We start from the raw sequence: 69715 nt of genomic DNA on the forward strand, positions 1-69715 counted from the left end.
TGAAAATACAAAAATTAGCCGGACCTGGTGGCATGTGCCTGTAGTCCCAGCTACTCGGGAGACTGAGGCAGAAGAATTGCTTGAACCCGGGAGGGAGAGGCTGCAGTGAGCTGAGATGGCACCACTGCACTCCAGCCTGGACGAGATAGAGTGAGACTCCGTCTCAAAAATAAATAAGTAAATAAATAAATAAAATAACTCCACAAGGCCAGGCATGGTGACTCACACCTGTAATCCCAGCACGTTGGGAGGCCAAGGTGGGAGGATCACTTGAACCCAGGAGTTTGAGACCGGCCTTGGCAACATGGTGAGACCTTGTTTCTACAAAAAATGAAAACAAAATTAGCTGGGTATGGTGGGGGCATGCTGAAGAAATTTATGCTTGGGAACTGAGTCAAAACTCCCTTCCTTTTTGTTCCCAGATAGCTGTAATTCCACAACCCTGTGTCATAGCCTCATACATAAGCCAGGTTCCTACAATGGCAAAGGGCATATACCTCCCTAGATGGTCTCCCTTACAAATTCCTTGCCAGGAAATTCCTCATTAGCCTCTAAATCTTTCAGCATAAACACTCCCCCTATAAACCAGCCCTAATCCGAGTTCTGTGAAATCTCATACTGACAATGTTGATTACAAGCTCATCTTCCCAATTATAGAACAAGGAAGAGACCAGGAATCATTCCTCCACCTATCATGAGACAGATGCATAATTGACTTTTTCCTCCACTCCCTCTTTTCAAATGTTTATTGTATCTTACATAAAATGTAGATTTACCAAACACTAATGAGAACCTCACAAAAAAGTAACCATTTGCAGCAGGGTGCGGTGGCTCATGCCTGTAATCCCAGCGCTTTGGGAGGCGAGTGCATCACTTGAGGCCAGGAGTTCAAGACCAGCCTGGCCAACATGGTGAAACTCCATCTCTACTAAAAAGACAAAAATTAGCCGGGTGTGGTGGTGCCCACCTGTAATCCCAGCTACTCAGGAGACTGAGGCAGGAGAATCGCTTGAGCCTGGGAGGTGGAGATTGCAGTGAGCTGAGATGGACCCTTTGGACTCCAGCCTGGGCAACACAGTGAGACTCTATTTCAAAAAATAAAGTAAAATAACCATTTGCTGGACTGAGCACAGTGGCTCACGCCTGTAATCCCAGCACTTTGGGAGGCCGAGGTGGGCAGATCATGAGATCAGGAGATCGAGACTGTCCTGGCTAACACGGTGAAACTCCGTCTTTACCTAAAATACAAAATATTAGCTGGGAGTGGTGGCACACACCTGTAGTACCAGCTACTTGGGAGGCTGAGGCAAGAGAATCGCTTGAACCTGGGAGGCGGAGGTTGCAGTGAGCCGAGATCGCGCCATTGCACTCCAGCCTGGCGACAGAGTGAGACTCTTTCCAAGAAAAACAAAACACGCGGTCGGGCGCGGTGGCTCAAGCCTGTAATCCCAGCACTTTGGGAGGCCAAGACGGGCGGATCATGAGGTCAGGAGATCGAGACCATCCTGGCTAACACGGTGAAACCCCGTCTCTACTAAAAAAATACAAAAATCTAGCTGGGCGAGATGGTGGGCGCCTGTAATCCCAGCTGCTCGGGAGGCTGAGGCAGGAGAATGGTGTAAACCCGGGAGGCGGAGCTTGCAGTGAGCTGAGATCCGGCCACTGCACTCCAGCCCGGGCGACAGAGCGAGACTCCGTCTCAAAAAAAAAAAAAAGGAAAACAAAACAAAACAAAACAAAAAACATTTGCTTCACTGCCTCTCCTTCTGCTTTATTTTCCTCTTGCATGCCTTCTTCCCTTAAATACTGAGTTCCTGGCCAGGCACAGTGGCTCATGCCTGTAATCTCAGCACTTTGGGAGGCCAAGGTGGGTGAATCACCTGAAGTCAGGAGTTCAAGACCAGCCTGGTTTCGACCAGTAGAGATGGTGAAACCCTGTCTCTACTAAAAATACAAAAATTAGCCAGGCATAGTGGTGCATGCCTGTAATCCCAGCTATTCGAGAGGCTGAGGCAGGAGAATCACTTGAACCCGATAGGCAGAGGTTGCAGTGAGCTGAGATCACGCCACCACACTCCAGCCTGGGTGACAGAGCAAGACGCTGTCTCATAAAAAACCCAAAAATTCACATCTGGCAAGCCTAGGCTGTTCCACCCCCTCCTTACCCCTAAGCCTAAGCAAGTTGCACACACTGCTCCTTCTGCCTCCCCTACAAAAAGGGGTACAGACACGTAGAAAGAGCCAGACAGACTCTGGCTCTAGATGTCTGTATCCCCATCCGCAGTGTAAGCTCCTAGAAAGCAGGTGGAGAACTGTGTTATGACCCTGAACAGCCCCGTATGGTGACAGTTGTAACTTACAGGGGAATTATGCAATCTCTCCGTTTAGGAGCCTGGACGAAGGAAAGTTGAAGGGGCCAGCAACCCTCAATGGAACGGACTTGAGAAATCCTGCAGGAAGAGGGGTCTTCTGGCCAAAGGGAAGTTAAAAATGAATTTATCTTATTCTAGTCCCCAGCGATAAACCAACCAGGTCTGGACAAACTGAGAGGGTTGTCAAAGAAAAGTACATAAGGCCTTGTTTCTGTTTGGAAAAATGAGGTCAGAAAAATGTATCTCTTTCGCGAGATGTTGGCTCACTGCAACCTTCACCTCCTGGGTTCAAGCGATGATTCTTGTGCCTCAGCCTCCCAAGTAGCTGAGATATCAGGCTTGTGCCACCACACCTGGCCAATTTTTTTATTTTTAGTAGAGACGGGTTTTCGGCATGTTGGCTAGTCTGTTCTCAGACTCCTGGCCTCAAATGATCCGCCTGCCTGGGCCTCCTAAAGTGCTAGCATTACAGGCATGAGTCACCGTGCCTGGCCAGAAAAATGTATCTCTTTGGTGCGGTGGCTCAAGCCTGTAATCCCAGCACTTTGAGAGGCCGAGACGGGTGGATCACAAGGTCAGGAGATCAAGACCATCCTGGCTAACACGGTGAAACCCCGTCTCTACTAAAAAATACAAAAAACTAGCCGGGCGAGGTGGCGAGCGCCTGTAGTCCCAGCTACTTGGGAGGCTGAGGCAGGAGAATGGCCTAAACACGGGAGGCGGAGCTTGCAGTGAGCTAAGATCCGGCCACTGCACTCTAGCCTGGGCGACAGAGCGAGACTCCGTCTCAAAAAAAAAAAAAAAAAAAAAAAAGATTGAGTTGGCTTTATTAGGGATTCATGAACTGGCACCACCCAGTCTACAAAACAGAAAGGAAGCCATGTGTGATGGTGTGTGCCTGTGGTCCCAGCTACTCTGGAGGCTGAGAAGGGAGGATTGCTTGAGTCCAGGAGGTTGAAGCTGTAGTGAGGTAGGATCATGTCACTGCACTTCAGCCTGGGTGACAGAGTGAGACCCTGTCTCTAAAAAAAAAAGACTTCATATGTTGAAGAAGGCAGAGGAAAGCATGAACATGATGAGGTGCTTTCCTTCTATTGACAGCTGTTGTGATACCTCAGTTCTTATCTTCTTAGTTTAAAGTAATTTAAGGCCAGGTGCAGTGGCTCACACCTGTAATCCCAACATTTTAGGAGGCTGAGGTGGGCGGATCCCTTGAGCTCAGGAGTTTGAGACCAGTCTGGGCAACATGCTGAAACCCTGTCTCTACAAAAAAGTAGCCAGGCGTGGTGGCATGCATCTGGGGTTCCAGCTACTCGGGAGGCTGAGGTGGGAGGATTGCTTGACCCTGTGAGGTGGAGGTTGCAGTGAGCCAAAATCACAACACTGCACTCCAGCCTGGGTGACAGAGTAAGACCCCCATCTCAAAAGAAAATAAAACATTTAAAGAAACACACAGGAGGCCGGGCATGGTGGCTCACACCTGTAACCCCAGCGCTTTGGGAGGCTGAGGCGAGACAAGCCTGACAAACATGGTGAAACCTTGTCTCTACTAAAAATACAAACAAATTAGCTGGATGTGGTGTCACACACCTCTAGTCCCAGCTACTTGGGAGGCTGAGGCATGAGAATTGCTTGAACCCAGGAGGCGGAGGTTGCAGTAAGCCAAGATCACGCCACTCCACTTCAGCCTGGGTGACAAGAGCAAGACTCTGTCTCAACAACAACAACAACAAAAAAAAAAAAAAAAAAAAAGAAAAAGAAAAAGAAAAAAAGAAACACATGTCAAAGGAAATCCAGCATAGAGTAATTTATTGCAAAAGGAAAATAATATCTTGAAAGTTAAGTGCAGAGTAGACAGTACACCCTGAGAGAGAGAGAGAGTTAGTTCAGGGAGGGCTGCTCCTAAGGATGAAACAGCAAAGGCTGGCTCTAGAGAGACCCCCTTTGTGGGGCGGGGGGGTCTTACACGATTATTCCTAAGGGGGTGGGAGAGGTGTTACTAGTAACCATGTTCTGGGTGGTCCTCTAGGTGCACATGCGCAGTGGTTGTACAGGCTTGTTGATACATTGCATGTTTCATTAGCATCTTAAATCTCCACCCAGGGGTGTGTTTTTTACTATGATAATGAGCAAAGGGACAGGTGAAATCAAAATGCGCATGCCCCCTACAGGCGACAGTCCCTACTGGAGAGAGCTCTGCTTGAATGAGTTCAATTACAATGCAAATGCTGGGGCTTACTATGTTGACTGTGCGGTCACCACGGTTGCCGCGTCTCCAGGACACGGTCACTTCCTTGACTACCTATCCCACCTCGCTTCCACCTGTAGCTTCCTTTTTTTTTTTTTTTTTTTTGAGACAGAGTCTCACTCTGTGGCCCAGGCTGGCGTGCAGTGGTTGGATGTCGACTCACTGCAACCTCCGCCTCCTGGTTTCAAGCGATTCTCCTGTCTCAGCCTCCAGAGTAGCTGGGATTACAGGCGCCCGCCACCATGCCCAGGTAATTTTTTTGTATTTTTAGTAGAGACAGGGTTTTGCCATGTTGGCCAGGCTGGTCTCAAACTCTTGACCTCAGGTGATCCGCCCGCCTCGGTCTCCTAAAGTGCTGGGATTACAGGCGTGAGCCTCCGCGCCCGGCCGGTAGCTTCCTCTTTTCTGCTCTCATCACCTGTACACGGGTTTTTTCCTCATGTCAACTCTGTGATGGGCTGGAATGTTTTCTTCAGATGTGGGTAATTTAAAGGGGACATTTTTGCAAGACACCAACAAAAAATCGGTTTGTTTAGAGGCAAGTTTTAAATCAGGGTCCATTTTTTTAATATTGATGAATCCTTCAAGAATTGTATATTTACTGCTGCCCTTCGCGAGCAAGCCTGAGAAGCGCGGGCTCGACATCTCCGTGCGCCCCAGCCGCCGGCCCCCAAGGCAGGCGACGCCGAAGCACATGTCCTGACGCCCAGGACCGTGGTCGGCCGCTTTCGCACGTGCGTGGCCAGCAGAGGGCGCAGCCGGCCAGCCCCACAGCGAAAGATCGCCGAGTGCCGCGTCAGCGATCAAGCTCCTTGCCCTCGCCGCCTGCCAGCTGCCCTGAGTCAGCAAACCAGAGAGGCGAGGACCTCCCATTTTCCTAGACAGAACAAGTGGGCGTTGGGGGCACGGGTGAGTGTCAAGAACAACCGACCCGGAAGCGAAATGAGGGGGAACTTCCGTTCTTTGTTCTGTCCCCGGTGTGTGGGTCTGTGACAGGGTCCAACAGGGCCTGGTCCGTGTCCGGTCCCCCAAATCTGTCGTCCCTGTCCCCCAGGGTGAGTCCACGCGTCCCCGGGTCTCGCGGTGAGACGGAGGCTGTGGTCGCCGGGGAAGGGGGTGGTGTCTGTGCCTCTGCGGCCCTTAGGGTTCCCCGGCCGGCCCGGAGCAGGGTGCGGGGAGGCGCCCCTCCGTCCCTTGCAGCCCGTCCTCTACTCCGCTTCCCCAGGGATCCCCCTAGCCTAGCGGGACCCTGCGTAGGGGTTAGTAATGGGGCTCCAGTTCTGGTTTTGTGACTTAAACGGGGCCCCAGCTGGAGCGTTTAAAAGTTTCAGCAGAGTGGTAGGGGCGCCTCTCTCTTAAAAGCAGCTAATGACAGCGACCCTAACTTGGTACTTCTCCCAGACGTTTTTATTTGATGTTAACACAGTAATTCGCGTCCGTGACAGGAGCTGGGTCCAAGGATCAGAGAAGTTCTGCGAAGCGTACGCAGTTAGCACGAGGGCTGGGAGTGGGTGCAGACTCCGATTCCAGGGGTAATCCTGCTGGAGCCCAGTGCATCGAGTGATAGATACACCCGGCTCAGGCTCCGTTTTCAGTTGTATTAGATTCCTGGTTTGATCCTCTCTCTGGAAGTGGGATTGAATCCACATCGGTGTTTACACTTTGAAGGGCTTGTGTAAACTCCAGGAGAGGATAGCAGAGTGATGAACCTGAAACCGATGGACTAATTAGAGGAACTAAGCGTATTATTTTCTCCAGAAAAGACATTTGTGGAGAGTGGGCACCATTTGATTATATGTGTTTGATGGACAGTCAGGTGAAAGGAGAAGATCCTGTTGTTTAAGCTCTTTTGTTTTTTTAAAAATTATTTATTTTTGAGACAGTCTCTCTCTGGAGTGCAGTGGCGCGATGGCAGCTCACTGCAACCTCCGCCTGCCGGTTCAAGCGCTTCTCCTGCTTCAGCCTTCCGAGTGGTTGGGACTACAGGCGCCCGCCACCACACCCGGCGAATTTTTTTGTATTTTTAGTAGAGACGGGGTTGCGCCCTTTTGGCCAGGTTGGTCGCCAACTCCTGACCTCAAGTGATCCCAACTTTGAGATCCCACTCGCCTCGGCCTCCCAAAGTGTTGGGATTACAGGCGTTAGCCACCGTTCCCGGCACTTTTTTTTTTCCTTTTAAAATTTTTGTGTGTATTAAGGTCTTGCTCTGTTGCCCCCGGCTGGAGTGCAGTGGTGCCATCATGGGTCACTGTAGCCTGGAACTCTTCCCACCTCAGCCTCCTAAAGTGCTGGGGTTACAGGTGTGAGCCACTGCATGTGGCCAGTCATTGAATTTCTGTCATGCACTAGGTCTCTGTAAGGTGAAGGTCCAAGGAGACAGATTTTCATCGAATCACCTGAAGACTTCTAATGGCTCAGCTGTGCAATGTGGATCCCCTGCTGAAGTAGTTGGTAGCACAGTATCTAGCAAGTTAGCTGACAGAACGTTAGAACTTTCTTACCCTGCGTGGAGGTGGACCTAAGAAACTACCATTCCCCTTCATCTCTCCACGGGTGCAACACAAATACTACTAGTTGTGGTGGTGGTCTTAATTGGTATTTATTAGCATATAATAAGTATTCTCTCTTTTTTTCCTTTTCTCTAAATATCTTGATTAGAAATGAAGTTTAGGGTGGACGCGGTGGCTCACACCTGTAATCCCAGCGCTTTGGGAGGCTGAGGCGAGAGGATCACTTGAGGCCAGGAGATTGAGACCAGCCTGAGCAACATAGTGAGGCTGCATTTCTACAAAAATAATTTAAAAATACTCAGCCAGATGTGGCAGTGCACACCTTCAGTCCCAGCTCCTTGGGAGGCTGAGCTGGATCACTTGAACTCAGGAGTTTGAGGCTGGAGTGAGCTTAAACTCACTGCACCTCAGCCTGAGCAGCAAAGTCAGACCCTGTCTCACATGGAAAAAAAAAAAAAAGATGTTTGCATGAATATTTTAAATTCCTTTTTTTCTCCCTTAATCACACAGCGTTGGCATCGACAAAAGTCAGAATTCCCGGGAACTTGAAGAGAGGCTGTTAAATTCCCAGTAATTGCTCCTTTGGCCTTCTAGGGACTGACTTCAAAGAAGGAAGGAAATAATCAGGCAGGTAAAGCTTTCCGTGTCTCGTTCTCACTGCCAGGCCATCTATCGCGGTCCCCAGGGGCAGCACCAGGGAGTGAGGCTGGCAACAGAGCAGGGGAAGGGCCCCGCCTGGACCTGAAGCCATGGGGGCACAATGGAGAGTTTTATTTCTGTGAGAAACACTGTTTACTGCTCCAGACACTGGGTGCTTGTTCTCAACAATATGCCTTTGAGTTCCAGCTTTGCTTAACCCAGCTGTGAGAGGGAGCGTTGCCTTTTTCTCTGGAGTCAGACCTTTGACCGGCCTTTCTAGGAGTTTGTACTGAAAGCTGACTTGTTGAGGGTGTCAGCTCATAAATAGCCCTGGAGATTGTAAAGGTGGTTGATAAGAGGATATGATGGTTGGCTCTGAGACACTGTTGAAGGGACCCTGCTGGGAGGGCGATAAGGTGTGTCACCTTGATTGCCAGTGGCCTGGCTTGTGCCTGAGTCAGTGCTTTCCACTGTGTAAGGGCACTGGTATTGGACATTCTGTATCCCATGCTACCCGAAGACCAGAGTTGTCCAAACTTGTAATTGACTTTCAAACAGGACTCCTCTTCCTTTGTTTTTTTTTTTTCTTTTATTCTCTCAAACATTCTTTTATCCAGCCCTCTTCCTTTGATGCCTTATGTGAGTGTAACAGTCTAATTATGAAGCACATACTTTTTGCATTCCTGATTTTTTTTTACTCCTTGCAGTTGTGAGTTGCGATAGAGTTAGCACTCAGCAAACATTTGGTATGTGAGCAAATGAGTAAAGAGATAATGAGAAGTAGATAAAATCCAGGGTTTTCTTTTTTTTTTGAGACGGAGTTGCACTCTGTTGCCCAGGCTGGAGTACAGTGGCGTGATCTCGGGTCACTGCCACCTCTGCCTCCCGGGTTCAAGCGATTCTCCTGCCTCAGCCTCCCAAGTAGCTGGAATTACAGGTGCATGTAACACCATGCCCATCTGATTTTTGTATTTTTTCCTTTTTTTTTTGAGACAGAGTCTCACTCTATTGCCCAGGCTGGAGTGCAGTGGCGTGATCTTGGCTTACTGCAAGCTCCGCCTCCTGGGTTCAAGTGATTTTCCTGCCTCAGCTTCCCGAGTAGCTGGGATTATAGGTGCGCACCACCATGCCCAGCTAATTTTTTGGATTTTTAGTAGAGATAGGGTTTCATCATGCTGGCCAGGCTGGTCTTGAACTCCTGACCTCATGATTTGCCCGCCTCAGCCTCCCAAAGTGCTGGGATTACAGGCATGAGCCACCATGCCCAGCCTGGGAGTAGTCTTTTTATGCCAGTAAATGTATATACCTGCTCCTGCATTTTGTTATAAATACTACTCAAAGCGGTGGGGGCAGCCAATGGTGGGATATTGTTGAGGAACTTGGGCCCTTTTTGTGGTCCTTGTGATAGTCTCATTTCAGGGAGTATATTTAGCAGGATCTAAAAGACTAGTCCCAGGCTGGGTGTGGTGGCTCACGCCTGTAATCGTAGCACTTGGGGAGGCTGGGGTGGGTGGATCACCTGAGGTCAGGAGTTCGAGACCACCCTGGCCAACATAGTGAAATCCTGTCTCTACAAAAAATACAAAAATTAGCTAGGCGTGGTGGCGCGAGCCTTTAATCCCAGCTACTTGGGAGGTTGAGGCAGGAGGATCACTTGAACCCGGAGGGCAGAGGTGGCAGTTAGCCAAGATTGCGCCATTGCACTCCAGCCTGGGTGACAAGAGTGAAACTCCATCTAAAAAAATAAATTATTTATAAAAGACTAGTCCCAGTTGCCGCATTTCTTCTCACTGTTCCTGGGTAGTCACTGAAATACTAGCTCTCATTTTTCTGTATCCAGGAGGTTTTTTTGAATTATCTTTGAACCTTGGACTTTTGCTTCTGCAGTGCTTCCTCATTCTCCTTCAAAACCTGCTTCCCGCTGAGTCTGCACGTAGGAGACCAGAGAGCACCTTGCCCTTCCATGGAAACTCAGGCCGATCTCGTATCTCAGGAACCTCAGGCCCTGCTTGAGAGTGGTGAGGAATAAGGACTCATTCATTCTATTACTCAGTCATTCAGCAGTCATCCATTGAAATCGCTCATTCACCAGGTACTAGGCTAACTACTGGAATCCAGATGTGAATAAGACACACTCTTTGTCATTCAGTAACTCACAGCCTAGTGGGGAAGCTGACTGAACAGTAATCAATGACAGCTTGATTGGTTTGATAATTGAGGCAGATTTTTTTTTTTTTGAGACGGAGTCTTGCTTATTGCTCAGGCTAGAGTGCAGTGGCACAGTCTCAGCTTACTGCAACCTCCACCTCCTGGGTTCAAGTGATTCTCCTGCCTCAGCCTCCCATGTAGCTGGGACTACAGGCACCCACTACCACGCCCAGCTAATTTTTGTAGAGACGGGGTTTTTGCCATGTTGGTCTGGCTGGTCTTGAACTCCTGAGCTCAGTGCCTACCTTGGCCTCCCAAAGTGTTGAAATTACAGGTGTGAGCCATCGCACCTGGCCACTGAGGCAGTTTTGAAGGGTTTTGAGTACCTCACGTGAGATTAAGGAAACCGTGTCAGTCATTCCATTTTTTGGGCATTCTATGCAGCTGACTTCATAGGCATAGTTTGTGCTTTTTAGGAGCATGCTTTTAGAGGAAGCGCTTGGGAATCATTTTGTGGGTCATAGGCAAAAAGATAGAGTTGAATAGGAAGCCACTAAAATATATTTTGCGGCCAGGCACGGTGGCTCACTCCTGTAATCCCAGCACTTTAGGAGGCTGAGGTGGGCAGATCACAAGGTCAGGAAATCAAGACCATCCTGGCCAACACAGTGGCCATCTCTACTAAAAATACAAAAAATTAGCTGGGCATGGTGGCATACGCTTGTAGTCCCAGCTATGCCAGAGGCTGAGGCAGGAGAATTGCTTGAACCTGGGAGATGGAGGTTGCAGTGAGCCGAGGTCACGCCACTGCACTCCAGCCTGGGCGACAGAGCGAGATGCTGTCTCAAAAAAAAAAAAAAAAATTGCAGAAAAAGATAAGAGATCCAACATAGAAAGAGGAAACATTTTTAGTGTACAGATTTGATCTGGGGTGGAGAGAAAGGAGCTGTGGGCATTGTGTTTCCAGTTAGGGTTGGGGTGGAGCTGCTGGTTTTTCTGTGGTCTAAGAACTTCATGCTGGGTGCAGTGGTGCACGCCTGTAATCACTAATCCCAGCTACTTGGGAGGCTGAGGCGGGAGGATCACTTGAGCCCAGCAGTTTGAGACCAGCCTGGGCAACATAGCAAAACCCACCTCAAAACAAAAAATAGACCGTGCAAGAGCAGGGTCGTATGTTTCTGGCCAAACTTGGGTGAATGGACAAGAATGCAGTCATCACTAAGATAGGACTGGGCGGCTGCATTGAGAGAAGAGTGACTGGAGAGAGAAGGGGGGGCCTGGGGCAGACTGGAGGCCAAGAATGACTTGGCCATCCTGCTCAGGCAGGATGGACCCGCTCTGAGTGTGCCTTTGTTGGACACACGAGCTAGCTGCAGAGGAAGCAAACTTAGAAATGTGAGAGAGAGGGTCCTGTGTTGTCCCAGGACCCCGGGAGCTTTCTGTGGGTTGGGAAATCAGCAGGTTGGGAGGTCACAGAGTAGATGGACTCATTCCTGGGCCCTTTTATTGCCCTTCAGCTCTTCCTTCAAAAGTTCCTGCCTTTTCTGACAAGGACAGCCTGGGGGATGAGATGTTGGCAGCTGCACTCCTAAAGGCCAAGTCCCAGGTAAGCTGTGGTTCCTTTCATCCTTTTCCTTTCCATTTTCTGTGCAATGACATCCCATTCAGAGCCTTAAACCCTGATCTTCTCCATCAGGCCCATGGTTCTGTCCTGCTGAATCATGGACCCTCACCTTCCATCTTGGACTCTTGTCTCTCTTCCTCCACCCTGCCCTCCTTTCCTCCCTTCCCAAATGTGCATTTTTCACCCCATCCTCAGTTATTTTTTTGGTGCTGCCATTCACATTCCTCACCCTGAAATTGCATGCCAGCACGTGTTGTTTCAGGAGCTGGTAACCTTTGAGGATGTAGCCGTGTACTTCATCCGGAAGGAGTGGAAGCGTTTGGAACCTGCTCAGAGGGACCTCTACAGAGATGTGATGCTGGAGAATTACGGCAACGTGTTCTCACTGGGTAAGGAGTTGTACCTTCTCTACAAAACTCGCTGGTGTTTCTTTGCTTCTTTGTTTGTTAGTAACAATCTAGTCACTGAAAAGAGCTGTTTCAACAGATTTTTTTTTTTTTTTTTGAGGTGCAATGGCACAATCTTTGCTCAGCGCAACATCCACTTTCCAGCTTCAAGCGTTCCCAGGTTCTCACCTCTGCCTCCCAAGTAGGTGGGACTACAGGCATGCACCACCACACCGGGCTACATTTTGCATTTATTTTGTTTTGTTTTGTTTTGTTTTGTTTTAGTAGAGACGGGGTTTCACCATGTTGGCCAGGCTGGTCTCAAACTCCTGACCTCAAGTGATCCACCTGCCTTGGCCTCCCAAAGTGCTGGGATTACAGGCATAAGCCACTGTGCCTGGCCTGGCTAAGGATTGACTCAGTCTTGGAAAATTGTAAGAACAATAATCTTAACTCATTTATACAGCAGTTTGCAACTTATAAAGCGTTCTCATATATATTCTTTCATTTAATCTTCACAGTAACACATTAATTGAGGCAGCTAGTATTATTCCTCATTTTACAGGTAAGGAAAGTGATAGCCACCTCACCCTCCAGGTGAGGTGGCTCACACCTGTAATCCCAACACTCTGAGAGGCTGAGGCAGGAGGATCACTTGAGGTCAAGAGTTCAAGACCAGCCTAGGCAACATGGTGAGAGCCTGTCTCTACCAAGTATCCAAAAAATTAGCCAGGCATGGTGGCACACTCCTGTAGTCACAGCTACTTGGGAGGCTGAGGTTGGAGGATCACTTGAGCCTGGGAAGCTGAGGTTGCAGTGAGCTGAAATGGCACCACTGCACTCCAGCCTGGGTGACAGAGAGACCCTGTCTCAAAAAATAAATAAGTAAATAAAGTGGAGGTGAGGGTAGAGGTCTCAATGCCTTGTGCATGCATGGTCATCGATTGTGCTGATGAGTGGTAAAACTTGGGGCCTAGTCTTTAACTCCAAATCTGGTACCTTTTTTTTTTTTTTTGAGATGGAGTTTCGCTCTTGTTGCCAGGCTGGAGTGCGATGGCGTGATCTTGGCTCACCGCAACCTCCGCCTCCCGCTTTTCAAGCAATTCTCCTGCCACAGCCTCCTGAGTAGCTGGGATGATAGGCATGTGTCACCACGCCTGGCTAATTTTGTATTTTTAGTTGAGACAGAGTTTCTCCATGTTGGTCAGGCTAGTCTCAAACCCCCGACCTCTGGTGATCTGCCTGCCTCGGCCTCCCAAAGTGCTGGGATTACAGGTGTGAGCCACCGCGCCTGGCCAAATCTGGTACTTTTTCCATATTATTCTCAGGACTTAATATATAATCCAGAGACTTTTCTGAAGGATTATTGTATTGCCATCCCCGAACACATGAGGTGCTGCTGTGTGCCCACGTCTCTTTCCTCCCCTTCTCTGCTTCTCTACTCCCCTTCTCTAACCTCTAGGGACCTGTTGCTTTGTTCAGGACCTAGTGCCCCTGCTGCTCTGTAGAAACTTAGAAAGGTTAAGAAATTAGGCCAGGCGCGGTGGCTCATGCCTGTAATCCCAGCACTTTGGGAGACTGAGGCGGGCAGATACTGAGGTCAGGAGTTTGAGACCAGCCTGGCCAACATGTTGAAATGCCGTCTCTACTAAAAATACAACAAAATTAGCTGGGGGTGGTGGCGTGTGCCTGTAATCCCAGCTACTCGGGAGGCTGAGGCAGGAGAATTGCTTGAACCTGGGAGTGGAGGTTGCAGTAAGCCAAGAACACGCCACTACACTCCAATTTGGGTGACAGAGTGAGACCCTGTCTCAAAAACAAAAAAAAAAAAAAAAAAGGAAAATTAAGAAATTAGTTTCTTAACCTTTAGGATATAGAATTCCTTGTCTCTCACACCATCCTTAGTGGCTGTTTTCCCGAACAGAGCCAGGAGGCGTTCCTAAGTCTCATTTGAGACCTCCCTGTACATTTCCCTTCTCTTTCTGGCAGATCCAGGGTCTGGAATTGAGCTCTGGGACTCTCAGGGTGAGCAGATAAACTCGTCCCATGTCTCTTCCCATGAGCAGAATTCCCATTTCTGAATCCTGCCACCATCTCTCTGCTAGAGTGAGAGGAAGAGCCAAGGGGCCTGGGTTCAAAGGGAACTGAGAGCAGAGAGGTCCTAAAGAGGTACCTGTTCAGGTGAAGGAGAAACAGCTGTTCCTGTCCCTAACACACATTACCCTGTCTTTACTTTTTAAAATACCAATAAAGCTAAAAACGCAAATTCTCTGGACCCTTTACATTTATCCTCTGTGCGCAGAGTTGCCTTTAGAAACTCAAAGGAGTGAAGAGACGTCACACACTGAGATTCTTTGCATCGCCTCATGTGCAAGCATAGCCTTTTATGCATAGGGCCCAGAGTGGACTCAGCTGTCTTGCCGTTTCCATGGGCTTGGCATTTGTGGCGTGACGACAGCCGTGACTGGTCTTCTTATGGGGCCATGTCGGCCGCTAGCATCCTCCCCCTTGCTCCTTCCTGCGCTGCTGCTATCTCTCCTCACCCTTCCCCCTTTTTCTCACCAACTGTACTGTACTTGCTCTCCCTTCTTGCAGTCACTGTGTCCCCAGTTATATCCACTGCCCTGATCTCTCTAAAGGCTTTGTCACTTCATTAAGCAATATGACCTTCCTCTTCTAATACTGGTTCCCTACCTCTCTGCCTGATCCGTCCTCCCCTCCACACACACAGCTCTCGCTCCACTTCCAGCTCTGTTCTCCTTGGTTTTGCTCTCTGCCCCGCCCCTTCCCTGTCTCCTTAGCCTGGTTGTCTCATTTTGCCTTAGCTGCACACATATGGGGCAGGCCTTTTTGCAGGCATGTGCACTTGGCACTGTAAGTATTCATTATGATGATCCCGTCCTGTGATTTTCACTCTTTCTTCCCCAAGGAACAAGTGACATTTGCATTTTTTATTGTGTCAGATCGTGAGACCAGAACTGAAAATGATCAAGAAATTTCTGAAGACACAAGATCACATGGGGTCCTACTGGGAAGATTTCAGAAGGATATTTCTCAGGGTCTCAAGTTTAAAGAAGCCTATGAACGAGAAGTCAGTCTAAAGAGGCCACTGGGGAACTCCCCTGGAGAAAGACTGACCAGGAAAATGCAAGATTTTGGTCAAGTGACAGTTGAGGAGAAGATAACCCCCATGGGAGAGAGAAGCGAGAAATATGACTTTGGGAACAGCTTCACTGTGAATTCCAACCTTATCTCACATCAGAGACTCCCCGTGGGAGACAGACCCCATAAGTGTGATGAATGTAGCAAGAGCTTTAATCGAACTTCAGACCTTATTCAACATCAGAGAATCCACACCGGGGAAAAGCCCTATGAATGTAATGAGTGTGGGAAGGCCTTCAGCCAGAGCTCACACCTTATTCAGCATCAGAGAATCCACACTGGGGAGAAACCTTATGAATGCAGTGATTGTGGGAAAACCTTCAGCTGTAGCTCTGCCCTCATTCTGCATCGGAGGATCCACACGGGGGAGAAACCCTATGAATGTAATGAGTGTGGGAAGACCTTCAGCTGGAGCTCCACCCTCACGCACCATCAGAGAATCCACACTGGTGAGAAACCCTACGCCTGCAATGAATGTGGGAAGGCCTTCAGCAGGAGCTCCACCCTTATTCACCATCAGAGAATCCACACTGGAGAAAAACCCTATGAATGTAATGAGTGTGGGAAGGCCTTCAGCCAGAGCTCACACCTCTATCAGCACCAGAGAATCCACACTGGAGAGAAGCCCTATGAATGTATGGAATGCGGAGGAAAGTTTACCTACAGTTCAGGACTTATTCAGCATCAAAGAATCCACACCGGGGAGAACCCCTATGAATGTAGCGAGTGTGGGAAAGCCTTCAGGTACAGCTCGGCTCTTGTTCGCCATCAGAGAATTCACACTGGAGAGAAGCCTTTGAATGGGATGGGCATAAGCAAAAGCTCCCTCAGAGTTACAACCGAGTTAAATATCAGAGAGTCCACGTGAAAGAGCCACACACCCATTTTCCTCACTTCCCCTGAGTCTCAAGAGCTCTTGCCTTACTCTATAAATCTCAACAGCTTAGGATGTGTCCCTTCCAACTCAGACCTTCCATTTTAGAGAATAGGGCAGATTGGGCAAATCGGTGAATTTTACCAGAAATCACACCAGCCTTGGAAAGCGACAAGGCAAGCGGATGGTGTGCTGGGAACAGAAAGCAGCTCTGGGACCAGTCACCCCATTTAGGAAAGGAGTTTGCACTAAACTGTTTTTCTCACAGCAGAGGAACCTTTCCAAGGTGAGGACGGAAGCACAGTCGGGACAGAATTTGATGGATTCCTTTAGTTGGAGTCCACGTAGTCAGCACAGACGGCAGTGGAAAGGACGCTCTGGGTCCTGTTATTTGCTAGGGAGGGGAAACGGAGACTCTTTCAAAGTTACTGTTCCTAGTCCAGCTTTAAGTTTCGATAAGGAACATGCTGTTTTGTTTCATGATTTTATTAATTATGGAAATTTGGCATTGAGGGATTATATTATTGAGGGTGGAAGAGATTCCAGAAACATCATCTGTGATAATGATGTCCTTTAGGGCTCTTGGAGCAGCCAGACCATGTTTCCAAGAGAAACCTGGTGATACTGCTGGCAGACCCCACCCTCCCCAGTTGTCCTAGGGCTGAATGGGCAAATCTATCCAAACAGCTAGTAACCGGCTGTGAGGGAGAGGGTCAGAAGCACTTAGCGTTGGCCTCTGATTCCTGTCCTCTCGTCCTCTTCCCACTCCAGTGATGAAAATGATTTTCTCTAAATGCCTGGGTAAGGATGCTTTCAATGGGTAAGGATGCTTTCAAGGAGCTCACTCAGCCTGCCTACCCTGCCCTCTCACCTCTGACATCCGGCCCCAGCAGCCAGACCGCTCCTGCCTCCACCTCTGACTCTTCAGCAGCTGAAGAGTAATGCAGATAAAGAGCAAAGCCCAAAAGGAGGGGGGAAAAAAGCGAAGCCCAGAGAAGGCAGGCTGTGCCTGAGCCTGGTGGCAGAGCTCGTTGCTGGCTGAGGATGGCACTCACCAAGTATTCCCAACCGATGGGATGACCTTCCATTGTGTTTTCCCAACCCTGCTCATCCTGTAGCATAAATGAAGTGCACTATTAAACAGAATAGTTTTTCAGAAGAGATTGTGGTTTTGTGCAATGTTTGGACCATACATTTCAGTTAAAACAAGACATGTTGGCTTGGGTATGGTGGCTCACACCTGTAATCCCAGCATTTTGGGAGGCCAAGTCTGGCAGATCACCCGAGGTCAGGAGTTCTAGACCATACTGACCAACATGGAGAAACCCCGTCTCTACTAAAAACACAAAATTAGCTGGGTGTGGTGGCACATGCCTGTAATCCCAGCTACTCAGAAGGCTGAGCCAGGAGAATTGCTTGAACCCAAGTGGTGCAGGTTGCAGTGAGCTGAGATCGCGCCATTGAACTCCAGCCTGGGCAACAAAAGCAAAACTCCATCTCAAAAAAAAAAAAAAAAAAAAAGACAAGACATGTTGGTGACTATAAATGGAATCTGAAAGTTGACTTAAATTTTTTTCTTTTTTTGTTTGAGGCAGTGTCTCACTCTGTTGCCCAGGCTGGAATGCAGTGTCGCCATCTTGGCTCACTGCTGCCTCTGCCTCCCAGGTTCAAGCAATTCTTGTGCCTCAGTCTCCAGAGTAGCTGGGACTACAGGTGTGCGCCACCACGCCCCAGCTAACTTTTGTATTTTTAGTAGAGACAGGGTTTCACCATGTTGCCCAGGCTGGTCTTAAACTGAGCTCTAGCAATCTGCCGGCCTCAGCCTCCCAAAGTGCTGGGATTATAGGCGTGAGCCACTGTGCCCAACACTAAAATTTCTTTATAGGCTAGGTGCAGTGGCTCATGCTTATAATCCCAATACTTTGGGAGGCCAAGGCAGTAGGATCTCTTCAGACCAGCCTAGGCAATGTGGCAAGACCCTATCTCTACAACAAAATTTTAAAAAAATTAGGGCTGGGCGCCATGGCTCATGCTTATAATCCTAGCACTTTGGGAGGCTAAGGTGGGCAGGTCACAAGGTCAGGAGTTTGAGACCAGCCTGACCAACATGGTGAAACCGTCTCCTAAAAGCAAACAACAACAAAAAATCAGCTGGGTGTGGTGGCGCGTGCCTGTAATCCCAGCTACTCAGGAGACTGAGGGAGGAGAATCGCCTAAACACGGGTGGCGGAGGTTGCGGTGAGCCAAGATCGCACCATTGTACTCCAGTCTGGGCGACACAGTGAGACTCCGTCTCCAAAAAAAAAAAAAAAAAAAAAAATTAGCTGGGTGTGGTGGTGCACGCTGTGGTCCCATCTACTCGGGAAGCTGAGGTTAAGAGGATTGCTTCAGCCCAGAAGTTGAGGCTGCAGTGAGTCCCTGTGATTGTACCACTGCACGATGACAGAGCAAGACGGTCTCAAAAACGAAATAAAATTATAGATTACTGTTTTTCTTTTTTTTGAGACAGAGTCTTGCTCTTGCCCAGGCTGGAGTGCAGTTGAGCAATCTTGGCTTACTGCAACCTCAGCCTCCCTAGTAGCTGAGATTATAGGCGCCCACTACCACGCCCAGCTAATTTTTGTATTTTTAGTAGATATGGGGTTTCACTATGTTGGCCAGGCTGGTCTCAAACTCCTGACCTCATGATCTGCCTGCCTCAGCCTCCCAAAGTGCTGGGATTACAGGCATGTGCCACTACGCCCAACCTATGCAAGTAAGTTTTAAATCTGCCTGTGTTCTCAAGGCTGTAATCCCAGCACTTTGGGAGACCAAGGTGGGTGGATCATGAGGTCAGGAGTTTCAGACCAGCCTGGCCAACATGGTGAAACCCTGTCTCTACTAAAAATACAAAAATTAGCCAGGCGTGGTGGCATGTGCCTGTAATCCCAGCTACTCGGGATGCTGAGGCAGGAGAATCACTTGAACCCAGGAGGTGGAGGCTGCAGGGAGCTGAGATCATGCCACTGCACTCCAGCCTGGGCAACAGAGCGAGACTCTGTCTCAAAGAAGAAAAAAAATCTGCCCATGTTGTCCTGATGGCTCTCCCAAGCCTCAGTCGTGGGTCTCCAGTGGACTGCAGAGCAGTTACACCTGGACTTTCTACAGTTTCATAGTATGTTTCAAACCAGATCCCACTTTCCCATTTATTGCCCACTCTTAAAATTTCTGTAAACCTGTCAGGGTCAAAATTTTGTAAGTTTTCTTTGATTATACTCCTCATCCTTCTCCATCTAACCAGCATCAAGCCCTGGGCAGGTTCAGTAAAGCTGGAGTGGAAAGATACTGTTTTCAGAGTTGAGGTTATAGAGGAGATGGGATTTGCAAGTGATGGTAGCGGCAGCTGATACATGTGTCATATACTCTGTGTCAGCACTGCCTGGCTCTTTTCCAAGTGGTTTTCATGTATTAAATAATCAGCTGGGTGCAGTGGCTCACGCCTGTAGTCTCAACACTCTGGGAGGCCGAGGCAGGAGAACTGCTTGAACTCAGGAGTTCAAGACCACCCTGGCAACATAGTGAGACCCAGTCTCTACAAAAAATAAAAATTAGCTGGGCGTGGTGGCACACATCTGTAGTTTCAGCTACTCAAGAAGCTGAGATGGGAGGACTGCTTGAGCCCAGGAGTTCAGAACTAGCCTAGGCAATACAATGAGACTGCGTCTCTATGAAAAGAAAAAAAAAAATCCAATACTTGGTGAGGAAGGATGGCCTACAGTAAATGAGGCAGAGCTGCTGACATGAGCAGAGAAAGGGTGTCAGCAGACTTAGTGTGTGTTAAAATGAATTTCTTACATGAGTCCTGAGAACCAAACACCTATGTTATCTCAGAGGGCCCAAATAGCTTCCCGTTCACTCAGACAACAAAGGATGAACTGAGGGCAACACCGGGATTGTTCAGTGACAGCTGCTCAGCAGGGTTAACAGTAGGAGATGCTGCCACAGAACAGAGTTCCCTGTTGTTAATGGGATGACTGGTCAGCAGAGGCCAGGCGGTGGCACTGAGCTGTCACAGGTAAAGTGGATGCTATTACCATGATGGGCAACAAGGCCAGAGTGGCAACTAGGGTGATTTTTTTTTTTGAGATGGAGTTTTGCTCTGTCACCCAGGCTGGAGTGCAACGGCGCAGTCTCGGCTCACTGCAACCTCTGCCTCCAGGTTCAAGCAATTCTCCTGCCTCAGCCTCCTGAGTAGCTGGGACTACAGGCACACGCCACCACACCCAGCTAATTTTTGTATTTCTTTTTTTTTTTTTTGAGATGGAGTCTCGCTCTGTCGCCCAGGCTGGAGTTCAGTGGCGCAATCTCGGCTCACCGCAAGCTCCGCCTCCCGGGTTCACGCCGTTCTCCTGCCTCAGCCTCCCAAGTAGCTGGGACTATAGGCGCCCACCACCACACCCGGCTAATGTTTTGTATTTTTAGTAGAGACAAGGTTTTACCATGTTGGCCAGGCTGGTCTCGAACTCCTGACTTCAGGTGATCCACCTGCCTCAGCCTCCCAAAGTGCTGGGATTACAGGTGTGAGCCACCATACCCGGCCTGTTATTATTTATTTATTTTTTGAGACGGAGTCTCGCTCTGTCACCCAGGCTGGAGTGCAGCGGTGCGATCTCAGCTCACTGCAAGCTCTGCCTCCCGGGTTCACGCCATTCTCCTGCCTCAGCCTCCTAGCTGAGACTACAGGTGCCCACCACCACGCCCAGCTAATTTTTTTTTTCTTTTGTATTTTTAATAAAGACGGGGTTTCACCGAGTGAGCCAGGATGGTCTCGATCTCCTGACCTCGTCATCCACCTGCCTTGGCCTCCCAAAGTGCTGGGATTAGAGGCGTAAGCCACGACGCCCGGCCTTATTTTTGTTTAAATATGAATAAAAAAAACAATAGAGATGGGATCTCACTATGTTGCCCAGGCTGGTCTCGAACTCCTGGGCTCAAACGATCCTCCTGCATCAGCCTCCCAAAGTGCTGGGATTACAGGCAGGAGCCACTGTGCCCGGCCCACTAGGGTGTCTTGACCCACAGGAATCTGTGGCATTGACACCCTTGGTGTTCTTAGCAAAAACTTCCAGCCAACAGAGGGTGAGGCTTTGATTTATATAAACAAAAAATCCCAAGAGTGGATGAGAAGGCTGATACCAGCTGTTACAATGGGAAATTGCAATCCTTCTGCTACTTTCCAGATCTAAGCCAGTTCTGAGATTCGGAATCCATCAACTCAAGGGGAGTCTGGGTTTTTTTGAAGACCTTCCAACTGTACCACAAGTATATACAATAAATATTTCCCCAAAGGACCTGTGGCTGTTCACTAATGTATTAGGAAAACAGAATGCCCAGGCCTTTTGAGGCTTTTTTTTTTTTTTTTTTGAGACGGGAGTCTCGCTCTGTCGCCCAGGCTGGAGTGCAGTGGCCGGATCTCAGCTCACTGCAAGCTCCGCCTCCCGGGTTTACGCCATTCTCTCGCCTCAGCCTCCCGAGTAGCTGGGACTACAGGCGCCCGCCATCTCGCCCGGCTAATTTTTTGTATTTTTTTAGTAGAGACGGGGTTTCACCGTGTTAGCCAGGATGGTCTCGATCTCCTGACCTCGTGATCCGCCCGTCTCGGCCTCCCAAAGTGCTGGGATTACAGGCTTGAGCCACCGCGCCCGGCCTGAGGCTTTTTGATATAGGATCTAAGATGACACAAATCTAAAACTTACCATTGCCCTCCAGACAGAGGTCAGCTGATAAATGGAGTCCTGGCCCAAATCCATCTCAGTGGGCCCAGTGGGAACAGACTCACCCTATGGCCATGTCCCTGAGAAAATAATTGGGATATGTTTAGCAGGGGGATAGATACCCAGCACATTGGTTACTTAACCTGCAGCATAGGTAGGTCATAGGAAAAAGGGTCAAGTGGAAACTCCTGCACACCCTGCCCTTCCCCAGCCAATCAAAGTGGCAAGAAAGAAATACCACACCCTGGCCAGGCGCGGTGGCTTATGCCTGTAATCCCAGCACTCTGGGAGGCTGAGGCAAGTGCATCAGCTGAGGTCGGGAGTTCGAGACCAGCCTGACCAACATGGAGAAACCCCGTCTCTACTAAAAATACAAAATTAGCTGGGCATGGTGGCATATGCCTGTAATCCCAGCTACTAGGGAGGCTGAGGCAGGAGAATTGCTTGAACCCAGGAGGCGGAGGTTGCGGTGAGCCAAGATCGCACCATTGCACTCCAGCCTGGACAACAAGAGCGAAACTCCATCTCAAAAAATAAAAGAAACAATACCACACCCTGAATGGAACTGAAGTGATTATTGCTGCCCTCAAAGATGCAAAAGACACTCCTTCTGTATGGCTTCTGTAAAAAACAGATGAGTTGTGGCTGGTAATGGTTGTCTGCCACAAACCCATCCACAACAGCTGTGCTGGGACAGTTCAACATGGCCCCTGGCTCTTGGTATGCAGTTATTATCTAGTGAAAGCATTCACTTTACTTTTTTTCTTGAGACGGAGTCTCGCTCTGTCACCCAGGCTGGAGTGCAGTGGCGCAATGTCGGTTCACTGCGACCTCTGCCTCCCGGGTTCAAGCGACTTTCCCACCTCAGCCTCCCAAGTAGTTTGGACTACAGGCACCTGCCATCATGCCCAGCTAATTGTATCTTTAGTAGAGACAGTATTTTGCCATTTTGGCTAGGCTGGTCTCGAACTCCTGACCTCAAGTGATCCGACCGCCTCAGCCTTCCAAAGTGCTGGGATTACAGGCATGAGTCACTGTGCCTGACCCCAAATCCAAATTTTCTAAAAGCGAAACCAGTAGGAATAGTTTTCTCCATCTGTAAGTATTCAATAACCAACACATCATTTGTTGTAATAGTCCTGAGGCATTACAAGATGTTACAAGTTTATTCTGAATCTCATTCAATTGTGTTCAATGTGGCTCAATTATTTACAAATTAAAATTCTTGAATATATGTTAAAAATTAAACAGTCTTAATGTTTCTTCCTTAACTAGCCTGGATACACATCAGTTTAACTATGCAAAAGGTAATGCTGGCATGGTTTACTGGGACCCTAAGTGTGGGGAAGGGACTCTGGCTCCAGTGAACTGGCAAGTGTGGAACCTCCTGACACCTTCTGAGGACCTCCTCCTGCCTGTCGTGTTGCTGTGGAGCTCTCACTCCTCAGGATCCCCTGATGTTGAGTGACACAAACTCTATCGCTGGAATCAATGCTGCTGCAACAAGACTTCTTCCTGGTGTTCAAATGCTAAAGTTTAACACAACCACAACAACAACACGAGTGCACGTGGCAGTTACAGTGCTTCTCCCTCTCCAGTGTGGACTCGCTGATGTTTGGAAAGATTGGACTTGCTACAGAAGGTCTTTCCACAGTGATGACACCAGTAGGGCTTTTCCCCAGTGTGGATTCTGTGGTGTTTATTGAAGTTGGAGCTGTGGTTGAAGGCTTTCCCACACTCCTTACACGTATATGGCTTCTCTCCGGTGTGGAGTCTCTGGTGGGAGCTGAGGCCTGCGTGCTGACTGAAGCTCTTCCCACATTCGTTACACTGATAAGGCTTCTCCCCAGTGTGGATCCGATAGTGACGAATGAGGCTGCCTTTCCCACTGAAAGCCTTGCCACAATCTTTGCACTGATACGGCGCCTCCTCGGTGTGCATTCTCTGATGTTTAAGAAGGTCTGAGCTCTGCCCAAAGGCTTTTCCACACTTACAGTCGTAGGGCCGGTCCACCAAGTGTGTTCTGTAGTGGAGGGTGAGGTTTGAGCTGTGGCTGAAAGCTTTCCCACACTTGGTGCACACGTAAGGTTTCTCCCCAGTGTGTGTTCTCCGGTGTTTGGTGAGATTTGAGCTATTACTAAAGGCTTTGCCACACTCAGCACATATATAACGTCTCTCTCCTGGGGTAGGTTTAGTAGGAACTGATTCTCTACCTTTCTTGGAGACTGACTCTTGAAGAGGGGGTTTTGTTCCTTTTTCATTTTCAAGTTTTACGCACTGCCTCTCTAACCTGGCCTCAGGTTTATTGGCGATAATCACAGAAATTATATCCCCTTTGAGCCCATCTGCTTCAGAACCTTTCCGCTCATCTGCTGATTCCTCATGCTGGGTACTCAATCTGCAATCTGAAACAATAAACAGATTAAGGATACTTCAGTTGTTTCTTGTTCTGAGGAAGAAACTGTTTACCAGAGAAATAGAACCATCAGGTGAGACTGACAGATACTGAAGGGTGACTAAATAGAGCTCATGATAGCACACAGATACAAGTAAATCAGCATCCAATCTAGTTTACAATGCTGCACTTCTTTATTTGAGATGGAGTCTCGCTGTCAGCAGGCTGGAATGCAGGTGACCTCGGCTCACTGCAACCTCCAACTCCCTGATTCAAGCGATTCTCCTGCCTCAGCCTCCAGAGTAGCTGGAATTACAGGCACATGCCACCACACCCGCTACTTTTTGTATTTTTTTTTAGTATAGATGGGGTTTCGACATGTTGGCCAGGATGGTCTTGATCTCCTGACCTTGTGATCCGCCCACCTCAGCCTCCCAAAGTGCTGGGATTACAGGCGTCAGCCACCAGGCCCGGCCTCCATACCACACTTTCACACAAGCCCCCACCCGAAGCATTACGATGTGAAGAGAACATGGCTTTTTCTGCCAGAAAAACAACTTCACATACAGAAGGCAAAATGCAGCATATAGGAGAGTGGTAGCCGGGCACAGGAGTTTACACCTGTAATCCCAGCACTTTGGGAGCCGAGGTGGGAGGAAGGCTTGAGTCCGGGAGTTCAAGACCAGCTGGGGCAACATAGGGAGACCCTATTTCCACAAAAAGTAAAAATAAAAAAATTAGGCAGGCATGGTGTGCCCCTGTGGTTCCAGCTACTTGGGATACTGAGGTGAGAAGATCACTTAAGCCTAGAAAGTCAAGGTTGCAGTGGGTCAAGGTGGCAGTGAGTCATGATTGTGCCAGCCTGGGCAACAGAGTGAGACCCTATCTTTTAAAAAATATTTATTTTATTTATTTATTTTGAGATGGAGTCTCATTCTGTTGCCCAGGCTGGAGTGCAGTGGTGTTATGTTGGCTCACTGCAGCCTCCGCGCCTAGGTTCAAGTCATTCTCCTGACTTAGCCTCCTGAATAGCTGGGACCAGAAGTACTTAGCACCACGCCCAGCTAATTTTTGTATTTTTAACAGAGATGGGTTCACCATGTTGGCCAGGCTGGTGTCAAACTCTTGACATCAGGTGATCCACCTGCTGGATTATAGACGTGAGCCACCGCACCCTTTTTTTTTTTTTGAGACGGAGTTTTGCTCCTGTTGTCCAGGCTGGAGTGCAATGGTGCAATCTTGGCTCACCACAACCTCCGCCTCCCAGGTTCAAGCGACTCTCCTGCCTCAGCCTCCTGAGTAGCTGGGAGTATAGGCATGTGCCACCACGCCTGGCTTATTTTGTATTTTTAGTAGAGACAGGGTTTCTCCATGTTCTAGACCATAGTCAGGCTGGTCTAGAACTCCTGACCTCAGGTAATCGACCCGCCTCGGCCTCCCAAAGTGCTGGAATTACAGGCATGAGCCACCATGCCCGGCGCTTTTTAATTTAAAAAAAAAAAGAAAAAAAAAAAAAAGAAAAAAAAAAAGACCAGCTGAGCCTCACGCAGATTAAAAACAAGGGAGAATGATTGCTGCAGGGCCAGAGTTAAGGAAAATGACAAGGACAATTAAGGAAGAGGCTGAGTGGCAAACTCACAAAAACCCATGTTCCCACAGCAGTTGAACATAAAAGCAATCAGGACATTCTGACCATTTACAATCATTCCAGCCCCAGATCCAGATCCATATCAATCGGAACAAAAGCGCATGATCTCCAGGAGGGCTTAACCTCATCATTTTACTCACGCTGGCTACGTCTTGTAATTTAGTTATAAAGTGACGCTCACTGTTGAAACCAGATGGAACCAGTTTATCTTTTTAGAACGCCTCACCAGGCAGTCACACCTCTTCAAAGTCCACCTGGTCATCCACATCAGGGAAAAGGGGAGTAAGAGAAATTCGCTCTGAAAAATGGGCCCCCTTTGAGAACTGTTAGTCCTCTGAGGGTACGGAAGCCTGTCAGCCAGCTACCTTCCTCCAAAGCCCTTTCCCCTTCCCTAGGAACTGCCCTGACAGCTTCTCTCTCTCTGCCCAGCTGTCTTTCTCCTTCCTTTGCTGACAGTGACTATCAGCTGCTTCCAGGCTCACCCTCTTCTCACCATCTGCTGGGGGTCAGAGCTTCAGCAGCTAAAGTCCTTTTCACTCTCCATAATTAGCAATCGCTTGCCTACACGCAGACTTCTCTTCAAGTCACTGCACAGCCATGGACTACATGTGTGGGAAAGAAGTAACTTCATAAAACTTTATTTTTGTTTTGAGACAGGGTCTGGCTCTGTTGCCCAGGTGGGAGTACAGTGGCATGATCTTAGCTCACTGCAACCTCCACCTCCCAGGCTCAAATGATCCTCCTGCCTCGGCCTCCCAAGTAGCTGGGACCCCAGGCACTAGTCACCACACCTGGCTAATTTTTGTATTTTTTGTACAGATGGGGTTTTACCATGTTGCTCAGGCTGGCAACGAACTCCTGGCCTCAAGTGATCCATCTACCTTGGCCTCCCAAAGTGCTGGGATTACAGGTGTGAGCCACCATGCCCAGCCAAAAGTTAACATTTTAAAAAACAGCTGAATGAGGCAAAAATTAAAAAATAATTTACCAGGACTATTTATGTCATTGTCTTCCAGGCTGCACTGTTACTGCTGGGTAGTTTGCCATCAGTCTCATCAGCATTCCTTTGAGGTGGTAATCTGTCTTTTATGTCTTGTTTACTTTTGAGACAGGGTCTCACTCTGTTGCCCAGGCTGGAGTGCAGTGGCGCAATCTCAGGTCACTGCCTCCACCACAACTTCCACCTCCTAGGTTCAGGTGATTCTCCCGCCTCAGCCTCCCAAGTAGCTGGGACTACAGGCATGCGCCAACACGCTCAACTAATTTTTGTATTTTTAGTAGAGATGTTTTTTTTTTTTCTTTTTCTTTTTGATGGAGTCTTACTCTGTCGCACCAGGCCAGAGTGCAGTGGCGCAATCTTGACTTACTGCAACCTCTGCCTCCCAGGTTCAAGCAGTTCCCCGCTTCGGCCTCTGGAGTAGCTGGGACTACAGGCGTGTGCCACCATGCCCAGCTGATATGGGGTTTCTCTATGTTGGCCAGGCTGGTCTTGAACTCCTGACCTCAGGTGATCCGCCTGCATCAGTCTCCCAAAGTGTTGGGATTACAGGTGTGAGCCACCATGTCCAGCCAGTCTGGGTTACTGTTTTTTTTTTTTTTTTTGAGATGGAGCCTCGCTCTGTCGCCAGGCTGCAGTGCAATGGCGCGATCTCGGCTCACTGCAACCTCCGCCTCCTGGCTTCAAGTGATTCTCCTGCCACAGCCTCCCGAGTAGCTGGGACTACAGGTGCATGCCACCACGACCAGCTAATTTTTGTATTTTTAGTAGAGACGGGGTTTCACCACGTTGGCCAGGATGATCTTGATCTCCTGAACTCATGATCTGCCCACCTTGGCCTCCCAAAGTGTTGGGATTACAGGCGTGAGCCACTACGCCCAGCCTACTTTTAAGACATTCTATAAATTTAGACATTCTGCAGTTTTACTCATTATTTTATTTATCTTACTTGGGATTGTTTCCTGAATCTTAGGATTTATATATTTCTTTTTTTTTTTTTTTTTTTCCAGCCCAGAGGTCTTTTATTTATTTATAGGATTTATATATTTCATCACTCTGGACAACTTAGCATTTTCTCTTGGTCACTAGTCTCTCTCCCTGACTCTTTTTTTTTTTTTTTTTGAGACAGGGTCTAGCTCTGTTGCCCAGGCTGGAATGCAGTGGCATGATCTCCGCTCACTGCAACCTCTGCCTCCCAGGTTTAAGTGATTCTCATGTCTCAGCCTCCTGAATAGCTGGGATTCCAGGCAAGTGCCACTATGCCCAATTTTTTTATTTTTAGTAGAGGCAGGGTTTCGCTATGTTGGCCAGTCTGGTCTTGAACTCCTGGCCCCAAGAGATCTGCCAGCCTAGGCCTTCCAAAGTGCTGGGATGACTGGTGTGAGCCACCGTGTCTGTCCTCTCCAACTCTGTCCTCCTCCTCTGGAACAGCTATTAAACATACGCTGGACATCCTCATCTGATCCCATACTGATGTCCAATGCCTGCCACCTTCATCTTTCTAAGTAGTATTTCAGATGACTTCCCCGCATCTACCTCTGTTTGCTAATCATGTCCTTGATTATTTAAAACAGCCACTGCATTCTTAATTTCAATGACTACAGTTTTCACTTTTAGAAATCCTATTTTGTTTTTATCAAAGGTGCCTGTTTGTGTTTTTATTAACAATTTCTTGGTTGGGTGTGGTGGCTCACGCCTGTAATCCCAGCACTTTGGGAGACCGAGAAGGGCAGATCATGAGGTCAGGAGTTCGAGACCAGTCTGGTCAATGTGGTGAAACCCATCTCTACTAAAAATACAAAAATTCGCCGAGCATGGTGGCGGGCGCCTGTAATCCCAGCTACTCGGGAGGCTGAGGCAGGAGAATCACTTGAAACCAGCAGGTGGAGGTTGCAGTGAGCCAAGATGGCGCCACTGTATTCCAGCCTGGGCAACAAGAGCGAAATTCTGTTTAAAAAAAAAAAAAGGCCGGGCGCAGTGGCTCAAGCCTGTAATCCCAGCACTTTGGGAGGCCGAGACGGGCGGATCACGAGGTCAGGAGATTGAGACCATCCTGGCTAACACGGTGAAACCCCGTCTCTACTAAAAAATACAAAAAAACTAGCCGGGCAAGGTGGCGGGCGCCTGTAGTCCCAGCTACTCGGGAGGCTGAGGCAGGAGAATGGCGTAAACCCGGGAGGCGGAGCTTGCAGTGAGCTGAGATCCGGCCACTGCACTCCAGCCTGGGCGACAGAGCGAGACTCTGTCTCAAAAAAAAAAAAAAAAAGAGCTGGGTGTGGTGGTACGTGCCTGTAGTTCCAGCTACTCAGGAGGCTGAGGCAGGAGAATCTCTTAAACCTGGGAGGCAGAGGTTGCACTGAGGTGAGATTGCATCACTGCACTCCAGCCTGGAGACAGAGGCAGATTCCATCTGGAAAAAAAGACTTTATGCTTTCTAAAGCTTTCAGAGTCAACTTTCCTTTCCTTAGGAGGGCCCAGCAGCTTTGTCTTCTGTCCCATTTGGGTACTAAAACCCAAGCCTGTTCCTGGTTCTGATAATCCTTCCACTCCACCCTCTTCTTTGTGTAATACTGCCAAGGGGCTACACCAAGAGATATGGAAAATAAAACTGACCAGATAGGTCTCTGGCTATTTTTATCTCTAATTACTGTGGCAACTCTGGGGAGACCCCAATTGCCTGGAGAGGTATACTGTGTTCACCATAAACTGTGAAGAATTTAGTTAAGAGTTTAATTTTTTACTTTTCCTAGAATATGTGATTTTTAACACGGTTCAAAACTCTATTTCCATGGGGGAGTTTCACGTTTGAGACACAGCAAGCATGGAGGGAGACTTCTGAGGGCCATGGACTCTTGTTATGAAATCACACCACACACATAAATAGTGGCCTATACCACCAACACGTAAGCAAAGTCCTGGTTTGAAACTATTAGGATTTGGAATAACATGCCATATTTTTGCAAACATATAATTAAACATTGTTTCAAAAATTTAGTTCTAATCCTTCAGGTAAATGAAGGTACTTAAGAGTAGAAACCACAAAATAACAAAATAACACAAGGCCAGCCTGGGCAACATAGTGAGACCCTGTCTCTACAAAAAAAACAAAAAGTTAGCTAGACACGGTGGTCCCAGCTACTTGGGAGGCTGAGGTGGGAGGATCACTTGAGCCCCAGAGATTGAGGCTGCCTTCCAGCCTGGGTGACAGATGGAATCCCTGTCTCAGAAAAACACATAAAAACACCCCGACAGGGGATGACCATTTATGGCCTGAGATTATTCTATAAACCATAATATATGGAGATTTGAGCTCAGGAGTAGTCACCTAATATATCTTTAACGTGTGAAAAACGCCCCACCTCTTTCCATAGCTTCAGAAAGGAGGCTGCCAATTAATTTTCCATTTGCCCTTCCCAGATCCATTCTCTGCCCCCGCCTGTGCCCCAGTAAGCTGACCCTAAGGGCCACACTGTCTTGTCTTTCCTGCCCTCTGGCTGCCAACTGGGTTTGCCATTGGGGAACAAAAGCAGGAGATTTAAGGGCAGGAGGAGGGTGCAGTTGGGGTATTTATTCCATTTTCCCCTCACCCCACGGCAGGGCCCGCAGCCACAACTTCTATCGAGTGACCCCCTCCTCCATGACTATAGCTCTTACCTGGTTCTGGTAATAGGGCCCCGCCTCTGCCCATCCCTTTAGGCTCACAGGGAGTAACAGCTTTTCACTGTTGTCGGGTGCAACACTATTCCTTACTGGTTCATTCGAACTGTCTACACCTCTGTTAACAGTTTCTTTATTAAACTCACTTAAATCGACCCTTTAAAAAAATTATTTGTAATACCGAAACTTCAAAGAGAAACTGATCCTTTAAGAGTGATCCGGCCGGGCGCGGTGGCTCAAGCCTGTAATCCCAGCACTTTGGGAGGCCGAGACAGGCGGATCACAAGGTCAGGAGATTGAGACCATCCTGGCTAACACGGTGAAACCCCATCTCTACTAAAAAATACAAAAAAAAACTAGCCGGGCGAGGTGGCGGGCACCTGTAGTCTCAGCTACTTGGGAGGCTGAGGCAGGAGAATGGCGTAAACCTGGGAGGCAGACGGAGATTGCAGTGAGCTGAGATCCGGCCACTGTACTCCAGCCTGGGCGACAGAGCCAGACTCCGTCTCAAAAAAAAAAAAAAAAAAAAAAAAAAAAAAAGAGTGATCCATTCCCATGCTAGGGCCCAGGCTAAGACAGGCTTACTTGGGGGAGGAAAGGGGACTATTTCCACCCAGTCAGTCCAACCAATCAAGTCAATCTATGAAATCACCTCACAACAAAGAATTACAAATTATTCTGCTTCTCCAACCACAGAGGCCTGGGGCACTGAACAAGAGTCTAATGGCTAGTCCTCACCTCGGGCCTTTCTCGGATCTTGAGTGAACTCCTGCTCCTCACCAGTCTCTTGGATGTACAGGGGCCCCCAAGACTCGTATTTGTGACTGGTCTCCAAGGGCTGTGGCTGCACGCTGCTCGGGGATTCCTTTGCAGTTCCCGAGGAGGGTATCTTCTCCCATACCAGCTTCTGTTCCTTTGGAGGAGTTGAGACCTAAAGACAATTAGGAATGGCTGGGTTTGTGCATGGCTCACTTTAAGAACAAGAATGAAAATCCCAGGAGAGCTATACAGAACCTCTAGGAAAGAGAAAAGGAAAACACCCATCCCATTCCATTCCCAAGGCTAAAAGTTAGTTTTGGATGACAGAGAAAAATAGGAGGAAACAAGGTCTAATTCAGTAGAAATTTCAGCGAATCTTACTGTATGGACAAACCCTTGTTCCTGCCTAGAATGTTTGGCTCCCAATCTCCTAGAATAACAAAGGTCTTCCCACCTACCTGGTGTCCTGGCTCATCCAGTTCCTGCTCCAGATCCTCAAGGAGAGTGACAGCCTCTTCAGCGCTCTCCGGGCAGTGTTCCTGCACCCAGGCCTGGAGCTCCTGGGGCAGGATGGTCAGGAACTGCTCCAGCACCAGTAGCTCCAGAATCTGCTCCTTGGTGTGGATCTCGGGCCTCAGCCACTCACAGCAGAGGACCCGGAGCTGGCTCAGGGCCTCTCGGGGTCCGGGGGTGTCATGGTACCCAAACTGCCTGAACCGCTGGCGGAACATCTCCAGGCTAGGAAGGCACTTGCCTTTCTCTTCTTTGTCCTCGACTTTTACCATCAGAGGCCCCACCTGCTCCTGTGGAGGCCTAGGGCCCAGAACTGGGGCCATGCCTAGTACCTTGGTCATCATATAAACTCCAGAAACAGCCTCACTGAAGATGGAACTCTGTGGGGCAGGAATATTGGTTCCTTTGGGTTTCCAGTTCTTTAGGGTCACACGTTAAACCTAAGAAAATACAGTTACCATAAAATAATCAAACTGAAGTGTTTTTGGGTCTTTACAGCCATACCTTTAGCACAAGAAACTGTGGAAATTATGTCCACCATAAAACTACCATATAAAAACAACTGCTCAAAATCTTTCTGGAATGAGCTGGGTACAGTGGCTCATGCCTATAATTCTAGCACTCTGGGAGGCCGAGGCGGGTGGATCACCTGAGGTCAGGCGTTTGAGACCAGCCTGGCCAACATGGTGAAACCCTGTCTCTACTAAAAATACAAAATTAGCCAGGCATAGTGGTGGACGCCTGTTATCCCAGCTACTTGGGAGGCTGAGACAGGAGAATTGCTTGAACGCAGGAGGCAGAGGATACAATGAGCCAAGACTGCACCACTGCATTCTAGCCTGGGCAACAGACTGAGATTCCACCTCTAAAAAAAAAAGTCTTTCTGCAATCAGTTTAGGATATCCTACTTTGATTTCAGTGGTCTCCACTCTCCTAAAAAGTGCAATGTGGCACAATTTTAAAATTAACTTTGCTCCAAAACTAGTTCAGAATTTCACCATTATAGATATTATAGTTTCTGAGATTTTATCAAGCTATCTACTGGCCAGATGCCATCTGTTTAAACCTAAGACATTCAGCTTGAGCAATGAAAATTCACTAGTCAAGGCCAGGCACGGTGGCTCACCCCTGTAATCCCAGAACTTCGGGAGGCCGAGGCGGGCGGATCACGAAGTCACGAGATCGACACCATCCGGGCTAACATGGTGAAACCCCACCTCTACTAAAAATACAAAAAATTAGCCAGGCGTGGTGGCGGGCGCCTGTAGTCCCAGCTACTCGGGAGGCTGAGGCAAGAGAATGCGTGAACCCTGGAGGCAGAGCTTGCAGTGAGCGGAGATCGCGCCACTGCACTCCAGCCTGGGCAACAAGAGCGAAACTCCGTCTCAAAAAAAAAAAAGGAAAATTCACTAGTCAAATGACTGGGCCTGTCAGTATGACCTGGGTCATGCTCGAAAGGTATAATTAACTAGTACATTAAAAATAACTGAGGTTGGGCACAGTGGCTCACGCCTGTAATCCCAGCACTCTGGGAGTCCAAGGTGGGCCTGGACTCGAGACCAGGCTGGCCAACATGATGAAATCCTGTCTCTACTAAATACAAAAATTGGCCGGGCATGGTGGCACACACCTGTAATCCCAGCTATTTGGGAGGCTGAGGTATGAGAACTGCTTGAACATGGGAGGCAGAGGTTGCAATGAGCCGAGATCTTGCCACTGCACTACAGCCTGGGTGACAGAGCAAGACTCTGTCTCAAAAAATAAAAACAAAACAAACCGAGTGCCAGGTGCAGTGGCTCACATCTGTAATCCCAGAACTTTGAGAGGCTGAGGCGGGTGGATCACTTGAGGTCAGGAGTTTGAGACCAGCCTGGCCAACATGGTGAAACCCCATCTCCACAAAAAATACAAAGATTAGCCAGGTGTGGTGGCACGCACCTGTGGTCCCAGCTACTTGGGAGGCTGAGGTGGGAGGATCACTTAAGCTCAGGAGGTTGAGGCTGCAGTGACCTGCAGCTGTGATTGCACTATTGAACTCCAGCCTGGGTGACAGAGCAAGACCCTGCCTCAAAAACCAAAACCAAAACCAAAATCAAAATCAAAGAAGAGGCCGGGCGCGGTGGCTCAAGCCTGTAATCCCAGCACTTTGGGAGGCCGAGACGGGCGGATCACGAGGTCAGGAGATCAAGACCATCCTGGCTAACACGGTGAAACCCCGTCTCTACTAAAAAATACAAAAAACTAGCCGGGCGAGGTGGCGGGCGCCTGTAGTCCCAGCTACTCGGAAGGCTGAGGCAGGAGAATGGCCTAAACGTGGGAGGCGGAGCTTGCAGTGAGCCGAGATCCGGCCACTGCACTCCAGCCTTGGCGACAGAGCGAGACTCCATCCCCCCCCCAAAAAAAAAAAAAAATCAAAGAACAAAAAAACAAAACAAACCACCCCAAAACAACCAATTATGCTAATTTCAAACACATGACAATCTCCATGGATCTGGCTTGACAGCACTTAAAAAATATTAAAAGTTGGCCGAGGCCGGGCGTGGTGGCTCACGCCTGTAATCCCAGCACTTTGGGAGGCCAAGGCGGGCGGATCACGAAGTCAAGAGATCGAGACCATCCTGGCGAACACGGTGAAACTCTGTCTCTACTGAAAATACAAAAAAATTAGCCAGGCGTGGTGGCGGGCGCCTGTAGTCCCAGCTTCTAGGGAGGCTGAGGCAGGAGAATGGCGTTAACCCGGGTGGCGGTGGAGCTTGCAGTGAGTGGAGATCGCGCCACTACACTCCAGCCTGGGTGACAGAGCTAGACTCCGTTTCAAAAAAAAAAAAAAAAAAAAAGTCAGCCGAGCAAGGTGGCTCACGCCTGTAATCCCAGCACTTTGGGAGGCTGAGGTAGGCGGATCACGAGGTCAGGAGATCGAGACCATCCTGGCTAACACGGATGTGTTAACTTTAGTGCTAATATTTTGTAAACACAGTTCATATTTATGAAATTAAGGCTTTGATTCGTCTTTAAAAAATTAAAATAAAAAAAGAAACCATTGTTGGTGGAGTATTTAGCAGTGGAATTAAGATATCAGGAAGCAACCCAAAGCATGAAAAGGGAAACTGTAAGGCACGGAAAAAAATGCATCAGAATTATTTCCCAAAATGTGTTCAAAAGCACTATAACTAAGGCGGGGCGTGGTGACTCATGCCTGTAATCCCAGCACTTTGGGAGGCCGAGGCGGGTGGATCACCTGAAGTCAGGAGTTCAAGACCAACCTGACCAACATGGTGAAACCCCGTCTCTACTAAAAATACAAAAATTAGCCGGGTGCAGTGGCGGATGCCTGTGATCCCAGCTACTCAGGAGGCTGAGACATGAGAATAGCGGGAACCCTGGAGGTGGAGGTTGCAGTGAGCCGAGATGGCGCCACTGCACTCCAGCCTGGGCAACAAAGCGAGACTCCGTCTCAAAAACAAAACAAAACAAAAAACAACAACAAAAGCATTATAACCAATACTTTGAATAAAGGATTCTTTGGTCAAATAAGTCTGTATGTAGCCAGCATATATCACTGGAGTGCCCAAGTTTAGGACTACTTAAAAATTGAGCCAGGGGAGGTGCAATGCTATCTCAGCTCCTAAAACAAAGGCCCGAGCACCAAAGGCTAAAATAAACAAGAAATAATGAGGTAGCTACGCTGGAGAGCATTCTTTAGAATATTTAAAAGGAGTGGCCAGGTGTGGTGGCTAACGGCAGTAATCCCAGCACTTCTGGAGACCAAGGCAAGCAGATCACTTGAGGCCAGGAGTTGAGACCAGCCTGGCCAACATGGTGAACTGGGGCCATTCATAGTACCTTGATCATCATATAAACTCCAGAAACAGCCTCACTAAAGATGGGACTCTGTGGGGTAGGAATATTGGTTCCTTTCGGTTTCTGGTTCTTTAGGGCCACATGTTAAACCTAAGAAAATATAGTTATCGGGCCGGGCGCGGTGGCTCATGCCTGTAATCCCAGCACTTTGGGAGGCCAAGGCAGGCAGATCACCTGAGGTCGGGAGTTCAAGACTAGCCTGACCAACATGGAGAAACCCTGTCTCTCCTAAAAATACAAAATTAGCCAGGCATGGTGGGTCATGCCTGTAATCTCAGCTACTTGGCAGGCTGACGCGGGAGATTCGCTTGAACCTGGGAGGCGGAGGTTGCTGTGAGCCGAGATCGCATCATTGCATTCCAGCCTGGGCAACAACAGTGAAACTCCGTCTCAAAAAAAGAAAAAAAGAAGAAGAAAATATAGTTACCATAAAATTACAAGTTACTGTCTCTACTAAAAATACAAAAATTAGTTGGGAGTGGTGGGGGGCACCTGTAATCCCAGCTACTTGGGAGGCTGAGGCAGGGAATTACTTGAACCTGGGAGGTGGAGGTTGTAGTGAGCCAAGATCGTGTCACTACACTCCAACCTGGGCAACAGAGGAGACCTCCTCAGTGGTAGATTAACTTTACATAACTGTTAGAAAATTTCATACTCTATCCAGAGGAGGGCACCCTAAGACCAGGAAAGAAACCGGTGTTTGGGCTGCTCAGCTTCTGTGATCTGGCCTGTGAAACATGGCAAGTCAGCAGGGAGTCATGCAGCACCTGCTGGCATCACACAGGGAGCGTCATGTGGTAACGTAGCATTCATGTGGGATACGCTCTGAGAACTCGGTGAATCCAAATTCACAGATGCCACTGGATCACATGACTGCCTCTGCAAATTACAGGAAAAAAAGTTTCCTTGGATGTTGCTGCTGGGCAGTTGGCTGGGTAAGCTCATTAGCTAAGCGATCTATTCTAGGCACATCAGTTTTGTGGGTTTTTTTTTGTTTTGAGACGGAGTCTCGCTCTGTTGCCCAGGCTGGAGTGCAGTGGCATGATCTCAGCTCACTGCAACCTCCGCCTCCCGAGTTCAAGCGATTTTCATGCCTCAGCCTGCTGAGTAACTGGGATTACAGGTGCATGCCACCATGCCCGGCTAATTATTGTATTTTTAGTAGAGATGGGGTTTCACCATGTTCACCAGGCTGGTCTTAAACTCCTGACCTCAAGTGATCCGCCCACCTCAGTCTCCCAAAGTGCTGGGATTACACGCGTGAGCTACCACACCCAGTGGCACATCAGTTTTGCGGTGCACACAACTCAAATGCACAACACATAAAGGCTACAAATGAGTAGACGGCCGGGTGCCCTTCCTCCTTCCTGCATTCTCTCCTTGATGATTTCACCAGTTGCATGGCTGTAATTACCAATTATATACTCACAACTGCCCAAACTGTACCTCCAACTTAGACCTCCCTTCTGACCTCCAGACTCATACAACCAACTATCCACTTGCCATTACCACCTGGATGTCCAGTAAGACATCTCAAGCTTAACATGTCCAAAACCGAATTCTCATCTCTCCCTCAAAAGCTGCTCATCTCAGATAATGGCAACTCTCATTGTTCTTTTTACTTAGACCGAAAAACCTGGGGTCATCCCTTGACTCTTCTTTCACATTTTTTTAAAATTTAAAATATTTCTTTTTTAGAGACAGTGTCTTGGTCTGTTGCCTAGACTGGAGTGCAGTGGCGCAATCACAGCTCATGGACACCTTGAACTCCTGGCCTCAAGCCATCTTCCTGCCTTGGTCTCCCAAAGTTCTGGGTTTACAGGTGTGAACCACTTCACTGGGTCTTTATTTTATTGTTTTTAAATTACAGAGGCAGGGTCTCGCTTTGTTGCCCAGGTTGGAGTGTAGTAGTGCCACGATAGCTCACTGTAGCCTTGAACACCTGGCCTCAAGCAATCCTCTCACCTCAGCCTCCGAAGTAGCCAGGACTACAGGTGTGTGTCACCACATCTGGCTAATTAAAAATATTTATTTATTTATTTGTAGAAACGAAGTCTTGCTTTGTTGCCCAGGCTGAGGTATAACTTGAGCTCAAGAGTTCGGGGCTGCAGAGTTGTGGCACTGTGCTCCAGCCTGGGTGACAAAGGAATACCTTGTCTCTTAAAAAATAAAGCATGAAGCTAGAAATCAGACGCTTCATTACTAACTCACATTGTCTACAATCACAGTGACTTTTTAAAAGCTATCTAGACTGTTTATCTCAAGAAGCCCATCAAGCAAAATTTCATGGTCTATCATAAACAGAAGGCCCTTGTTCTGTGTCCATTTTCCCTCCTCCTTTATGCCAACCTCCCAAAGCTTATATGCCCTTATGAAAGGGCCCCAAGTCCATTCTGTAACAAGATGAGGCATAAAAAAAATCAAATTACCACAGATTCTAAAAGCAGAACAGCACTTACCAGCTTGTGCTAAAATGCTTCACACTCAGCCTGTACCTGAAAATCCCTAGGCGGCCGGGCACAGTGGCTCACGCCTGTAATCCCAGCAGGACGCTGAGGCGGGTAGATCACGAGGTCAGGAGATCGAGACCATCCTGGCTAACATGGTGAAATCCCGTCTCTACTAAAAAATACAAAAAATTAGCCGGGTGTTGTGGCAGGGGCCTGTAGTCCCAGCTACTTGGGAGGCTGAGGGAGGAGAATGGCTAGAACCCGGGAGGCGGAGCTTGCAGGTGAGCAGAGATCGCACCACTGCACTCCAGCCTGGGAGACAGAGTGAGGCTCCATCTCAAAAAAAAAAAACAAAAATAAAAACAAAGAAAATTCCTAGGCAGGTAAATTAGATAATTCTTGAGCCACAGAATTCCACTAATTGTTACAAGTTGTTGTTCTTTTTTTTTTTTTTTTTTTGAGACAGTTCACTCTTGTTGCCCAGGCTGCAGTGCAATGGCCGCGATCTCGGCTCACCGCAACCTCTGCCTCCCAGGTTCAAGCGATCCTCCTGCCTCAGCCTGCCAATTAGCTGAGATTACAGGCATGACCCACCATGCCTGGCTAATTCTGTATTTTTAGGAGAGACGGGGGGTCAGGCTGGTCTTGAACTCCCGACCTCAGGTGATCCGCCTGCCTCGGCCTCCCAAAGTGCTGGGATTACAGGCATGAGCCACCATGCGCGGCCACACGAGTTCTTCTTTAACCTGAATCAAATTCTGCATCATTTCAAAAATCCTAGGTTGGTCCAAAACCAATACTCACTTTCTCCACAGCAGCCTTCCAATACTTGAAAACGACTGTCTTGCCTCTTAACTCTTTTCCTTGCCACAGCTCAACTGTTCCTTAGATTTCGTGGGTTTCCAAGTACCTCACCCACCAAATCAACTTTCCTTTTTTTTGGGAGGGGGGAACCAAGTGTTGCTCTGTCGCCCAGGATGATCTCGGCTCACTGCAACCTCCGCCTACTGGTGGTTCAAACGATTCTCCTGCCTTAGCCTCCTGAGTAGCTGAAATTACAGGTGTGCGCCACCACACACATCTAATTTTTGTATTTTTAGTGGGGACTGGGTTTGGCCAGGCTGGTCTCGAACTCCTGACCTCAAGTGATCCGCCAGCTTCGGCCTCCCAAAGTGCTGGGATTACAGGCGTGAGCCACCGCGCCCGGCCCAAATCAACTTTGTCTTGATCCTCTTATTTATACGTTTCTTTAAGAATGTTTTTCTAAATCTGAACAGATCCCTATTCTGTGTGTGCATTCTAGCCCGAACAAAGCCCGAGCGGACTATTTCTTCCCTTGGACTGGATTCTACCCAAGACTTCTAATGACGTTCGGCTTCCCACAGGTTTCCAACCCCTTGGGCGTATTCCCATCAATGAGCCTTGCGTTCGGACCTCCAGTTCACAGGGAAAAAAGGCGGCCACGGTCAGACTGACGGACTGCTTGGCTTGGGGAGCGCACAAGAAAACTATTCTGGAATAAGAAAGAACTTCCAGAACATCTGTTCTTCCAGCTTTCATTTGTTAAAGCCCCAAGTGGAAGAAAGGCTTTCCAGGGAGCCAGCGCCTCCACCAGCTGGGGCTGGGCGGGGACGGCGAGCTCCTCCCCACAGCTCTGCTAGGATCCGTCTAGGTGGGGTCCTCGGAAGCCACAGCTGCTAAATCCACTTCTCCCTCCCCAAATCACTCAGCCAACGGTCCCTTTCTTGTCCGCCTCGCTAACCCGCGACCACCAGGCTCACCGTGAATCAGAGCCGCTCCGTACACCGGGAAACCGCACCGCGCACCTTCGGACCGCGCAGCCGGAAGTGCGTCATAGGCCCGCCCCACGGGAAAGTCGTGCGGGGCCGTAGCGGTCCCTCTAGAAATTCGGGAGGTCCTCTCTGTGTTTCTGGCCCTTGAGGCATCAGGGAAGCGCTGAGTCGACCCCCAAAATGAAAAGCCAGGGACTCTTTCTGTTTTGACCAAAGACGGTCAGACCAGATGAAGGCTTCGGCGGTTCTCCCACCCAACCCCGAGGCCCCGGGGCAGTGAGGGCATGGGCTGAGGCAGCCACCTCGGTCACCCTCGTGGACTTCAGAGCCCAAGGTCCCTGAGTATCCTTGGGACAAGTACGGAGTTCCTTGTCCATAAACCTGGACCGAGGTCACTGGGTACCCTTGGGCCCAGCACCTCGGTCCAGGTTTATGGACATGGAACTCCGTGCTTGGCCCGTTAAGTCAGAGATCGAGTTAATACTTCGTTGATGAAAATAGTCAAACTGTAAAATATCTGAAGACATTTATTTTGAGCCAAATACGAGTGACCAATGGCCCGAGGCACAGTCTCAAGAGGTCCTAAGAACACGTGCCTATGATGGTCGGGCTACAGCTTGGGTTTATACAATTTAGGGAGACATAAGACACCAATCAATACATGTAAGCTGAACATTGGTTCTGTGGGAAAGGCAGGACAATTCCAGGCAGGGATGTTCCAAGTCATAGGTGGACTCAATGATTTTCTAATTGGCAACTGGCTGAAAGTTATTGTCTAAAGACCTATAATCAATAGAAAGGAATGTCTGGATTACCTAAGGCAGGGGTCCCCAACCCTTGGGGCACAGGCAGGTACCAGTCCATGGCCTGTTAGGAACTGGGCCCTACTGCAGGAGATGAGCTGCAGGAGCGAAGCTTCACCTGTATCTACGGCCACTCCGCATTGCTCTAATTACTGCCTGACCTCCGCCTGCTGTCAGATCAGCCATAGCATTAGATTCTCACAGGAGCAGAAACCCCTATTGCGGACAGTGCATGAGAGTAATCTAGGTTGAGCACTTTCTTTTCTTTTCTTTCTTTCTTTTTTTTTTTTTGAGACGGAGTCTCACTCTGTCACCCAGGCTGGAATGCAGTGGCCGGATCTCGGCTCACTGCAAGTTCTGCCTCCCAGGTTCACGCCATTCTCCCCTCAGCCTCCGGAGTAGCTGAGACTACAGGCGCCGCCCACTACGCCCGGCTAATGTTTTTGGTATTTTTAGTAGAAACGGGGTTTCACCGTGTTAGCCAGGATGGTCTCAATCTCCTGACCTTGTGATCCGCCTGCCTCAGCCTCCCAAAGTGCTGGGATTACAGGCTTGAGCCACCGCGCCCGGCCTGGTTGTGCACTCTTTATGAGAATCTAACACCTGATGATCTGTGGCTGTCTCACATAATTCCTCAATGGGACCCTCTAATTACAGGAAAACAAACTCAGGGCTCCCACTAATTCTACCTTATGATGAATTGTATAATTATTTCACTATATATTACAACGTAATAATAGAAATAAAGTGCACAATAAATGTAATGCACTTGAATCATCCTGAAACCATGAAACCATCCATCCCCCTCCTGCCATCCGTGGAAAAAATTGTCTTCCACAAAACTGGTTCCTGGTGTCAAAAAAGGTTGGGGACCACTGAACTAAGGGGTTGTGGAGACCAGGATTCCCATTATGCAGATGGAGCCTCCAGGCAGCAGGCTTCAAAGAGAACAGACTGCAAATATTTCTTTTTTTTTTTTTTTTTTTTTTTTTTTTTTTTTTTTTTGAGACGGAGTCTCGCTCTGTCGCCCGGGCTGGAGTGCAGTGGCCGGATCTCAGCTCACTGCAAGCTCCGCCTCCCGGGTTTACGCCATTCTCCTGCCTCAGCCTCCCGAGTAGCTGGGACTACAGGCGCCCGCCACCTCACCCGGCTAGTTTTTTGTATTTTTTAGTAGAGACGGGGTTTCACCATGTTAGCCAGGATGGTCTCGATCTTCTGACCTCGTGATCCGCCCGTCTCGGCCTCCCAAAGCGCTGGGATTACAGGCTTGAGCCACCGCGCCCGGCCGACTGCAAATATTTCTTAACAGACTTTAAAAAGTGCCAGTTGCCCAGTTGATTCTCTCCTGGATCAGGAAAAAGGCTGGCTGGAAAGGGAAGGGGATTCTCTACCGAGACAGCTCTGCAGGGCCAAGATATGGCAAAAAAACATATTTGGGGTGGAAATATTTTGGTTTCCTTCTTTATCTGCCATGTGATGTTATGCCAGAGCCTGGTTGGAAAGTCAGCCAGGTTATGTAAGGTTAAATAAAACCCATCTGATGAGGCTTTATGGTTTGAAGGGGGTGACTCTCCAGGATCCTTAGATAGGAATTTGGACAAAAGAAGAAAATGGTCAGAGTTTAGTCCTCAACTTTGTAGACCAGAGTCACGGTGACATCAATCAGAAGTAGCCTTGACCTTCTGTGGGTCCTAAACTTCTGGAGCAGAAGACCTAGGGGCTGAACTCCTTCCGATGCTGCAGGACTTGATGAAGATGTCTTTGCCCGCCTTTTCCTCCCGCTGCTCCGGCTCATCTGCAGGTTTCTGGATTGAAGATTCTGTATTTTCGACCTCAGCACGACTCCGTCTGGCCCCCAGTGAGCTGACTTTTGTCTGGTCCTGCAAAACTCACATGTGTTGAGTAACACTAACATGGCTGCCTGCACGTGGAATTCCCTGTCCAAACGAGTCATGAATTCATAGATACTCAACATAATTTTTCCCTGATGTTTTCCAGCATAATTTAAAATTTTTTTATATTTAAAGACATGCAAAATTAGAGAAAATGAGCCTCTATGTACATTCTTTTGTTTCTTTTTCTTTTGTTTGTTTCTTTTTTTTTTTTTTTTTTTTTTGAGGAGTCTTGCTCTGTCACCAGGCTGGAGTGCAGTGGCGCAATCTTGGCTCACTGCAACCTCCGCCTCCCGGGTTCAAGTGATTCCCTTGCCTCAGCATCCCGAGTAGCTGGGACTACAGGTGCACGCCACCACGCCCGGCTAATTTTTGTTTTTTTTTGTATTTTAGTAGACATGGGGTTTCACCATGTTGGCCAGGATGGTCTTGATCTCCTGACCTTATGATCTGCCTGCCTCGGCCTCCCAAAGTGCTGGGATTACAGGTGTGAACCACCGTGCCAGGCTGTTTCTTTACTTCTCTAATAAATTTGCTTTCTCTTAAAAAGGAGAAAAAAAAAAATGAGCCTTGGCAGGGCGCAGTAGCTCACGCCTGTAATCCCAGCACTTTAGGAGACTGAGGCAGGCAGATCACGAGGTCAAGAGATCGAGACCATCCTGAAAACCCCGTCTCTATTAAAAATACAAAAATTAGCTGCGTGTGGTGGCGCGCGCCTGTAATCCCAGCTACTCGGGTGGCCGAGGCAGAAGAATTGCTTGAACCTGGGAGGCAGAGGTTGCAGTGAGCTGAGATTGCACCACTGCACTCCAGCCTGGCAACAGAGCGAGACTCTGTCTCACAAAAAAACAAAAACAGCCTCTATGTACCCATTGACCAGTTTTAACAATTATCACATGGCTAGTCCTTTTAATTCATTCCCCCATGGTCTTGAACTCCTGACCTCAAGTGATCTGCCTGCCTCAGCTTCCCAAAGTGCTGGGAGCCACTGTGAGCCACTGTGCCTGGCCCTAAAATCTCCATTTTATAGACCAGGAAACAGGCTCAGAGAAGTCACTTTTCCAATATCACACAACTGATACTTGGGAGCGTCAGAAGTGAAACTTGGCCCCCTTTCTCCAAAGCCTGTGCTCTACTGCCTGTCGGTTAGACGGGGAAGAAAGAGATGGGAAATGGGAACAGGATCACTAGGACAGAGGGAAGAGCCAGGAAACCTGCACACATTCCAAGAGCCACACCTGTGTTGATGCTTTGGCAGGGCTCCATCCCGCCTCTTGGTCAACGGGTCTTTGTCTAGTTATGAAACCATTAAGTGGTTATGTTGGGGCTTGAAGAAAATCTGTCTATTTCCAAACCCATTGTCCTTTCCAGGGCTGAGATGCTGTAAAATATTAATGTCAAAAGAGACCTTAAGGACAATCTGGTTAAACTCTTGTTTTCAGATGAAGAAACCAGTGCCTGAAGAAATCAGATCCAAGGTACACTAGTTAGCTAATTAGTATCAAAGCTGAGAGCACAAGCCAGATTCTCCAATCCTGTGTGCCTGCTATGTCTCAAGAGATTTTTTATTTTTATTTATTTATTTGAGGGAGGGCCTCACTCTGTTGCCCAGGCTGGAGTACAGTGGTGTGATCATAGCTCACTGCAGCCTCCAACTCCTGGACTCAAGTGATCCTCCCACCTCAGCCTCCCAAGTAGGCACATGCTACCATGCCTGGCTACTTTTTTTTTTTTTTGAGATGGAGTCTCGCTCTGTCGCGGCTCAGGCTGGAGTGCAGTGGCCGGATCTCAGCTCACTGCAAGCTCCGCCTCCCGGGTTTACGCCATTCTCCTGCCTCAGCCTCCTGAGTAGCTGGGACTACAGGCGCCCGCCACCTCGCCCAGCTAGTTTTTTGTATATTTTAGTAGAGACGGGGTTTCATCGTGTTAGCCAGGATGGTCTCGATCTCATGACCTCGTGATCCGCCCGTCTTGGCCTCCCAGAGTGCTGGAATTACAGGTTTGAGCCACCGCGCCCGGCCAGCTATTTTTAAAAAAATTATTTGTAGGGGTTTTACCATGTTGCCCAGGCTGGTAGAGAACTCCTGGGCTCAAGCAATCCTGCTGCCTCAGCCTCCCAAGTAGCTAGGACCACAAAAGAAAAATAATTCCCATGCATGCCACCATGCTGGGCTATTTGTTTTTGTTTTTGTGAGACAGAATCTTGCTCTGTCACAAGGCTGGAGTGCAGTGGCGCCATCTCGGCTCACTGCAACCTCCAACTCCCTGGTTGAAGCAATTCTCCTGCCTTAGCCTCCCAAGTAGCTGGGATTACAGGCACGAGCCACCACACCCAGCTAATTTTTGTATTTTTAGTAGAGATGGGGTTTCACCACGGCCAGGATGATCTGGATCTCCTCACCTTAGGATCTGCCCACTTAGGCCTCCCAAAGTGCTGGGATTACAGGCATAAGGCATCGTATCCGGCTGGCCCGGCTATTTTTTGAAAAAATGTTTTGTAGGGGTTTCGCCATGTTGCCTAGGCTGGTCGAGAACTCCTGTGCTCAAGCAATCCTCCTGCCTCAGCCTCCCAAGTAGCTGGGATCAGATGCACACCACCATGCCTGGCAGATTATTGGCTTGACAAAAGAAAAATAATTCCAGTGCCCTTTACGGCAGAAATCCAGGAGAGGAAAAGATTCCAGCATTTAGTGTTGTCTCTGGCGCCTTCCTTCCATTTCCAGTAAGGTGTTCATGGTTCTCTCTAAAAAGGCGCCTTTCTGGATCTTCCTCGCTCATTCTCATCATCACCTATTTTTGCTGCCATCAGCTGGCCAGTAGAGGGTAACCAAACCTTGACTTCCCTTAGAGCAGGCTGGGCAAGTCTCTGGCCCATGACAACTCTGAACATGTCCTTTTTCTTCCAGGAAGCAGAAGACATGTACAGCATGTTGGAAAGCTGCGAAGACATTTGCTAAAGAAATTGAAAGAAAAAAGGAATGAAAAGGGAATGGTGGAGTTAAACGTAATGAAAAAAAAATATTCAACGCTACTTGTTAAAGCATGGTAAGGAAGACTTTATTCAGGACCATCCTAATAAATACAGGAACCACTGCGTGGGGTCTTGCAGTGAGGGCAGAGAGATTGGGCGCAGGTCTGAACACAGCATGGGCAAGTGGCAATGTATAGCCAAGGAGTAGGATGGGAGTCAGTAGATGGAAAATGACCAAGAGGAAACATCAGAGAGAAGGGGTATTCTTTTTTTTCTTTTTCTTTTTTTTTTTTTTGAGATGGAGTCTCGCTCTGTCGTCCAGGCTGGAGTGCAGTGGCCCAATCTCAGCTCACTGCAAGCTCCGCCTCCCGGATTTACGCCATTCTTCTGCCTCAGCCTCCTGAGTAGCTGGGACTACGGGCGCCCGCCACCTCGCCCGGCTAATTTTTTGTATTTTTTTTTAGTAGAGACGGGGTTTCACCGTGTTAGCCAGGATGGTCTCGATCTCCTGACCTCGTGATCCGCCCCTCTCGGCCTCCCAAAGTGCTGGGATTACAGGCTTGAGCCACCGCGCCCGGCCATGAAGGGGTTTTCTTGCTGAAGACAGGCCAGGCTGATCAGACATCGCCTGGGGGATGGTGGAGGACAAGGAACCCGATCAGATAAATATCAAGAGTAATTAGATATGGGCTGGGAGCAGTGGCTCACGCCTGTCATCCCAGCACTCTGGGAGGCTGAGGCAGGTGGATCACTTGAGGTCAGGAGTTCGAGACCAGCCTGGCCAACGTGGTGAAACCCCGACTCTAAAAAACATACAAAAATTAGCTGGGTGTGGTGGTGTGCACCTGTAGTCCCAGCTACTCAGGAGGCTGAGTCAGGAGAATCATTTGAACCCAGGAGGTGGAGGTTGCAGTGAGCCGAGACCGTGCCCTCCAGCTTGGGCAACAGAGAGAGATTGTCTTAAAAAAAAAAAGAAAGAAAAGAAAAAGAAAAAAGAGTAATTAGATATGGAGGGTGGGAGGTTTTTGCTAAACTAACTTAGCAGGGTTCTTGCTAAAACTAGGTTTTAGGCCCTTGCATGGTGGCTCATGACTGTAATCCCAGCACTTCAGGAAGTTGAGGTGGGAGGATTGCTTGAGGCCCAGGAATTTGAGACCAGTTTGGGCTACATAGCAAGACCCTGTCTCTGCAAAAAATTAAAAAAAAAAAAAAAAAAATTCTAGGCATAGTGGTGCATGCCTGTAGTCCCAGCTGAGGCTGAGACAGGAGGATTGCTTGAGCCTAGGAGGTTGAGGCTGCAGTGAGCCATGATCGTGCCACTGCGCTCCAGCCTGAGCAACAGAACGAGACCCTGTCTTACAAAAATAAAGAAAAATAAAATCCAGTTCTGGGTCGGACACTGGCTCACGCCTGTAATCCCAGCACTTTGGGAGGCCAAGGCGGGAGGATTGCTTGAGGACAGGAGTTTGAGACCAGCCTGGGCAACACAGAAGGACCCCATCTCTAAAAAAGAAAATAATTACAAAAAAAAAAATAGGGCTGGGTGTGGTGGCTCACACCTGTGAGGCCAAGTCAGGCAGATCACTTGAGCCCAAGAGTTCAAGACCAGCCTGGGAAATAGCCAGACAGTTTCTACAAAAAATACACACAAAAAATTACCTGGGCGTGGTGGTGTGTCCCTGTGGTCCCAGCTACTCAGGAGGCTGAGACAGCAGGATTGCTTGAATCCAGGAGTTCAGGCTGAAGAGAGCTATGACCGCACCACTGCACTCCAGCCTGGGTGACAGCAAGACCCTATCTCAAAAAATGTGTGTGTGTGTAGCTAGGGTCTGCACCAGCCATAGGTAGTGTCAGAATTGAACTGAACCATAGGGCACCCAGTTGGTGTCCAGAGAGTTAGATCTAATTGGTAGGTGTATCAAAAAAATCACACACTGTGTCAGAAGTGTGAGTAAAAACAGTTCACAGATGTGTTTGGATGCCTCCTGGACACAATCTCACATCCTCCTAGTTCCCCCTTTTTCTTTGAAGTCTCACTCTGTTGCCCAAGCTGGAGTGCACTGGCATGATCTCAGCTCACTGCAACCTCCGCCTCCTGGGTTCAAACAATTCTCCTGGCTCAGCCTTCCGAGCAGCTGGGACTACAGGCGCCTGCCACCACGCCCAGCTAATTTTTGTATTATTAGTACAGAGGGGGTTTCACCATGTTGGCCAGGCTGGTCTGGAACTCCTGACCTCAGGTGATCTGCCCGCCTCAGCCTCCCAAAGTGCTGGGATTGCAGGTGTGAGCCACCATGCCCGGCCATGTCTATCAGTCTTAGGGTCTGTTTTATCAGTAATTCCATAAGAGGAGAGGGTAAAATGAGGCATGTCTGGCTTCCCCTTCCCATCATGGCCTGAACTATTTTTCAGGTTAACTTTGGAATGCCCTTGGCTGAGAGAAGAGGTCCATTCAGGTGACTGGGAGGCCTTTGAAATTTAATTTTGGTTTATAAAGTAAACAAATAGTTTTGCATGAGAATTTTGTTTGTGGGTTGCAGCTCCAGTCTTTTAACTTTGAAATATTTTTTTTCTTTGCCCCCAATGTGTATTTATGCAACCAAGGATGACAAAAACAAAAAACAAACCAGCACAAGCACTGCCACCTAGAGAAGATAATTTATTGTTTTACCATGACTCAGAAGAGAAACAACGTAAAGAGAATATTACAAATCCCCACAATTTCCTTCCCCGACCTCACTACTCTAACATTTCTTTATCAGACATCACTGGCCTCCTAAAATGGACCACTCTGCATGTGTACATATTTCGTTATGCTGCCATTTCTCTTACGATTAAAACTTTAGCCCTCAATTGAGGTTTCCAATGGTTACTTTTAGTGGAGGAGTTCCCTAGCTTTTAAAAAATTACTTTTCCTCTAAGATTCCATTATTTATTGAAAGAAGTCTTTCTAGAAATGTTAAGGAGGATTTTAAATGAACAAATTCAATCAAAAAAAAAATCACATATTGAACATCTAACCAAGCATCTGGACTCTTCGGAACCTAGTAAAGTGAAAAATCCAGTTTTAACAACAGTTAACTTCATTCTGCGGTTATACAGAGACAAGTACGTTTCTTCTTTTGGTCTAATTTATTCTAAACGAAGAAGCTGGGAACTGACAAAACAGGACAGGTTGTTTTTAATCCAGTCTACAAATAAACAAGACAATGCCTGAGTTAGCTCTCTATATAGATGTAGGCTTATGCTGACCTCGTTGTAAAATCTGTATTTAACTAAAAGTTAATAAAAATACATATGCTCATTTTAAAATACCGATTTTGCTTGGCTATCTCACCCCTTACCCCCAAACTCATATATTTTTATGGACAAGATTTTCCTGCATAACCACAACCTGTCTCCTCCCACCCCACCCCCCTCATATATGTTCTCAAATAAGAACCCCTGCAATCAGCAGAAGCATCTCTAATCTAACATGCTTTGTCCTTGCGAGGGCAGACTAAAAACTTTAAAAAGCAGCCAGATGCTCTTCCCTGGTTGAGGTGAGGGGAAGGTGCTTGGGTACCAACCCCAGCACACTCCAACAGCCTTTCCTCGGCCCCTCTTTAGGTCTCCTAATTACTCTTTCTCAGCACAGAGTACGGGGCTGTTATCGTCCTCGTCCCCCTTCTCCTTCCATACCGCACTTAACCTTGCTGGAAGACTAAATGATGGTGATTTAGGGCAACTGTGGCTGCCTAGACCCTTCCCCAGACCAAAGGAACTTAAAACTCAAACCTGACACTGGAATGAAATCCAAGTTTTAAAATATCACCTTTCAATCACTCACAGATCTATCTATCTTAAAATACTCAGTCTCACTCCTTAATGAGTGCTTGCTGAAGGGAGAAAATTCCATTTTAAAGATGTATTCACTTTACTGATTACTGTGCAATTTGAATTAAGTCATGATTCTTTAGTAAATAGAGGTGAGAATCTCAGATTCAAATCGTCGGAGACCATGATTTAGAAGTCTACTAAACACCTACTTTCCTTCCACTGTTTTAGGGTAACAGGAAAACATGAGATTGGGGTGGTGTCAGCTATTAAACGGAACCACACATCGTGAAATTCAAATCTCATGTTAAGACATTCTGTATTGTGGGATGTCCAAAGTATTTCCCAAACTTTTGTTTGACCTGCAGAGTTGGAGATGGCTTACCTCCCTATAACTTCAAGTTTGTTTCACAAAACTTTGAAAAGTAAAACAGATTTCATTTTCAGATAATAAAAAATTAATCTGAATAGCAAAATAACTGCTTTTAAATGTACAGTAGTGTGTCCATTCTAAAAAAAAAAAAAAAAAAATCCCTAAATCTATGTTAGAAAAACTTTTCAAACAATAATGCTTTTTATTACATTCTCCAGTAGTAGTTGAAAAAAAAATCTACCCTAATGTCTACGAAATGATCTATTTCTATCACTGACTTTTCTTTTTCTCTGATTCTATATTTAACAATCTGTTTAACAATCTGCAGACTTTCACCTGATTTCCCAGATGGGAAAACCTCAGACCCCTCGTATTTCTGAGAAGTTGCTCAGAGTAGCACACAGAGAAATATACCCTCCCCGGGAAGTATTGTTGGCACTGTTTGAGTGTATTTCAGTACTGTTATTCCAATTCATACACAGAGCCTTCCATGAGGATGGTAGGATGAACCTGGTTAGCTGGTTTTGGATAAGTAGGTCAGCATGACCACCTGGAATAAAAGTGACTGACTCTAGGATAAAAATTTTAAAAAAGATGCTTTCACAGCAACGAGTCTTCGCAAAACCACTCTCCTAATAATCACAGACCAGGTGAAGAAAAGTGGGAGCAGGGAACACAGGAATACAAAGGGAATATTGCAAAATGCTTCCCAAGCTTCATCAGACTTCCTGCAATGCCATGACTGGATGTATCTGCACACAATTCCGGGGAAAGCCCACCTTGCTGTTCTATCCCCAATTCTTTCCTTTTCTTTTTTTTTGAGACAGAGAGCCTCACTCTGTCACCCAGGCTGGAGTGCAGTGGTGCAATCTCAGCTCACTGCAAACTCTGCCTCCCAGATTCAGGTGATTCTCCTGCCTCAGCCTCCCGAGTAGCTGGGACTACAGGCGCCTGCGACCATTACCGGCTAATTTTTGTATTTTTAGTAGAGATGGGCTTTCACCATGTTGGCCAGGCTGGTCTCAAACTCCTGACCTCAAGTGATCCACCCGCCTCGGCCTCCTAAAGTGCTGAAATTACAGGAGTGAGGCACGATGCCCGGCCAGTTCTATACCTTTTTTTTTTTTTTGAGACAGAGTCTCACTCTGTCACCCAGGCTGGAGTGCAGTGGCCGGATCTCAGCTCACTGCAAGCTCCGCCTCCGGGGTTTACGCCATTCTCCTGCCTCAGCCTCCCGAGTAGCTGGGACTACAAGCGCCCGCCACCTCACCCGGCTAGTTTTTTGTATTTTTTAGTAGAGACGGGGTTTCACCGGCTTAGCCAGGATGGTCTCGATCTCCTGACCTCGTGATCAGCCCGTCTCGGCCTCCCAAAGTGCTGGGATTATAGGCTTGAGCCACTGCACCCGGCCCTTTTTTTTTTTTGAGATGGAGTCTCTCTCTGTCGCCCAGGCTGGAGTGCAGTGGCGCCGTCTTGGCTCACTGCAGCCTCCACCTCCTGGGTTCAAGCGATTCTCCTGCCTCAGCCTCCCAAGTAGATGGGACTACAGGCGCCTGTCACCATGCCCGGCTAAGTTTTTGTACTTTTAGTAGAGACGGGGTTTCACCATGTTAGCCAGGATAGTCCGATCTCGTGACCTCGTGATCCACCTGCTTCGGCCTCCAAAGTGCTGGGATTACAGGCCTGAGCCACTGTGCCTGCCTTTTCCCCAATTTTCTAAGCATAAGGATTTAAGAGTGAGTGAGTGGGAAAGCATGACTATGGTTTAGAGAGCCTGGTCAGCTGAAGCAGTCCCAATTGGTGATTCCAGTACACTTCCTGCTCTCGCTTCATGGAGAAGACCCTCTACTGACAAGAGAATCCATCCCCTTTGCACACAACGGTCACCTGACAGCTCAGAGGTCAACTTCTTGGTTTTGAGGAAAAACTCAAAAGGCTGCACGTTTAAAGGAGTTGTTCCATTTCACTGCCCCATTAGCCTGTCTTTCCTCAGAAATTTACCAATCTCTTGATGTGATAAGCACCGAACTATGAAGCTTTTCCCTTCATCTCCCTGCTGCTCCGTTCTGTGAACCGACATTTTGTCTACAACCACACTTGATTTCTTCACTGTTTGCTCCAAAACTTCACTTTTTCTGAGTGATGTGTTCTGACAAATAGGCTAAAATAAAATACAGAATCTGCTTACAGGTAATACACAGAACAATAACGGACTGAAGGTACAAAACACACACGGACATTATGGTCATATAAAATATAAAGAAGTATCTAACATTAACAATTTTTCTAAGAAGTTGCACATTTTGTTATTTTTTTTAAAGCATTTCTCCACATTTTTTTTTTCATCTGTAGATTCTCTGCAGTTAAGATTGAGCTCCCTCTTTTTTTTTTTTTTTTTTTTTGATACGGAGTCTCGCTCTGTCACCCAGGCTGGAGCACAGTGTCGCGATCTCGGCTCACTGCAACCTCCGCCTCCCAGGTTCAAGCAATTCTCCTGTCTCAGCCTCCCGAGTAGCTTGGGACTACAGGCGCGTGCCACCACACCCACCTAATTTTTTTTTTGTATTTTTAGTAGAGACAGGGTTTCACCATGTTGACCAGGCTGGTCTCGAACTACTGACTTCATGATCCGCACGCCTCGGCCTCCCAAAGTGCTGGGATTACAGGGATGAGCCACCGTGCCCGGCCAAGATTGAGCTCCCTCTTGAAATGTTTCTCAAATTCATCACATGATTGGAACATACTGATGGAATTTTCTGTCTGAAGCAATGAGTGCTATACATGAAAATTTTCCTCACATATAATATTCATCGTTTATTTACAGTGCAAGCTTTCTGATGCTAAGGGCTGAGATGTGATTAAAGGCTTTGCCATATTCATCACATTCAGGAGGTTCCTTTCTGGAATAAATTCTCTGATGTCTATGTGAACTGTCCCACGTACCACACGTCAATCTCTCTACACATATTTAGCAGTTTGACTTTTATGCCTTTAATAATAAGTGCTTTACATATCAAGATGTCTCATACATCAATATTCTCAGGTTTTAGCCTTGCCTGCCAGGCTGGAGTAGAAACAAATACCCAACAACCTGAGGATTTGACTGCTCTTCCTGGCAAAGGTAGGTTATATACTGAAAAACTCTTCAAAAATTTCCATTAGGACAACTAGCATGCTAATGGTTAGCTGCAGAATGTTTCAACTGTTATTAGACTTCAGCGGGCCAAGAACTTTTGAATGACTATCTTGAATGCCAATTAGATGTTGCAAGCGTTTTTGACCATGACCCAATTACACTTTGCACTGAGCATCTGATAAACGAATGCACTGTAAGTGGTTTTAATCAACAGTTGTTGCCTGTTTTCCTCAGAAAACACATCTTCAAATAGCTGCTTCAAGGAGACCCTGTGCTGAAGATCCAAAGCAACCCTAGTGGCAGCTATCCAACAAAGTCAGGAAGATGTCCCCATGAAACGGAATTAAATGTGAGGGCACAGGTCACATTTAACCTTCATTTAAAAACAAAACTCGAAAATGATGGCTGAATTACATTAGCATGTAGTTGTGGGGGGGAAAAAAAAAGGCCAACATAAACATGACCAAAGTCCTTTCTCTCTTAAAAAATAAGTGCTTGGGTTGTTGCCCAGAGTTCCACACCTCACTTCCAGTTTCTTTCCTTTTTTTTTGAGACGGAGTTTTGCTCGTCACCCAGGCTGGAATGCAGTGGTGAAATCTTCGCTCACTGCAACCTCTGTCTCCTGGGTTCAAGTGATTCTCCCACCTCAGCCTCCCAAGTAGCTGGGATTACAGGCGTCCGCCACCATGCCCGGCTAATTTTTGTATTTTTAGTAGAGACGGGCTTTCACCACGTTGGCCAGGCTGGTCTCAAAACTCTTGACCTCAGGTGATCCGCCCACCTCAGCCTCCCAAAGTGCTGGGATTACAGGCGTGAGCCACCGTGCCTGGCCTCAGTTGTTTTCTAGAGGGTAAAAGTCCTTGCTCAAAAGCACCAGCAGTTTTCTACATAACCACTGCTGTAGCTTATTCTTTGAAGAAAATCCTTAAGATATTTTCTGCCTCCATTTTACTATAAAAAGTTACTTAGATATACTTTTCTGGAGTAACAGGTTTTTCTTCCATTGCATGGGTAGAAATATCCTGGTGACTGGTTGACTTGCAACAACGTTTTCCCAAGTAATGCTGACGAAATTGCCTAGAAGCTATGGGGAAGTTGTGGTTGGTTTAAGTCGTAAGGCCAAGGAGAGGCCAAAGAATGACCACTGTGCAGTTTTAGCTCCCACTTCGTTGGTTCCATATAAAACCATTTGGTCTCACGGACTTTAGCTGCTGATCAGTGAATGTTTTAGTATACATCTCTCAAGGGAAAGTCTCAAACTATATATGGTGTTCTCTTGTTATGGGAAGGTCACACTGATAGTCTGGAGGTTTGTTCTCAGTCTACGTTTCTGTTTCCGCAGGGCTGTCCTAGCCTTGGGTAGGACCCTTGTCCTACTCGAGTGGCGATGACTACCTACACAGCTCACAATCTCCTGTGTGTGAAACAGTCTCCTGCCATCAGCTTCTAGGTAGCCAGTTGCATCCTGCGCACAGACGATGGGACCAGTGAAAGTCTCATAATCTCACCTCAGTCTTTAGTGACAAGAAACAGAAAAGTCACTGTGCAGTATGACAGTGACACAACCAGCCACATCTCAGTACACTGCTGAGTTTCTCAGAGCAACAAAGTACATTTAGTAATTGCAAGTAAACAACTAATGCTTTTGCAAAGTTACTGGAAAAGTGTGGGAAAAAACACTCCCTACCATGTTCCTTTTTCTGAAAAGCAACAAAAATCACATCTTCTGAACTCCAGTATCTAAGTTACAAATGATTCAGAAAATCCCCAAGTCATCATACTGTTCAGCGGCTAACTGAAAAGAATTCTAAGAGCTTTGCCACAGAAAGATGTAAAAAAAAAGACCTTCATCAGTGTTCATATTTTTCTTCAAGATGATGATGATAAAGTCATTTCTAACATTCCATGGTATTTACTCACTGATCTGTTTAGAAAGTCTATGCAAACGGCTGACTAGTGCCTTTCGTTTATATTTGGAACAAAAATAGCATCAGACCCTAGAGGTTTAGCATGCCTTGTGGCTATGAAGGTCCTCTTTAGAAACTGGGCCAGGCTACCATATTTCAGGAACTCATGATTCACAGACCTTTATCACAGACGTAGAGGTCCTGTAGAAGTCAGTCTGAATGAGTGCCTCTTAGGTGTTCAGCACTCACTATGTCCAGCACTGTGCTGGCAGGGATAGAAATATATCCCTTGACAACTTAATCTTTTTTGGGGGTGGGGGGGTGATTAAAAACTTCATACATGAAACAATGAAGGATTAAAAGGCAGTATACAATCAAGTGCTAACTTGTGGAGAAACGCATTTAGGAGTGCGACAGTGCTTTAGGGATTTCAAGAAGGGAGAGGTGTATTTTGAGTTGTTGTTGCCATTTTAGTCGAACTGATCTCAGGGATGAGGATAGAACCATCTACATTTGTTGCAGTCCTTTGGAACTGTAGACTGGTGCACATACCCTCTCTTTCGGGAAGAGATAGAAATCTTTGGTTTGATACTGATAAGCACAGTCCTAGATTTCTACAGCTTTGGTAGGCTACCAGTGATCATATATATAACATACTGTATATATAACTAGCTTGAGCAGCATGTCCCAATATTGTTTTTGTTTTCACTGTCCTTCTTCGTTGAGAAATAAGCAGGATGTTGGCCAAAGTAGGGCTTGTTTGCAGCAAGTAGCATCCTAACCTCCGTATCACGTTCATGGAGCCAATCTTGATCTTCGAACTGTTATGTTGTGGTTGCCGAGAGTCCAAGAGTGCCTTAAAGGTATCCTCATTACTGAAAAGCTGGACATTTCACTCTGCGTGTGCTTTTATCTTGTGTGGAAATCTCATGTGGATTATCCATAAGCTTTACCCTGCAGGGGCTGTGTAGAAGGATAATATGCCAAACTACTACATAAAGGCAGAACACTGCTGATGTGACTCGAAGGATCCTTAAGTGTGATTTTTGTTTTTTAATGCGTTGAGGCTATATTTCTTTTTCCCTCCAAGGGCACACATCTCTGAAATAATTTTAGAAACAAAAGGGGGAAATGGCTCGATGGCAAATTCTTCCTTTACACACAACTTTTCAGGAACGCGCCAAATGCATCAAGGGAGGCTGGGCTGTACTCAGAGGCTCTCTCTCTGGCATGGATTCTGTGATGCAGAGTGAGGGTGGAGCTGCGGGTGAAGGCCTTGCCACACTTAGTGCACTTGTAGGGCTTTTCTCGAGTGTGAATTCTCCGATGCAAAATCAGGTACGAGTTTCGGTTGAAAGCTTTTCCACATTCACTACATTCATAGGGTTTCTCCCCCGTGTGGATTCTCTGATGCTTGGTGAGGTCTGAGCTCTGGCTGAAGGCCTTCCCGCACTCATTACATTCATAAGGTTTCTCTCCAGAGTGGATGCGCTGATGGAGGATGAGATTGGAACTGTGGCTGAAGGCCTTGCCACACTCGTTACATTCATGAGGTTTCTCTCCTGTGTGGATCCTCTGATGCAGGACAAGGTTGGAGTTAAGACTAAAGGCTTTCCCACACTCACTACATTCATAGGGCTTTTCTCCAGTGTGGATGATTTTATGGCGGATAAGGCTTGAACTTCTCGTGAAGCATTTACCACATTCATCGCATCTGTGAGACTTTGTTCCTGTGGGAACTTCTTCAGGGGTGGTGAAGTTGGAGCTCAGACTGAAGCTTCTTCCCAATCCTTTCCCCTTCTCCCTTGGACCTCTCTCTCCTGGGGTGGTTTTTTTGTCCTTTCCTGTAGCTGGCCCTGAATCTCTCTTCTCTTTCCCGGTCTTCTCCTCAGGGATTTTCTGCTGTCTTTCTCCTGTTTTGCCCTCCTGGTCACGTTTCTCTCCAAACTCTTTCTGGAATCTTCCTGCTGTCTCCCCGCGTGATGCCGAATCTTCTGTGGTTTCAGCCTTTGAGGTTGACTCCTCGTTCTCATTCCTGTTTTCACCACCTGACACAATAAATAGAAAATTCAAATCGCACCTTTTTCTTTTCAATATACAGGTGGATCAAGTGACAGTTTCCCGGGAAGCTTCTACACGGCTGCAAAATGACTTTGTAGTATTTTTATTTTTATTTCTTTTGAGACAGAGTCTCGCTCTGTCGCCCAGGCTGGAGTGCAGTGGAGCAATCTCGGTTCACTGTAACCTCCGCCTCCCAGGTTCAAGCGATTCTCCTGCCTCAGCCTCCCAAGTAGCTGGGACTACAGGTGCATGGTACCATGCCCAGGTAACTTTTGTATTTTTTTAGTAGACACGGGGTTTCACCATGTTGGCTGCTCTCAAACTGCTGACCTCAGGTGATCCGCCTGCTTTGGCCTCCCAAAGTGATGGGATTACAGGCGTGAGCCACTGCACCCAGCCTGACTTCACAATATTAATTGGAGTAAAATAGGAGAAAAACAAGGGGAAAAACTGGAACAACAGGAAGATCTGTTGTCCTAGTTTTGTAACAACAAAAATTTGGAAAATGAGAGCACAGGTCAAGAGTGGAGAGTAAGGGGAAATGCCAACAGAGGGAACATGGGGAGAGGACAGGAAGAAACAGACACAAGGGGAATGAGCAGAGGGAAGAGAACAAGTCACGGCAGGAGGGAAGGGATGAGAAGCAGGAGTCTTCAGAGGTCACAGGTCTACTACTGGATCACCTGATAATTAACTGGAAGGTTTATGTATACATTTAAAACATCATGTTCCATTTCTTTTTTTTTTTTTTGAGGCGGAGTCTCGCTCTGTCGCCCGGACTGGAGTGCAGTGGCCAGATCTCAGCTCACTGCAAGCTCTGCCTCCCGGGTTTACGCCATTCTCCTGCCTCAGCCTCCCGAGTAGCTGGGACTACAGGCGCCCGTCACCTCGCCCGGCTAGTTTTTGTATTTTTAGTAGAGACGGGGTTTCACCGTGTTCACCAGGATGGTCTCGATCTCCTGACCTCGTGATCCGCCCGTCTCGGCCTCCCAAAGTGCTGGGATTACAGGCTTGAGCCACCGCGCCCGGCCCATCATGTTCCATTTCTAACAAGTATTCGTAAGTTCAAAAAAAGAACAGGTTTTTCACAGAAAATGATTAGTGGTATTAGCAGAAAGGAATACAGTTTAAAAAGGAAAAGTAAATATTTCTCCAATTCTGTGGGTTTTCTATCAACAAGCTAATGATTAACAGGCAAACAAGAAACCTTTTTTTTTTGAGACGGAGTCTCACTCTGTCGCCCAGGCTGGAGTGTAGTGGCCAGATCTCAGCTCACTGCAAGCTCTGCCTCCTGGGTTTACACCATTCTCCTGCCTCAGCCTCCTGAGTAGCTGGGACTACAGGCACCCGCCACCACGCCTGGCTAGTTTTTTTGTATTTTTTTAGTAGAGACGGGGTTTCACCATGTTAGCCAGGATGTTCTCGATCTCCTGACCTCGTGATCTGCCGTCTCAGCCTCCCAAAGTGCTAGGATTACAGGCTTGAGCCACCGCGCCCGGCCAAGAAACTTTGTTTTGTTTATGATTTTCAGACAGGGTCTTGTTCTGTCACTCAGGGTGGAGTACAGTGGCATGAGCACAGCTCACTGCAGCCTCGATCTCCTGGGCTCAAGTGATACTCCTGCCTCAGCCTCCCAAGTAGCTGGGACTACAGGCCTGCACCACCCTGCCTGGCTAATTTTTAAAATTTTTTGTAGAGACAGTGGTCTTGCTATATTGCCCATGCTGGTCCTGAACTCCCGGCTTCAAGCGATCCTCCTGCCACAGCCTCCTCAAGTATTGAGATTACAGGTGTGAGCCGGTGTACCTGGCCAAGGAACTTGTTTTGAACCTGGCAGGCTACAGAAACCTTCAGACACACAGAATAGCTTCTCTCCACCAGGGAGAGGAGCACAGAGCTGACAGTGCTCAAGTAACAGAGGAGTAGGTGAAAAAGGTGGTTACAACATTAGTATAAATAATTAAACCCTTCACTGACTGACACAGAATAACTGAGAATGAAAAAGAAACAGAAGACAATGCTGGAGACCAGGTGCAGTGGCTCGAACCTGTTAAATCCCAGAACTCCGGAGAGCGGAGACAGGTGGATTGCTTTAGTCCAAGGGTTTCAGACCAGCCTAGGCAACATGGTGAAACCTCTTCTCTACAAAAAAGGCAAAAATTAGCTGGGCATAGTGATGCATGCCTGTAGTCCCAGCTACTTGGGAGGCTGAGGTGGGAGGATTGCTTGAGCCTGGGAGGTCAAGGCTGCAGCAAGCTGTGATCGCAGCACTGCATGCCAGCCTGGGAAACAGCAAGACCCTGTCTCAAAAAAAAAAAAAAAAAAAAAAAAAAAAAAAAAAAAAAAAAAAAAAAAAAAGCATCTAGTACAAAGAGCAAATACCAAGAGAAATTATAAGCCCCATATATGCCTGATCAAAAACAGAACTTGATGTTTCATTAGTAACATCCTTCATGTTCACGCTATATTCACACTCCCTTTGCCCTCTCCAGGTAGAAGCTTGCTGCGGACCTCCCTATTACTGTACTCACGTGAGGGCTTCCTTGCAGCACTGTCCTGAGGGGTTAAGATCCAGCAGAGACAAATGGAAATGTCTGCCAACAGTGTCACCTTGTCTTATCTGGCTGATGCCTCTTGAACTTCCTCATTCTTACTATACATCCAGGACCCAGAGCTCTTCATAGAAAATCACCATTAAGTTTGGAATCCTCATCACAAGGACAGTCCAGGTGCACGTTTGTGGAATTATACAAAGCAGTGTATTGGAATCACACTAATCACACAGGATGGAAGAAGACAGAAAGCCAACAGAAGGATGCTTGGTAGTTTCGGGAATGTGGTACCAGGACAATGGGTTGAGATTAGACGGATGATCAGTTCACCTGGTCATCTCTGCTAGGAAAGAGATATTCCCCCGACAGAGGCACCTAAACTGTAATCCATGGGAACGGAGCAGAACTGCCTCCCAGGCAACTGAGTGGCTGAAGAGGTGAAGACTTGGAATGCAATTATTTCTGATTCTAAAGAGCGAAAACTATCTAGTGATAAAAAACCCACCTGGAATCAGGGTCACAGTACCATGCTTTTGGAGTTAAATGAACACAAACATTCTCACTCTCCATCTGGTCTAAAAAAGGGGGTAGGTAGTCTCCAACTCCTCACCAACACCCAATTGAACACATCAGAGATTCCACAGCTAACACACAGAGACAAAACCATCTTATCAGACAGTAAGCATCCATCCGTCTTACCCTGGGGAAATGTGCTCCCATAATTCTCCTGCCTGTGGTCCCTGCTGAGATTCCTCCGAGCCAGATTCTGACATCCCCATTCCTCCAGAATGAGGGACACAGCCATGTCCTCAATCTTCACCATTGCCTGAAATAACAGGAGACAAACAGTCATTTCCCCCCAAACTCAGGGACAATCCCATTGCTCAAACCTGGAGTCAGGAACAGAGGTGGCTGCAAAGCTACAGGATGCTGGGAAGGGTGGCCAGAACCTGGGGGTGGGGGGAAGTTTGTGGTAGAAAGATGCTAAAAGGAGGGGACAGGGTTGGGGTTTCTTTGAGAGCAGGGGCATCCAGAGTGGCCTGTGGGGACCACGAAGAGAGCTCAGGAACAGAGGCAGACGCTGGGGACTCAGGAGAGCAGAGGGGCCACAGCTCACCTGGGAATCCGCCGTGAAGAGTGCAGACGCCATCGCCTGGTCTCTGGGACTACCCTCATGAGGGGGAGCAGGAACATGGGCTGCAGGAAGAGCTGGGGGAGGAGAAAGGGGCTGTGAGTAAATCAGCTCTGCTCTGAGCCTTGCTCAAAGAAGGGCTTGGGGCACGTTCCTTCCTGCACCAGCCACTGTTCAATGTTTAGGTCCCAAACAGAGAATTCCAGACAACACAAATGAGAGAACACAGGGCCTCAGTTTTCCCAAGACCTCTACTCCTGACCAGGAGTCATAAAAGGGTCCTAATCACCTGGTCCAACACTTTTATTTTAAAGAAGGGGAAACTGAGTCTCTGAGAGTGCAAATGACTTCCCTAATGTCACATTCCCAGTGGCAGAGCCAGGATGGGAACCCAGGTTCCTATTCTCAGCTATGAAAGTGGGTACCTTCAGCCCCTGACTCAAGTCTGGCTCCTAATTTCCTCCAGTCCAAGGAACGATACCAGGATATGAGAATCCCATTTATGCCTACACTTGTGGAAAACACAACACAGCTTTAAAATCTTCAGTAGCTGCTGAGGCGGGAGGATCGCTTGAGTCCAAGGCGTCAAGGCTGCAGTGAGCTATGATCACACACTCCAGCCCGGATGACAGTGAGACCCCGTCTCAATGACTCAATGAAACCCGACCCCCCCAAAAAACAACACTTTAGTAGCAATATCCAGAAAGGGAGGGAAGTAAGGAGGTCTCCTTAGCTCTGGGTTTTTTTTTTTTTTTTTTTTTTTGAGACAGACTTTTGTCCTTGTTGCCCAGGCTGGAGTGCAATTGTGCGACCTCAGCTCACCACAACCTTTGGCTCCTGGGTTCAAGAGATTCTCCTGCCTCAGCCTCCAGAGTAGCTGGGACTACAGGCATGTGCCACCATGCCTGGCTAATTTTGTATTTTTAGTAGAGGTGGGGTTCCTCCACGTTGTTCAGGCTGGTCTCACACTCCTGACTTTATGTGATCTGCTCGCCTCGGCCTCCCAAAGTGCTGGGATTACAAGTGTTAGCCACTGCGTCCGGCCACCTCTGGCTAAGTTTTTGTCACTTTTTGTCCCTCTACTTTTCTCCCTCACTTGGCCACAATAAATACTGTTTTTTTTTGTTTGTTTGTTTTTTGATAAGATGTATGCATGGTTCAAATGCTGAGAGACAAAAGTTTAACATTATCATATGATCACAATAACTGTGATGCGTAAGAATTAGGAAAATTTTAAATTGTACAATTTAACCCCCTCCCCACCTCTTGCCAAGTACTATTAGATTTGGAAATGTTACTGGTAGATAGATGATGTTGGTGAGATACAAGTATATTTGAGAAATGAATTTGAAACTGAATGACCAAACTTTGTACCTATTTCAAACCATACAACAATAAAACGGGCTCTCTGTCACCCAGGTTGGAATGCAGTGCTCAAACATGTCTCACTGCAGCCTTGACCTCCTGGGCTCAAGTGATCCTCCCACCTTGGCCTCCCAAAATGCTGGGATTACAGGTGTGAGCCATCGCACCCAACCAAGTACGGTTTTTTTTTTTTTGAGACGGAGTCTCATTCTATCACCCAGGTGGCATGCAGTGGTGCGTTCTTGGCTCACTGCAACCTCCACCTCCTGGGTTCAAGCGATTCTCCTGCCTCAGCCTCCCAAGTAGCTGGGACTACAGGCGCCTGCCACCATGCTCAGATAATTTTTGTATTTTTAGTAGAGACGGGGTTTCACCATGTTGGCCAGGATGGTCTCCAACTCTTGACCTTATGATCTGCCCGCCTCAGCTCCCCAAAGTGCTGGGACTACAGGCATGAGTCACTGTGCCTGGTCCCCAGTACTTAATTTTTTAACCTTCTGAGAGTTAGGAAACACTCTGAAAAACAAGACAAAGAGGAAATTGAGAATAAATGTACATCTCTCAGTTCATTTAAGAACTATTTACTAAAGAGCAACTGTGTGTGCCAGGGTCTTTGAAATTGTTACTCTGGCAACCTAAACTCTATAATCAAGTGCTTAAGACCATGAATATCCTCTCCAGTTTCCTGAGGTCACCCCCCTGTGACTTCTGCTTGTGGAGTGTGGAGAAAACTTACAAGGACATCAACAGTGGTGGAGTTGAACATCACGGTGCGTGTTTTTTTGTTTTGTTTTGTTTTGTTTTTGAGACGGAGTCTCACTCTGTCGCCCAGGCTGGAATGCAATGATGCAATCTCGGCTCACTGCAAGCTCCGCCTCCTGAGTTCAAGCGTTCTTGTGCCTCAGCCTCTTGAGTAGCTGTGATTATAGGTGTATGCCACCAAAACCAGCTAATTTTTGTATTTTTAGTAGAGACAGAGTTTCACCATGTTGGCCAGGCTAGTCTCGAACTCCTAACCTCAAGTGATTCGCCTACCTTGGCCTCCCAAAGTGCTGGGATTAGAGGCATGAGACATGAGCCACTGCGCCTGGCCTTTTTTTTTTTTTTTTTTCTTTTCTTTTCTGAGATGGACTTTTGCTCTGTTGCCCAGATTGGAGTGTGTATGAATTTTTAACAAAAAAGTTTAAAAAGTATAAAATAAAATTTCTTTTAACTAGAAAAACCCTTATAGAATAGGGGAATAAAAAATGTTTTTGTACAGCTGTGCAACATGTTTGTGTTTTGAGTTACGTGTTATTACAACAGTCAAAAAGTTAAAAAAAAACACAAAAAATTCATAAAGTAAAAAAGTTACAGTAAGCTGATTTATTTATTTTTATTTATTTATTTATTTATTTTTCTGAGACAGAGTCTCACTCTGTCACCCAGGCTGCAGTGAAGTGGTGCAATCTCGGCTCACTGCAACCTCTGCCTACCACGTTCAAGTGATTCTTGTGCCTCAGTCTCCTGAGTAACTGGAATTACAGGCGTGCACCACCATGCCTGGCTAATTTTTTGTATTTTGTAGAGATGGAGTTTCACTATGTTGGCCAGACCAGTCTCAGACTCCTGGTCTCAAGTGATCGGTCCGCCTTGTCCTCCCAAAGTGCTGGGATTAAGCCATGAACCACCATACCTGGCCGATTTTCATATTTTTAGAAACTGAAGAAACAAAAATTTTTGAGATAAATTTAGTATAGCCTAAGTGTACAGTGTTTCTAGAGTCTATGGTAGTGTAATGTCCTAGGCTTTCACATTCACTCACCACTCACTCACTGACTCATCCAGAGCAACTTCCGGTCCTGCAAGCTCCGTTCATGGGTAAGTGTTCCATACAGGTGTATATATATACACACATATATATATTTTTTGAGACTAGTTTCGCTCTTGTTGCTCAGGCTAGAGTTCGATGGCGCGACGATGGCACGATCTCAGCTCACTGCAACCTCTGCTGCCCAGGTTCAAATGATTCTCCTGCCTCAGCCTCCTGAGTAGCTGGGATTACAGGCATGTGCCACCATGCCTGGCTAACTTTGGATTTTTAGTAAAGACGGGGTTTCTCCATGCTGGTCAGGCTGGTCTTGAACTCCTGACCTCAGGTGATCCACCTGCCTTGTCCTCCCAAAGCGCTGGGATTACAGGTGTGAGCCACTGTGCTCAGCCAATTTTTGTATTTTCAGGAGAGACCGGGTTTTACTATGTTGGCCAGGCTGGTCACAAACTCCTAACCTCAAGTGATCCACCCACCTCGGCCTCCCAAAGTGCTGGGATTACAAGCGTGAGCCACCGTGCCTGGACTAAAAATCTTTTATACTCTATTTTTACTTTTTCTATGTTTAGATACGCAAATACTTACCACTGTGTTACAGTTCCCTACAGTGTTTAGTACAGTAAAATACTGTACAGGTCTGTAGCCTAGGTGTGCAGTAGGCTAGACCATCCAGGTTTGTGTAAGTATACTTTATGATGTTCACATAACAAAATCACTTAACATTGCACTTACCATAACATACCCCTGCCATTAAGTGATAAATGACTGTACTTTTAGCATTTCCTTGTTTTTACAGACATTCTATGCACACACTTTGATTTTAAAACTGGATAAAGATATTACATATTTCCATCAAAGGGAAAAAACAACATGACTTTTTATTTATAAGACTGTGAACTGATCTTTTTTTCGTGTTCCTCAACTCCCCTCAAAAGTTCTTTCATTCTTTTCCCATTGTTTGAAATTTCTGAAAATAACCTGGAAAAGACTGATGCTATAGTTTTTTTTTGAGACAGAATCTCACTCTGTCACCCAGGCTGGAGTGCAGTGATTATTTTCATACATTTTAAATAAAATGGATCTTTAAACAAGATTTATGATTCTTTTGAAGATAATTTATGACACACTAGAGTGTTTTAAAACCTAGGCTGGAAATAATGACATCTGCTCCCAAAACTTTCCTATTAAAAATGTGCTGGACACCTGGAATGCTGACAATTCAATAAATAATGCCTACTAGGTTCATTATGCATAGTTCATTTGCCTTCGTAGTAACACTTAACTCCTGAGATTGGTCTGTAAGTTGTATTTTCCCCAATATTTGGGAATAATGGCAACAATATAGAATAACTAAAAACAAAAAACAAGCATGCAGCTTTTTTTCATTGTTTAAAAATTTTTTAATTAATTAATTAATTAATTTATAAGACAGAGTCTCGCTCTGTCACCCAGGCTAGAGCTCAGTAGTGGGTTCTCGGCTCACTGCAACCTCTACCTCCCGGGTTGAAGTGATTCTCCTGCCTCAGCCTCCGAGTAGCTGGGACTACAGGCATGCACCAACATGCCTGGCTAATTTTCATATTTTTAGTAGAGACAGGGTTTCAGCATGTTGGTCAGGCTGGTCTCAAACTCTTGACCTCAAGTGATCTGCCCGCCTCTGCCTCCCAAAGTACTGGGATTACAGGTGTGAGCTACCATGCCCAGCCTAATTCTTTTCTGTAAGTAGCTTTTGAGACAGTGTCCTTGCTCTGTTGCCCAGGTTGGAGTACAGTGGTGTGATTACAGCTCACTGCAGCCTCAACCTCCTGGGCTCAAGCAATCCTCCCACCTCAGCCTCCTGAGTAGCTGGAATTACAGGTGTGCGTCACCATACCTGGCTAATTTTTCTTTTTTTTTTTGAGACAGAGTCTCGCTCTGTCACCCAGGCTGGAGTGCAGTGGTGCGATCTCGGCTCATTGCAAGTTCCACCTCCAGATTCACGCCATTCTCCTGCCTCAGCCTCCCGAGGATTACAGGCGTCTGCCACCACGCCCGGCTAATTTTTTGTATTTTTAGTAGAGACAGGGTTTCCCCATGTTGGCCAGGATGGTCTCAATCTCCTGACCTCGTGATCCGCCCACCTTGGCCTCTCAAAGTGCTGAGACTACAGGTGTGAGCCACTGCGCCTGGCCAATTTTTCTATTTTTTGTAGAGATGGGGTCTCGCTATGTTGCCCAGGCCTAATATGCTTCTTCATCACAGGCACTCAGCAGCACGAAGAAGACTCTCGTCCTGAATCATTTCCCTTCCCCCAAATGAAACCTTGCTTCTTACCTCGTGACTGTAAGAAGCGGGGTTTCCGAGATGAATGTTTGAAGTGGGACTGGGTGGCCTCGTGATGAAGGTCAAAGCTTGAGGACTCCTGAACTGGATCCAGAGGCACCATCCCCCTTGCAAGCATCTCAGGTCCATGAACTTGACCTGGGACCTGAAAACAGACAGGTTGGGCTTGTGGGTAAATCACTCTGTAAATGGGAACTACAATATTTAAAAACAGACCATGAGTATGCCAGTGGATGCAGGGAGAAAGCCAGAACATTTTTAAAACAGAGTAACCACCTAATGACCTAAAGACTGCCAGTATTTTTGGCTCCACTTTCAACGTCTGTGCCCTGCTCATACATAACAGGTTTCACCTCTTTTTACCTGTTGTCCTGATAAATCAAGCTCCAAGTCTTCTAGAAGGGTCACGGCCTCCTCTCCACTATCGGGGCGGTATTCCTGCAGCCAGACCTGGAGCTCCTTGGGCAGGATGGAAAGAAACTGCTCCAGCACCAGCAGCTCCAGGATCTGCTCCTTGGTATTGATTTCTGGCCGCAGCCACTGATGACAAAGTTCCTTCAGTCGACTGAGAGCCTCTCGGGGTCCAAAAGTGTTCTGGTAACAGAAGCGCCTGAAGCGTTGACGGAATATCTCCGGGTCTGGAGGAGGCGTGTCCTGTAGGCTAGAATCCTGCCCCCACACGTGGTCTTCCTCATCTTCCTCTTCCACCTTCACTATTACAATACCATCCTTCTCCTGTGCAGCCTGTGGGGATAGACCCGTGGCTTCCCGTGATTCAGCAGTCATCATTCAGGCTCCAGGAACTGACTTGATCCAAACAGGGTCTGTGCTCACCTTTATGTCCTGGGAGGTTTTATGATGTGTTTCTGTGCTATTCCTGAAGTATAAAAAAAAAGTCATTAGTACGTACCTTTACAAAAGTGATCTGTGCTGCTAACACTTCATAGGAGGCAGCACATTGAAGCACTATCAGAACGCTCCTGAGGCCAGGGGTGGTGGCTCATGCCTGTAATCCCAGCACTCTGGGAGGCCAAGGCAGGTGGATCGCCTGAGGTCAGGAGTTCGAGACCAGCGTGGCCAACATGGTGAAACTCCGTCTCTACTAAAAATACAAAACTTAGTCGGGTGTGGTGGCGGGTGCCTGTAATCCCAGCTACTCGGGAAGCTAAGGCAGGAGAATCACTTGAACCCAGGAGGCGGAGGTTGTAGTGAGCTGAGATTATGCCACTGTATTCCCTGCCTGGGAGACAAGAAGTTAAACTCTGTCCAAAAAAAAAAAAAAAAAATCCTAAAAAATAGAGGAAAAAACTACAGTCTTCACTGTCACTTCATATATCAAGATTTGCAAACAGAAACCTCAAACAGGCCAACTCCACCCTCAGGGTGTTTGCCTGGAGTCAGAGTGATTTACCTGCAGGTGGACAGCAGGTTATGAAATGGAGCATTGACAGTGCCCAGCCCAGAGAGCTGAATGTTAACAGAGTGCCAGGTGCCAAGCTTAAAGCAGTACACGCACCATCTTCTTTTGTCCCCACAACAGCCCTAGCACGTCGGCCAAACTGTTAAGTGCCGTTTTACAGATGACATAACCGGGGTTAGGTTTGCTCAGTAGCAGGTGGCTGCCTACTGGAGTCAATATTCAACCAAATTTGAAGCCCTGGGACCTACTTTTGTACCATCCAGCTACTTTTGCTATTTTTATGGGTGCCCTGGGCAGTCTAAATTGTGGTTTCCAAAGTACAAGATGATCTGCAAAGGATACAGAAAGAAAACAATCAGAATGTCTGTATCTTAAAAGTGAGAGAAATTAAGCCATATTTAACATACAAATTGACACTAATACCCTTACTTAGTCTGTGCTGACCTGTCACAGGTGTCGTTCATTTTAGACACTGTGATGTAGCCCGGTTTATCAGAGACCAGTTATGTGAAATAATGGATTTCTAAATCTAGCTTTGGCCAGGCACAGTGGCTCATGCCTGTAATTCCAGCATTTTGGGAGCCCAAGGCGGGTGGATCACAAGGTCAGGAGATTGAGACCATCCTGGTCAACATGGTGAAACCCTGTCTCTACTAAAAATACAAAAAATTAGCTGGGCGTGGTGGCTTGCACCTGTAGTCCCAGCTACTTGGGAGGCTGAGGAAGGAGAATCACTTGAACCCGGGAGGCTGAGGTTGCAGTGAGCCAAGATCGTGCCACTGCACTCCGTCCTGGCCACAGAGCGAGACTCTGTCTCAAAAAACGAAAAAAGAAAAAAGAAAAAATCCAGCTTTAACTAATCTTACTCTCATAAAAGAGACAAGCAGCTTTAAAGATTCTTGTGGCCAGATGTGGTGGCTCATGCCTATAATTCCAGCCCTTTGGGAGGATGAGGCAGGAGGATGCTTGAGGCCAGGAGTTTGAGACCAGCCTGGGCAACATAGCGAGATCCTGTCTCTATGAAAAAGAAAAAAATTAGCTGGGCATGGGGACCGTGTCTGCAGTCACAGCTACTCAGGAGGCTAAGATGCGAGGATTATGTGAGACCAGAAGTTTGAGGTTGCAGTCAGCTATGATCACGCCACTGCATTCCAGCCTGGGTGACAGAGCAAGGTCCTATCAGGAAAAAAAAAAAAAAAAAAAAAAAAGATTCTTGTAGAGAAACCACAATTGCAGGACACACTAGTAATATAAACAGACGTGAACAACAAGAAAATGGCACAGATGAAGCTTCTATCTAGAGCAACGTTTTAGCCACATTAGGAGGTAAAAACCAATGTCAATCTAAATCAAAGAAAAAGTCACCAATGAGTGAGAAAGTAGCTTCTTTAAAAAAAGTGTGAAGAAAGAGCAATTACAAGAACAGCTGTATGAAATGGTTCCATTGTTATGCAATTTAATTGCCAAAAATGATATCAAGTATCCAGGAAAAATCCATCTATGTTCACATTTTAGGAACTTGGGGCTGGGTGAGGTGGCTCATGCCTATAATCCCAGCACTTTGGGAGGCTGAGGCGGGGGAGCGGGGGTCTCCTGTGGTCAGGAGTTCAAGACCAACCTGCCCATCATCGTGAAACCTCGTCTCTACTAAAAATACAAAAAATTAACTGGGCATGGTGGCAGGTGCCTGCAATCCCAGCTATTTGAGAGGCTGAGGCAGAAGAATCACTTGAACCCAGGAGGTCGAGGTTGCAGTAAGCTGAGATTGCGCCACTGCTCTCCAGCCTGGGCAAGAAAGTGAGACTCAGAAATATTTTCTAACCTGTTTAAAAATCTTTCAAATGAAGAATTTCAGGTGGGTCTTAAACCTATTTGTTAAAAATATAAAATGCCACCGCCTGATTAGTTTGTAAGAATATACTCTTTGAATTTCAACAACAAAAATTTAGCATGGTTGATGGGTTGGATCAATCACAAGTTACTAAGCAGAACTGACACTGTGATTCTTCCATCTGAAGCTACAAATCTTTCTGAATTTATCTTTTTCACCTCTACAGCCATCAAAACTAAGCATCAAATTTAAGTTTCAGAAACAGACAATTCGACTGCTTTATCATGATGAGTTAAACCAAGAGTTTTATTTATTTATTTATTTTTTATTTTTATTTTTTTGTTGTTGAGACAGAGTCTCGCTCTGTCGCCCAGGCTGGAGTGCAGTGGCCAGATCTCGGCTCACTGCAAGCTCCGCCTCCCGGGTTTACGCCATTCTCCTGCCTCACCCTCCCAAGTAGCTGGGACTACAGGCGCCCGCCACCTCGCCCGGCTAGTTTTTTTGTATTTTTTTTAGTAGAGACGGGGTTTCACCG

At 47.3% G+C, this 69715-nt stretch overlaps 3 protein-coding genes across 12 annotated transcripts in view; 1 reads left to right on the forward strand and 2 right to left on the reverse strand.

The window, feature by feature from the left end:
* The first annotated feature begins 4935 nt into the window (after positions 1-4935).
* On the forward strand, positions 4936-17124 carry ZNF3 (zinc finger protein 3). 7 transcript variants are annotated; one of them, XM_010377679.2, is made up of 6 exons: positions 4940-5529; positions 7641-7761; positions 9657-9787; positions 11435-11523; positions 11804-11930; positions 14891-17124. In XM_010377679.2, exons 3-6 carry the CDS (start codon positions 9733-9735, stop codon positions 15955-15957), a joined length of 1338 nt encoding a protein of 445 aa, XP_010375981.2. In that variant the 5' UTR covers positions 4940-5529; positions 7641-7761; positions 9657-9732; the 3' UTR covers positions 15958-17124. The 7 variants fall into 7 exon arrangements, with proteins under 7 accessions (XP_030788159.1, XP_010375981.2, XP_010375980.2 ...); XM_010377678.2 differs by lacking the exon at positions 4940-5529 and adding an exon at positions 5545-5675; XM_030932300.1 differs by lacking the exon at positions 4940-5529 and adding an exon at positions 5547-5675 and having other exon boundaries at positions 7641-7757.
* Positions 17125-22863: 5739 nt separating this feature from the next.
* Positions 22864-39849, reverse strand: ZSCAN21 (zinc finger and SCAN domain containing 21). Of its 3 annotated transcripts, none has more exons than XM_010377681.2 (4): positions 39778-39849; positions 31631-32125; positions 31152-31344; positions 22864-24121 (listed from the first exon to the last, which is right to left on the reverse strand). In XM_010377681.2, the coding sequence occupies exons 2-4, from the start codon at positions 32027-32029 to the stop codon at positions 23292-23294; spliced, it is 1422 nt and encodes a 473-aa protein (XP_010375983.1). In that variant the 5' UTR covers positions 32030-32125; positions 39778-39849; the 3' UTR covers positions 22864-23291. The 3 variants fall into 3 exon arrangements, with proteins under 3 accessions (XP_010375983.1, XP_030788156.1, XP_030788157.1); XM_030932296.1 differs by lacking the exon at positions 39778-39849 and adding an exon at positions 38006-38129; XM_030932297.1 differs by lacking the exon at positions 39778-39849 and adding an exon at positions 36314-36334.
* Positions 39850-45270: 5421 nt separating this feature from the next.
* Positions 45271-69715, reverse strand: part of ZKSCAN1 (zinc finger with KRAB and SCAN domains 1) — a 30373-nt gene continuing 5928 nt past the window's right edge. Inside the window, exons 2-6 of one of the 2 annotated variants that reach the window (XM_030932749.1) lie at positions 66293-66806; positions 65921-66074; positions 60418-60509; positions 60000-60126; positions 45271-45437 (exon numbers count right to left, since the gene is read on the reverse strand). In XM_030932749.1, the coding sequence (XP_030788609.1) occupies positions 45271-45437; positions 60000-60126; positions 60418-60509; positions 65921-66074; positions 66293-66718 (966 nt within the window). In that variant the 5' untranslated portion in view covers positions 66719-66806. Of the gene's footprint in view, positions 45438-51227; positions 56736-59999; positions 60127-60417; positions 60510-65920; positions 66075-66292; positions 66807-69715 lie in introns of those variants that run through there. The other variant, XM_010377676.2, reaches the window with a different exon arrangement.

Source organism: Rhinopithecus roxellana, chromosome 6 (genome assembly GCF_007565055.1).
Source record: "Rhinopithecus roxellana isolate Shanxi Qingling chromosome 6, ASM756505v1, whole genome shotgun sequence".
Lineage (NCBI taxonomy): Eukaryota > Metazoa > Chordata > Mammalia > Primates > Cercopithecidae > Rhinopithecus > Rhinopithecus roxellana.

What these genes read in the sequence shown, in the direction of transcription:
- ZNF3 (XM_030932299.1), top strand. Translation starts at nt 11,639, where the DNA reads ATGGACCCTCACCTTCCATCTTGGACTCTTGTCTCTCTTCCTCCACCC. An exon ending in CGGCAACGTGTTCTCACTGG is followed by an intron (nt 11,931 to 14,890) that starts GTAAGGAGTTGT and finishes TTATTGTGTCAG; the next exon opens with ATCGTGAGACCAGAACTGAA.
- ZSCAN21 (XM_010377681.2), bottom strand. Translation starts at nt 32,029, where the DNA reads ATGATGACCAAGGTACTAGGCATGGCCCCAGTTCTGGGCCCTAGGCCT. An exon ending in TGGATGAGCCAGGACACCAG is followed by an intron (nt 31,345 to 31,630) that starts GTAGGTGGGAAG and finishes AATTGTCTTTAG; the next exon opens with GTCTCAACTCCTCCAAAGGA. An exon ending in AGATCCGAGAAAGGCCCGAG is followed by an intron (nt 24,122 to 31,151) that starts GTGAGGACTAGC and finishes TTATTGTTTCAG; the next exon opens with ATTGCAGATTGAGTACCCAG.